Source organism: Salvia hispanica, chromosome 5 (assembly GCF_029641045.1).
Source record: "Salvia hispanica isolate PSC_SH4W2 chromosome 5, Shi_PSC_v1, whole genome shotgun sequence".
Taxonomy (NCBI): domain Eukaryota; kingdom Viridiplantae; phylum Streptophyta; class Magnoliopsida; order Lamiales; family Lamiaceae; genus Salvia; species Salvia hispanica.
In genome coordinates, this window is record NC_142696.1 from 22,531,761 (window position 1) to 22,603,849 (window position 72,089).

At 38.5% G+C, this 72,089-nt stretch overlaps 2 protein-coding genes and 1 pseudogene across 2 annotated transcripts; all 3 read right to left on the reverse strand.

The window, feature by feature from the left end:
* Nucleotides 1-5,078: 5,078 nt before the first annotated feature.
* On the reverse strand, nucleotides 5,079-5,607 carry LOC148926457 (uncharacterized; annotated as a pseudogene).
* A 3,502-nt stretch (nucleotides 5,608-9,109) lies between these two features.
* Nucleotides 9,110-11,095, reverse strand: LOC125186187 (protein NRT1/ PTR FAMILY 2.7-like). The gene is made up of 4 exons (XM_048082534.2): nucleotides 10,990-11,095; nucleotides 10,695-10,909; nucleotides 10,097-10,620; nucleotides 9,110-10,014 (listed from the first exon to the last, which is right to left on the reverse strand). Exons 1-4 carry the CDS (start codon nucleotides 11,057-11,059, stop codon nucleotides 9,213-9,215), a joined length of 1,611 nt encoding a protein of 536 aa, XP_047938491.1. The 5' UTR covers nucleotides 11,060-11,095; the 3' UTR covers nucleotides 9,110-9,212.
* An 11,698-nt stretch (nucleotides 11,096-22,793) lies between these two features.
* On the reverse strand, nucleotides 22,794-24,783 carry LOC125186574 (protein NRT1/ PTR FAMILY 2.7-like). Its single transcript, XM_048082956.2, has 4 exons — nucleotides 24,638-24,783; nucleotides 24,341-24,555; nucleotides 23,747-24,276; nucleotides 22,794-23,671 (listed from the first exon to the last, which is right to left on the reverse strand). The coding sequence occupies exons 1-4, from the start codon at nucleotides 24,702-24,704 to the stop codon at nucleotides 22,870-22,872; spliced, it is 1,614 nt and encodes a 537-aa protein (XP_047938913.2). The 5' UTR covers nucleotides 24,705-24,783; the 3' UTR covers nucleotides 22,794-22,869.
* Nucleotides 24,784-72,089: the final 47,306 nt, after the last annotated feature.

Below are 72,089 nucleotides of genomic sequence, written 5' to 3' on the forward strand. Positions count from 1 at the left end.
GGTATTAGTCGCCCCACGCGCCACCATGTGTTATGTAACGAGAATGAGTTCACTGCTAATGGACTACATATGCTGACGTATCACGTATGTTACACATTAGTGTTTGCGTAACACTCCTTATCCGATTGAATAAGTCAAACAAAAATTTGGTACAATAATACATGATAAATTAGAAACCGAAATAAATTCAACCAAAAACAAGCCAGCTTAACTAAAAATTATATCACTAAAACATCTACAAGCAAAACAAAAGTCACTAACCATATCGTTTTAACATACCACAATTTAAAATCAAAGCAAAGAAAGTTAAAGCATATACTCCATCCGTCCACGAAATGTTGTCCAAGTTTGACTTGGCATGAGTTTTAAGAAATGTGAAGAAAAGTTAGTGGAAAAAGTTAGTGGAATATAGGTCCCATATTTATATATTATTTTTATAATGGAATGTGAACGTAATGAGTTAGTTGAAAGTGGGGTTCATTTACCAAAAATGGTAAAAAAGCAAAATGGAGAACATTTTTGTGGACGGACCGAAATGACAAAACTTGACAACATTTCACGGACGGAGGGAGTATAACATAACAAACAACCAAGCAAACATCTCATAAAGGGCAGATCCAACAAACATCCAAACATGCATAACAAATAACCAAGCAAACATCCAAACATACATAACACATCTAAAAGGGTGACACTGTCAATGTATTTCTCCAGGATCCAAACCACCAACCTACCTATTTACTAAACAAAATATGGAGTACATGTTTCTTCTTCTATTCCTCCTCGTTGTCTTCCTTGTCGTCCTCGCCCTCCTCGCTTTCGTCGTAATCGCCCAGATATGTGTCTTCATCATGATCATTATCCTCCAAATAGAACTTTATTTCTTTCTTTCTTCCCTCCATGTAGAGCTTTGCATGTTCCAAAGTCAGATGCTCCTTGAGCTCCGCCTTGGTTAAAAATTTCAACCAGAATACTTGTAAACTTCTTTGTCTCCACTCTTCATCCAATATGCCTTTGGCTCATCTCTACCCCGACGCATTATCACTTCGTTCAGAACGGCTAGAGGAAACTTTCCTAGACTCATCGGACAAGGGTGAAAACTTCTGCAAGGAAGCTCCTCGATGTAGTTTCCACACGCCTGGCAGGTTCTACTATAAATAATGTGGTGTACATCTTTCCAGTGTTTTTTCACATCATCATGGCTTCGCATCCCATTTCCCTTACACACTTTCTCTCCTTGTTGCATTTGTAGAGATTCATTCTTGCTTTTTACTCTTTCAGCGACATTCTCGCATACATTTTCACAAACCCAATCTTAGAGAGAAAGAAAGCCATTGTAGTAAATGAAAATGAAACAAAGTGAAAAATGACATTTTTGTACTATAACCTATCGAAAACCAATGCAAATTAATGAAAATTTGAGTTGAACTTTGATGAATCTCGTTTTGTGCCTTGGTTACTAAGCCAGTTTACCGCGTTTAAACAGATAGTATGCGCAAATTAGTTACTAAATGTGTAGTGATGAGTCTCGTTCTAAGCCTTGGTTACTGGTCAGTATAACGTGCTTTATTGGATAATATCTGCAAAATAGTTGCTAAAAGTGTGCAGGTTGAGGTACTAAATCAGGAGGAAAGGATCAGAAGGAATTGGCGTGAAAAAGCAGTAAAAAAGTGTGCAACTGGTCATTATGAACAGAAAAAGGTGCAAACTGGCCAGGATGGATGCTACGGAACTGGACACGAGAAGGAAGGACTTGCTTGGAACAATCACCTACTAAAGAGGGGCAAAGTTGTCGTTTCGCATGAAGAGGCAACCCTAGAAATTAGGGCAAGCCACCCTATAAATAGGAGCTGAACATAAGGAGACTTAGAGCGTCCACTATAGGGGAGCTGCGGCCGGGCCACGTGAGAGCCGCGAGCCGCGACTCCCTATAGTGACTGGGGTGGGCAGCCGCGGCGGGGGGAGGGGATGGACACGGGAGCGCCACGTTCGTGGCCTGGCCAGCGCTTGGGCGCGAGCCGCGACCCTCCTATTGCATTGGCCACGAGCCGCGGCTCCCCTATTTTCGATTTTTTATTTATTAATTCTATAAATATACCCATTTTTTCCCAATTTTTTACACCATTCCAATCTCCACTCTTTTCATTTTATCACCAATTATGTGTTTGAAAAATGAGTTCCGACGATGAGTTCCAACAATTGGTGGATAGGGAGTTCGATGAACTCGTTCAAGAGGTGCAATGGGAAGCAGAAGAGGAGGCGGCGGCGGCGGCGTTCGTTCGCCCGTTCTATCATCGGCGGACCATCTGCCGTGACCATGTCGGGGCACACCAGCGGTTGATGAAAGACTACTTTGGCGACAACCTCCGTTACCCAGCAGAGATTTTCCGTAGCCGCTTCAGAATGTCGCAACGGTTATTCATCCATATAGCGACCACATTGGCGCAACGGTATAGGTGCTTCACATTGCGCAGTGATGCTAGCGGCCGACCCAGGTTGTCGACATATCAGAAGTGTACCACTGCAATTAGGCAGCTTGCCTATGCCGGACCCGTTGATATGTTCGACGAATACCTACAGTTGGGTGAAACAACTGCCCTAACGACGCTGAGGCAGTTTTGTAATTGTATCCAGGCCATCTTCGGTCCGGAGTATCTACGGAAGCCAACTGCCGATGAGTGCCAGAGATTGATAGATATGCACGGGATAGTGCATACTTTTCCGGGAATGTTGGGCAGCATCGATTGCATGCACTGGGAGTGGAGGAACTGTCCGGTTGCTTGGAAGGGGCAGTTCACATCTGGATTCAAAGGGAGACACCCAACAATGATACTGGAAGCTGTTGCTGACTACCGATTGCAAATCTGGCATGCATATTTTGGTGTCACAGGGTCGAACAACGACATCAACGTACTGGATTCGTCTCATCTCTTCAATGATGAGTGTCAGGGTGAGGGTCCGACTGTCAGATTCACTGCCAACGGGACGCAGTACAACATGGCATACTACTTAACCGATGGGATATACCCTCGTTGGCCAGTGTTTGTCAAGACGATCCGGCAGCCGGTTGGGCCGAAACAATCCTATTTCGCGGCCAAACAAGAGAGTGCTAGGAAGGACGTTGAGCGTGCTTTTGGTGTCCTCCAATAGCGATGGGCCATTCTACGGTGCCCGGTTCGACAATGGCACGAAAATGATGTCGCTTCCATCATGTATGCATGTATCATATTGCACAATATGATAATAGAGGACGAAGGATATTCTGCAGAGAACTGGGCACCGGAAGAGGGTGCAAGTAGTAGTCACGGTGTTGCAACCGCCCCACTGCAGATGTGTGTACCACGTAGTGATGCATACTTGATCTAACGGTTCGCCGATATGCGGAGGGAAACATCACATACGACACTGCAGGCTGATATGATCGAAGAGGTTTTGAATCGTAGGGGAGGAGGGGGTAGAGTGTGATATGCGTTGGGAATGTAGTTTATGAGAAGTCGAAAATTTTTGTTGTATAATTTTACCCCTTTGTATAATACAACGAAGATTTTATTTTAATTTTAGTTCTTATGCATTTTTTCAATTATTATAGTCCAATAACTTTTATTGTAGTAGAATTAAAATATAAACAAAATGAAAAAAAAATAAACTTTTTGGTGGCTTGGCCATGTCCACTATAGTGGGTAACATGGGCATTGGTGGCCCGACCACGATTTTGTGGCCTGGCTTGGCCCGGCCAACTATAGTGGACACTCTTATCACTTTATCATCACTTTTGACTTATCACTTTACCATCACTTATCACTAACAACTCATTTTTTGGGGAGAATAGCTCCATTAGCTCTAAGTTCCACTCTCTAAATCCAGCAGCCTGCCATGAAGATTCCGACCACCAGCCGGCGGGGAGTCATCATGCCTGAATCATTCCAGCCGCCATAGTTCCAAAAGTTCTTCCATTTTCAGTTTCCAAGGAGCCAAACAATCTTTTATTTGCTTTGTTTTTAAGATTTCTTAGCTTAAGTACTTGTTTTGCTTGCATTAAACTTGGATTCTAGTAGTTACTTTGGTTGGAACATCTTTTGGGTGATAATCTTGAATGTAATGAAGTTTATTGTAGTTTTATTTTGTGTTTCAGCTGGCTTACGATTTCATTCTACCTAGTTAGCTAGATCTAATAGTTTTATGTTGATTTCTGTTGCTTAAGTGCTTGAATCTGTCTAGCTTAGTTAGATCTAATCTTTCCTAGTGTTTACAAGTTTTAATCGGTTTAAATCTCTCAAAAATGCATGGAATTCGTTTCTACTTGTTCTGTCACCCTGTCCTGTAGACCAGTATGCGTAAATCTCAGTTTTTCTTGCTTTCGTTCTTGATTTCAAGTTAAATATTGCATTTACAAATTTTTGAGCTTGAGCATTCATCAATGGAGTTTGTTAGATCTGGTTAGTTTAGCTTGGCGAAGAAGAAAATGTCACAATCAAAGATATGTTGTTTTTGTTACTTTTTTCTTTTGTACTCGCACTTTTTCAGCTTTTCTGCAAAACCAGCAGCCAGTCTGCCAGCATGTCCTTTGATTCCCTTTACCTTTTGTTTAGCCATTTTTAGTAAGTTTTGTCTAGTAGCTTCTCATATGCACAACTAGGTGTCCAGCTTTCACATTCACGTACACATCCAATAGCATTGAGCATTTAGTTACCTACTGGTCAGTATAGGTAGAATCTCATTTTAATTTTACGCCTAGGTAGAACTCAACCCCAAAATCGTGGTAGCAAACCAACCCTTCCAAAATGTCTTTGCAATTGCACTTCGTCTACATCCATCTCTGTGGGATCGACCCTTACTCTACTATACTAGCCAGTAGAAGTGGGTTGAGGTATTTTTGTTGACAAGAGGTTTTAGGCACAGACCCAACGACACAACTAGGTCTAGGTACCCTCCTGGCCAGTTGACACGCACACACAAAGAGTCGCTGCCCTATATAAAAACCTCATCCGTCATGTAGGAATAGTATAAATTCACACAAGTAGGGGTGGAGAATTATACTGGGTGGAGAATTATACCGGGTGGAGTACCTGTTTCTTCTTCTATTCCTCCTCGTTGTCTTCCTTATCGTCCTCGCCCTCCTCGCTTTCATCGTAATCGCCCAGATATGTGTCTTCATCATGATCATTATCCTCCAAATAGAACTTTATTTCTTTCTTTCTTCCCTCCATGTAGAGCTTTGCATGTTCCAAAGTCAAATGCTCCTTGAGCTTCGAGCGCCTTGGTTAAAATTTCAACCAGAATACTTGTAGACTTCTTTGTGTCTACTATTCATCCAATATGCCTTCGGTTCATCTCTACCCCGATGCATTATCACTTCGTTCAGAAGGGCTAGAGGAAACTTTCCTAGACTCATCGGACAAGGGTGAAAACTTCTGCAAAGAAGCTCCTCGATGTAGTTTCCATACGCCCGGCAGGTTCTACTAGAAATAATGTGGTGTACATCTTTCCAGTGTTTTTTCACATCATCATGGCTTCGCATCCCATTTCCCTTACACATTTTCTCTCTCTGTTGCATTTGTAGAGATTCATTCTTGGTTTTTACTCTTTCAGCGACATTCTCGCATGCATTTGCACAAACCCAATCTTAGAGAGAAAGAAAGCCATTGTAGTAAATGAAAATGAAACAAAGTGAAAATGATGAAACAAAGTGAAAATGATGAAAAATGAAACAAAGTGAAAAATGACATTTTCGTACTATAACCTGTTCGAAAACCAATGCAAATTAAAGAAAATTTGAATTGAACTTTGATGAATCTCATTTCGTGCCTTGGTTACTAAGCCAGTTTACCGCGTTTAAACAGATAGTACAAATTAGTTGTTAAATATGTAAGAATAGTATAAATTCACACAACTAGGGATGGAGAATTATACCGGGTGGAGAATTATACCGGTGCATACCGAATCATCGATATATACCGACGCTTTGGTATACTGTGGTATACCAATTGGTTATTATATATAAACATACATATATAAAATTTGTACTAAAATTTTAAAAGTATGACTATATGAAAAGATTTGATTGTGATGAAGTTTAATTGTTTTGGACCTTTTGAAGTAGTTGAACACTAGAATTGTTTTTTTGAATATTTTGGGTATAATAGAATTTTTTCGGTATAACACGTATAACGGTATATCGTACCGCAGTTCGGTATACCGCAAAACACGATATGCTAACGGTATAAAAAACTACCTTACCGAATTTTGGTATACCGAATTCCGATATACCAAAAAATTCGATACAGTATCGGTATGGTGTTTTGTCATACTGTAACTTTCGGTACAGCATACGGTATGACACTCACCGTACGGTATACCATACCGAACCACCCCTACGCAAGGGGACTAAAGGCAAACTAAGTGAGAAAATAGCAAAAAGATGAGCAAAACTGGTCAAAAGGCTACACCTGAGAGTTGGAACGAAAATGAGGCCAACTTAGAAGTTTCTAACGAGAAGGATTGTCAAATCAAAGAAGGAGTAACCTTAGGGATTTTGGTCATACTGCCCTATAAATAGGAGTATTAGCATGAAAAATGGAGGATGAATCACTCACTCACAGTTCCCAGTTCCGTCACATTCCATTTCCGCCATGTCTCGAGTCCTAAACCCAAACCATCGGCCACCTGCCGAAGGCGATGTCAGTTAGCTCTCGCATTCCAGCCAACGTAGCTATTTCAGCAACAGTTCTACCATTTAGAAGCAAAGACATTACGTTTACTCGCTTTCATTTTTCGCTTTCGTTCTTAGTTCTTGTTCTAGTTTAATTTCTCAGATTTTTGTAGCTAAGAACTAAAGTATCAAGATGGTGACGAAAAGCAGAAATACCATATCTGAATCGGAAAACACAAACGGAAAGTGAAACAAACTCAGATCTAGGTAAACTGTCTAACAGACAAGGGTGATAGAAACAAAACAGAACCAAAGGCATGCATAACTTGTAACTACGTTGATCAATTAAAATATGTAAATAATTCATGTTTAAATAATACTCCCTCCGTTCCACAAGAATATGCACTTTCTAATTTTGGAAAGTCTCTTCTCTCTAATGAGGTGGGACTCATTCTCAACTAACAATACTTTACTTACTTTTTCTCTCTACATCTCTCTTACTTTACAAATTTTACATTAAAACTCGTGCCGTCCCCAAAGTGCATATTCTTTGGGGATGGAGGGAGTAACTTGATGCATCTTGATACTACAAAGATTTAAATAATTTATGTTTAGATAACACTACAAAGATTTAAATATTTATTTAGAGATAATATACAAAGATTTAATAATATTACAAAGTTTTTTTTTCATTAAAATTCACAACATAAATATATAAACATTAAAAAATTTCAATGGGACGGAGGGAATAAGTGGGACACTGAAATTTTAACTTTTTTCATCTACTTTTCTTGGCCATTCTAGCTGCTAGCATATATTTTCCGTATAAAAAGAAATGATAATTTGTAAATAATTTATTTTAAATAGTAGTCGTTTTTTACTCTTATGTCCTTACACAAAATATTTTGTGTACACTGTAAAATATCATTGTGGTACAAATTTGTCGTTTGATATAATTTGTAAATTCATTGATCATTGTTAGAGCATCCACATCAATACATCTCTTACCGTCCTATTCATTAACTATTGATGGCTCGACACCATTTTTAACCATTTTTATTCCATTAGTTAGATAACATCCGCAACAATCTATTTCATCCCTTAATTATTCATGGGTCTTACTATTTCATTTCTTCTTTTTTTTTCTCCAACCAATTTGAATTTCAATTATACATTATATTAAAAAAATATATATTTATATTAAAAATGACATTATATTAAATAAGTCTCAGAGCATGCGAAAACAACACAAGAAGCAATCCTCTTGGAATCGTGGTTTCTTGCATAAATAATTTCAAACGAGCCTTTGGGCGACTTCCACCCGATCACGATGGATGTAGTGGCGGTGTCTCAACGAAGGGTTCGCGGCAGCTAGGCTAGCGTAATACTGTTGATAATACTCTTGGTTCTAACTTCCTCAGGATTCATTTCTTGAATTGAGAATGTAAATGAATATTTTTAGAGAGAAGAAGGGTGATGAATGAGGCATTTATAGATTATTTATGAATGAATTGGATATTTAAAAAAATTTAAAAAACAGTAATATTTTGGAAAGTGAGAAAATTTTATGTTTTTATATTTCTTAATATTTAAAAAAAAAATCAAAATCCCCAACAGTCAAAACGACACTGCTCCGAGAGGGCGAGTGGGCATCACCGTGCGCTGGGGGGACACCACGTTGGGCCGTGACCTGCCACACTGCGAAAGGCCTTCCACGGAGGGCAATCCTCTACGACGGAGTCACCGCAGCGGCATCCCGTCGGCAACCCATCTCGTCGGGATAGGCCAGCCCGCCGTGGAGATCACCGATGTGGATGCGCTTAGACGAATTTTTATAGTTGAGTAAATAATGACATAAAAGTAAATTTCTATTTCAATTTTAAAGTTTGTGGGAAATACTAAAATTTGGCCAAAGTTCATAGATTTAGGGATAATACCCGTAAATTTTTTAAAGTTTGAACTACACTTTCTTGTATGATACACGACACATTGTATTTTATTCCAAAATGTATAGTATCAAATTATAAGCTCTATCATATCTATACTTTGTATGTTTGTTAAGAACATGGGCCGATCTAGCATACTTAAAGGTGGGGCAAATGCCCCTCCTCACTCCTTCTTCACCTTTATATGCAAAATTTTTAGTATATACATAAAATTATACAAATTGCTCCTCTTCAAATATATAAAAAATATCCTATATTATAATTTTGCCCCTCTTACAATGAAATCCTGGCTCTACCCAGGTTAAGGAAGTTGGAAATTTAATTAATTTCAATATATATCATTGAATGTTAAAACATATGCATACTATACACTACATAAAAAAAGACATGGAATGAAATCAACCTAAGCCGATGTACTAGCAAGTACTACTGGCAATCATCACCATGTTCCTCAACATTTTTGTTTTTTTTTTACTAAGAGATAAATGTTCAAATCATAAATGGCAAGCTTAAGTTTACAAAGCAATATAGTAACATAAATCCAACGCTCCAATGATGCGAAAACTTATTTGAATAATTCACTACAACATTACTTAGATGAGCCAACCCCTACATTTTTAAGCTTTATGGTATTTGTAGACAGATGCAATCACAAGAAAGAACACCAAATTCAAAGCTCCTATCCCACTGCACAACCAATACACATTGTCCAGTCTCCCTTTGTTTATATTGTTGGGCAACCATGCCGTTGTACTCTGCACTGCATCGATGACGAGGTTGCTCGAATAGAAGGCCCCCGCGATTGTCAAACCAACGACAGCTGTTGCAGTGCTCTTGAACGAAGCTGGGAACTCTTGGTAACAGAATGAAACTTGTCCTGCAAAATGGAAACCTTCCGAAACTCCAAGAATGGCCAGCGGTGGCGCCAGCCACAGCAACGACATGGGAACCACTGCATCCACTTGGTCAACGAGGTTATGTGATCTTGCCACGCTTAATCTCTTAGACTCCACAAGCGCCGCGACAATGCTGCTGAGTATAGTGCAGACATGGCCGATCCCAATGCGCTGCAAGTGCGTGGGAGGCCTATTGGGAGTGAGCTTTACCCAAAGCGGAAAAATGAGGCGGTCTAGCAACGATATGGTGACACAGGTTGCGATGAGCAAACACACTTGGATTGTGGCAGCTGGGATTTTGAAATGGGAGGTGATGTGATTGTCCATGGTTTTGCCTTGTATGATCATGAAACTCATCTGCACTGCTATAGGTATACTCAATATGTAACCACTAATCCATATTGGCACAATCTTGATTAGCCTCTTCAGATCTTCAACTTGTTGCACTGTGCATAGTTTCCATGGACTTACTATCTTTGAACTAGACTCTTCTTCATTCTTCATCGCTGCTTTGTTCAAGAACCTACAATTTTATCCAAATATGGTTTAAACTATGGAACTAGTATTAATTAATTATAGCATATATCAAGTGATAATAAACTTACTTGAAAAATGGTGTGGGAGAGTTGAAACCATCTCCATCATGGTGATAATCTCCACTTTGTGGTGAGAGATGCATCTTCTTTTTCTTAATGGCTGCGACGATGACACAAGCCAAGCTCTTGAAAGGGCTGCCAGTGGGCTTGACAAAGCGATAAAATTTTGTGCCACAGAGGAAGACCACCAAGCCAACCAGATTGGCCATGGTGAAGATGGTGAAGCCCCACCCCCAGCCCCGGTTTTCCTCCACGTATACCATGAGCGTTGAGCTCACGAAGTTAGCCACATAGATTGTGAAAATGAACCAATTGAAGAATATCCCCTGATGTTTTGTGGAGTCTAGTTGATCTGCTCCCATGGATGCAAGAGTGAAGCGCGTGCCTCCATTTCCTATAGAGAGGAGAGTCAAGCCGAGATAGAGAAGACCGGCTTGAAGAGGCGTGGGTTGCTTGCAGAAAATGGAACCCTTTTCACAACTAGGAGGCCTCAAATGGCTCACTGTTGCAGAAAGTAGCAATTGCACTACTCCCTGCACAATATTAATAGTACTTCATAATCTTGATCTCTTCCTTTTGTTTATGAAAAAAGGAGAGAGAAACATACCAGCAAAGAGATGAGGGAGGAGAAGCAGATGACAGAAAAGCAGCCAGCAAAAGAATCAGCAATGATAGCAGCAAAGATAGGGATGAAAGTGATGCTTCCATTGACATAGTTGGTGATTTTAGCAGCATCAGTATCTTCAAAATGGAACTCATCTCTCAGGAATGTAATGAGGTTGGCACATAATCCAGATGAGAGTGTCAAACCACCCATTGTTGCTGTTTTTCCACAACAAAATCAAACATTAATTCATTACTTGTAAAATGCTTTAAGAATTAAAAGAGACATGAAAAAGAACCTATGATGAAAGGGAAGGTGATCCATCCGCCACGAGCACGGCGCAGGGGTGCTTCACTCTTCATCATCATTCAATTTCCACTCTAAGTTGTTTATTTTTATTTTCTCCTCTGTTCAATGTTGAACCTTGAAGACATATGTGTAGTGTGTGCTTTTATTATTCATTCATGGCATAACAAACTTCTTAAAATGTAAGGAATCAAAAGGTAAGCATTATTTGTCATATACTAATTAAACTCACATACATATACATTTTTGCCTTCTTTGTATTGAAATTTATAATCTGTATGTCACTCACTACATTAAAAGTATACTATATTTTTTCTGCCTGACACCTAATTTTAGTTGGACTTATTTATTGTAAAATGTAGTAGTTGGATGTTTAAATGGGAAAAGATAAAAGATAATTAACATTATTCTAAATACGGAAAATTGATTCGTGAATGGAATAATTTTAAAAAGTCACACATTGGCATACAAAATATTTCAGGAAACTTGATTCTATCGAAATGAATTCTTAGTTATAGGGTCGCTTGTTATTTCTGTACATTCATATTTTTTTAAAAAAAATTTGCATTAATTATAAAAAAGGTGAAGTAGTAATAGTGGTCAAACATGATTTTTTATGTAAAGAGAAATTCAATTTTTTTTTAAAAATCAATATTGATGAATTTGTTATATTCCACTGCTCACGTTTACAGTCCAGTAATTTTAGCAATGAGTGATGAGTGTTCACTGCACACAAAATGTATTTAATTAATTATTTTGCATACATGTTCACGATTTTATTAAGTTTGAAAATAAATAACGACCATGCAGTTGACTTTTAGCTCACATGTAACTGATTTTGTTTTTATTTTCGCTTTTCTTCAATTAATGTATCTTGTGATCTTTTTCAGGAACTCATTAAATTAACATAATTATACGTTTTTACCTTTTTCAATAACCTGTTTACCAATCACAATAAAATCAATGGCAAATTGGCAATTGTAAAAAAAAAAAAAAAAAAAAAAAAATTGATTGATTTAAAGCTACGTTTACGGATTTCCGTGTTCTACTTTCAACTTATTTAATTTTTTTCATCTCAGTAATATTATGTACGCTCTTAATTTGATTTATTCTTGTAATCATCAACTGTGATTTTTCTCCACTCAAATCCCAATTATAGTAGTAGTAATTTTTATCAATAAATTTTACTTTTAAGATAATAACCTTCACATTTGCCAAGTAAATTAGAAAGCAGGGTTTTTTCTCTTTTATGGATTGATTATGTGTTAATATTATAAGAATTGTACCAAAAATACGACATTGTTTGTTCAATTATTAAATTAATCAAGAAACGAATATTATGATAATTCTTTATTAGAAAAAAGGAAATTATTTAGGAAAACATTTTTTTAAGTTTTTTAGAAATAATGATAATGATATCATAATATTATACACAATTCATATGTATATGTTTTATTCATGATGACCATTATTTTGAAATGAAATATTATTTTAAATGAAGTTGTTTATCGTATTAACTATTAAAGTATAAATAAAAAAACTTAAAAAGTATGTTTGAGCAACATGAGATTTGTTTATCTTTAATCAAATAGTTAGGAGTTCGATCTTTGTCCTTTTTTAGACGTAATTTTAAATTTTTGGATCAACTATTACTTTATCCCATTATATTCTTGATCTAACAACAAAAATAAAGTACTATAAAGAAAAAAGATAATGTAATTGCATAAATAAGGAGATAAATAAAAATAAATAAATATAAAAAGGTGGATATTTCGACTGTAATAGACAAAAAAATAAAATCAAATAGAAGGATGAAGTATGTATCAAATCTTAATGAATTGATGGTCAGCTATTATTTCAACTAGTCTAACAGACTAACACGTGTGCTATGTGCAAATAATTAATTTTTATATTATTTCAAAGAGGAACTTCTTTTTTGTCTACGAACTTTGCCAAAGTATCATTTTAGGTCCGTAAACTTTGAAAATATCATTTGAGGTCCATCAACTATGAGATAATATCATTTGAAGTACTCTTTTACTATTTCCAAGTTTTTCTGGACGAAAATACCCTCAATACCTTAAAGGGTATATATTTTTAATAAACTTATCATATACACATATTTTTTATAAATATCTTTACAATATATTTTTGACGATTTTTCTAATATAATTTGACCTTCAATATTATCACTTAATTTTGTGACATGCAAGTTAAATTGCTTCTTCAATTATTTATATTAAAGAATTTTAAAATTGAATATAGAACTTCTTTAATAATAAAAAAATTGAATAAGGATTATTTCTTGCATGTCACAAAATTAAGTGATAATATTGAAAGTCAAATTATATTTAGAAATTTCATCAAAAATATATAGTAAAGATATTTATAAAAAATATGAGTATATCATAAGTTTATTAAAAATATATACCCTTAAAAATATTGAGGGTATTTTCGTCTAAATTTTTTTGGAAATAGTAAAAAAGTACTTCAAATGATATTACTTCATAGTTGATGGACCTCAAATGATATTTTCAAAGTTCACGGACCTAAAATGATACTTTGGCAAAGTTCGTGGACCAAAAATGATGTTCCCTCTATTTCAAATTACGTGCGAGTCTCCTTAATTAGAGTAGATGAATTTGATGTAACAAAATCCTTGTCAACAATTTGCAACAAAAAATGCCAAAACCAATACACAAATTCTCAACATAAAAATAAAATAAGATAAAAGAATTCATTATATGTCCAAGATTATATCCAGACAAAATACTCGTATATCTTTTGTTTGAATCTGAATCACATGAGTCAAAATTTAGAGGGATGTACTTCTCAACAACGTGAGATATATTGCAAATTTTCTTGTATGGATTAGGGGTGTCGAAACGGGTATCCGCATCCGATTTTGGCTCAAAAGTTAGTCCCGATATCCGTCCCGCAGTTAGTCGGGTATGTAAGCCATATCTCAACTTTAATGATTTCGATAACGAAATCTTATTCTAGATTTGAATTAATTCAACCACAACATTTATACTATAAAGTGGAGATAAAATCACCAACCTCCATCCATGCTTTCTTCATTTGATGTAGAGGTTGAAATCCACCATTTGATATTTGTCCTTTCATTGACTGAATTCTCCATAATTGATGTTATCCCCTCTTTGACCTCAAGCCTTTTATGATTCTTTTAATGGATAAAGAATCGAGATTTTTAATGTACCTATTCATATATATACTCCTATGTGTCGAGCGTATGTGTATACTAATGTCGTAAAGACATGTAATTCAAGTATGTATCTTTCTTGTATATTTTATGCATGGAGGCACACAAATATATAGGTAGTCGACACCCTTTCATGAAGAATTGTGTTTGTTTGCATGTACTTCAATTATGTACTTCAACCGATTCCCACAAATAAATGTGTCGGTTGGGAATTGAAATTAGTTTATTAGTAAACTAATTATAACCGTCCAATTCCACTGTAACATATATGCACATTAATAACTATATATACGTGTAACAATTCCATAGTTGACATTGTACGTCCAATATATGCAATGCTTATAAACATTATTTTAATGTTTAATTAATCATTGCATTTCCTTATTATACACATACGCACACACGTAAATAGTAACATATATATAATCACATATATATATACATTAATCCTTCTTGTATATATATAACATATCAACATATTAACATATATATTTATATATATCATCGTAATTAGAGGTAAGAGAGGAGGGTTATCAATACACCCGATTCTAATTCTTTAATCGAAACCGATCCATCACGGAATCATCTTTAATATTAGAATACTTAACATTTAACATGAACTTAATTTGTAATATTAAACCAATAGATACATAGGTCACATAAGAATATAAATATTCTTACATTCTCCCACTTGACCTTTGTGTCATATTGATGGTTTAATAACCATAATGCGCACTTTTATATCAAGTTCATAAATCCTTTAAATACCATATAAAATTAGAACTAATCGAATCATGGCGGTCACACATCATTAAGCGACATGATCTCTTCCATGTATCACAAACCAATTCTAACTTTATACTGACCTTTCATTGAGATAGAACTTTTATTCTCAATTTAATATATGTTATCCACGAACCATAATTGTATACAAACTATAATGATAACATATTCAATAAACAGAAACACAACTTTAATTGAATTCCAAGTGTCTTACACCTTATGAACACTATATAATTCGTATAGCAAGGCTTCCTCCATAACACTCAAATGCTTTTCATGGCCAATAAACATTTGAGTGATAATCGTTTATTTAATGGATCCACTACAATTATATTGTCCTAATATGCTCAATGGACACTTCATGTTTCTGTACTTCTTCATTCACCGAAAAGTACTTCAGCGTCATATGTATCACCTTTCAAGTACTTATCTTTCTTTTAGAAGAAGATTTCTGCAAAATTATACCGTAAATTCTCAGCGGCTTGGCTATAATGTTAACAATCCCAAGTCCCAAGATTAAGTTTCGCAATAACTTTTCACGAACCTTGACCTCAAAGCATGTCAAAATTCAACTTTCATAGTGAAAATAACAATGACAAACTATTTTCCACTTTTCCATAATATTGCTCCCACGACTTAAAGGAACAAATAGCCAAACGTCAATTTTCTACCATTGACGCATCCAGCATAGTCTGAATCTGAATATCCAATGACTTCTAAGTCATCAGATCCCCTTTATATAAACATGTTCTCTTTGGTGCCTTGCAAGAACCTAAGGACTTTCATTGCAGCTTTCCAGTGATCCTTGTGAGATTACTTTGATATTGACCCAACATACCAACAATAATGTAATATTCGGTCACCTACATGTTTGAACATAGTTCAACCTCCCAACCACTGATGCATATGGAATTCTTTCCATCTCCTTACGCTCCAATTCACTTTTTTAGGATATTGTCCCCCTTCTAAATTGGAGCTATCTTTAAAGAGCAATTTTCCATTCTATCTCTCCAAAATTTTATTGATATACCCTTTGTGAAACAAATTCAATAATCCTTGTGATAACCTCAAAATATTTCTATTTCGATCACAAAGATGTCTCACTTATATCTTCATTTCAAAATCCTTATGCTCCAATTCACTTTTAGGACATTCATTTTACCGAACTTGTCTCCCTTCTGAATTGGAGCAATCCTTATAGAGAGATACTACTTGTTAAGATCATGTAACATACCCATGTCATTTGCAGCAAGCAAAATGTCATCAACATATAAGACTCAATTCATAAACTTGCTCCCACTGATTTTTACATAGATAATCAATCAATAATGATCTCTACAAAATCATATGACATAATAGTATCATTAAACTTTAAAATACCATTCACAGGAAGTTTATTTTAGCTCATATATTAATTTACTCAGCTTACATACTAATTTTTCTTGTCATGTGGTCAAGAATCCTTTAGGTTGGTCCATATACACTTTCTCTACCATTTTCCATTCAGAAAGATGGTTTTTACATCCATTCGGGTAAAGCTCAAGATCATAATGAGCCACCAAAGCCAAAACAATTCTTGAAGAATAGTCACTTTTCATGGCTCGTTGGAATGAGTATATATTTATCACGGCTTATGTCACATTCAGTTTTAATAGTGTAAACCACAGTAATTTGAAACAACCTATTTTCTTTTCCTTACTGATCGTTTCAATATTTATTGTGGTTCACTATTCTCTTCTAGAATTGTGACAGGTTCATCTACTTTATTTTCGATTAGTGGGTTGTACACATCATCATGTTGTTCTATTGTGTCTTTTGATTGTGACACAATAGAACAATAACCTTAGGTGCAACAATATGTGGATGGACCTTATCGTGGACTTCATGAACATCCATCTTTCACCACTCCCACTAATTTTCACATTTTCAATGAACCTCACATTTTCCATTTAAAATATTCTCGTACTATGGTTAGAACAATAAAGTGTATATCCCTTTGATTTTTCCGGATAGCCAATAAAAAATTCACTGACAATCCTTAAATCAAAATCTTTTCATGTGGATCATATATAACATTACTTATGCTCGACAATCCCAAATACGAATATGCCTTAAGCTAGGTTTCCTTTCCGTCCACAGTTCAAAATGAGTTTTAGGAACTGTCTTACCGGGAACCTAATTAAGCATATACATCGTAGTCTTTAAAGGATTAATCCACAATGAAAAGGGTAAAGTGTAACAACTTAACATACTTCTAACCATTTCCATTAATGTACGATTCCACCTTTCCATTACACCATCCTATAGTGGAGTATTAAGCATTCTATAACGTGCACAAAATGCCTATACTTCGAGAAACTTTTCAAATGAACATGGACAATATCTATTATAAAAACTCAACAACTCTATCCGATCTCACAATTTTAACTGTTCTATCTAACTGCAATCCACCTCGTCAATGAATACCTTTAGGACATTCACTGGCTTGGATCTTTTATGCTACAGATATTTATTCCATAATGTGAGTAATCGTTAATAAAGATGATAAAGTAATTTTTATCAACCCAAGAAGGAGTATCAAAATGACTTCATATATCAGTATGTATTAACTTAATAAGCTGAGTGCTTCTTGTGGCTAATTTCTTTATAATGCAATCAACACACATATTTAGGACACTAAATTCCGACTTTGAGGAAGACTTTCATACTTTACCAACCTCATATTCCTTTCTTTGGAAATATGACCTAATCTTTAATGCCACAAGAACGCCAAACATTTACTTGACGAACAACGCTTAACGCCTTGACTTTCAATATTAAACAAGGATTCAGAAAACTTTGCATCAAGATTGTATCTATTAAGTGAATCAAATAATGTACCATTACCATAATAGTAATCATTTCGGTACGATGTGGACATACCATATCCAATCTTGATATTAAAATATAAGTTATCCAATCCACTTACAAAAATAATATTTATAGCACACTCAGACACATAGAGATAACCGTTAAGATCTACATGACATCCGATGTCTAAGATCAATCTATAAGTCTCAATGCCTTCGTTTCATGCATTTATCATGTTTTTTATGAACAATTATTGTTTAAATCCTTTTGTAGATTGGATCAAACAAAATCCATGTTTAGCATGAGACATATGAATTGTAGCACCAAAACTGACCACTAAGTATTATTAGGCTCTTCGATAAGATTTAATTTAAAGTAAACAAAAACGTTATGTTCAACTTTCTTATCGAACGAAGCCTTCCTTTTAGGACAATCTTTCCTGAAATGTTCTATTTTCTTGCAAATGAAACACTTCTTTTCCTTATGGATATGCTTTTCTGGACCTTTCAGAAACGATTTATCCTTCCTTTTGTCTTACTTACTTAGTTTTCCTTTACTGGTGTCCACACCTTCAAGAACTATGAGATTCACAACTTGATAATTTATCTTCTTTAATCTCCCTTCCTTTTAAACTAATATAGCCTTTAATTCTTTAAATGTCCCATTTATCTTTAGTGGTGTTATAATTCACCTGGAACAGGCTAAATTCAACATGTAGGGAGTTTATGATAAATTTTGGCCAACAATTGCTAATGAATTTTCATTCTCAAGGTCGTTAACTTTACTGTCTGTCAAGTTAGACATGTTTGTCACATGATCGTGAATCGGCTGAGACCAGTCAAACTTCTTTGTAGTAAGCTCATTCATTATGCTTCTACATTGGACTTATCAGCCAAACTCGATCGTGAACGCTCTTTAATTTTCTTAATAAATTCCGTTGCTTTTTCTGTCATGGGCAAAAATGATCTCAAATTTTCTGCCATTGTCATTCTCATAAGGCTCAACCTATTTGATCGCTCCCAAGTCTTAATTTAGACTTTCAGTCACGGAGTTCTCTTCCATAATGGTTGAAATTCCTCTTCCGTTAATATGGCATGGTCCATTATCTTTACACCCAACGTAAGTCGGATCTGTTAAGACCAATCTTGATAATTTTGCCCATTAATTTAATGACAGAGTTAGCATATGCACACAAATTTTATAAAGCTGCAACATTTATACATGCTTATCTATACGTGCTTGAGTTCTTTAACACAGATTCATAAACAGTAATAAAACTTTAAATAACATGCATTCAAGTAACCTTTGGGTAATACTTAAGCACATGTACTTTCAACGATGCTAAATATATATACTTTAATAATTAATCAAACTAAACATATATCAAATAAGCATGTTGCCTTTGGGTGTACATACTAAATGACATATGAATACATGATTAATCCACTTCGTATTTATTAACTATATACAATGATCCACCTTTGGGTAATCTCCTAGTATATAGATAATATAAATAATTGATCAATCAAACTCTTATGTCATTTATAGCATCTCTATAATCATGATCAATTAATTAACATTCATCATTTTCAATAAATAAATACAATATAACAAGACCACTTTGGTGATAAACATGTTATATATTATTTAAATATTAAAATCTTTAATGGGTAAAATATCCTTATATTGTTTTAACATTTTATAAAACAATTACCCAACACATAAACGGAAGCACATTAACCAAAATCGCAAAATCCAAGACCATTCAAATTTCGATTTTGAAATCACATAAATGGTAAATTAACCAAATCTAGATTGGCTCTGATACCAACTGTAAGCCATATCTCAATTTTAATGATTTCGATAATGAAATCTTATTCTAGATTTGAATTAATTCAACCACAACATTTATACTATAAAGTGGAGATAAAATCACCAACCTCCATCCATGCTTTCTTCATTTGATGTAGAGGTTGAAATCCACCATTTGATGTTTGTCCTTCCGTTGACTGGATTCTCCATAATTGATGTTATCCCCTCTTTGACCTCAAACCTTTTATGATTCTTTTAATGGATAAAGAATCGAGATCTTTAATGTACCTATTCAGATATATACTCCTATGTGTCGAGCGTATGTGTGTACAAATGTCGTAAAGACATGTAATTCAAGTATGTATCTTTCTTGTATATTTTATGCATGGAGGCACACATATATATAGGTAGTCGACACCCTTTCATGAAGAATTGTGTTTGTTTGCATGTACTTCAATTATGTACTTCAACCGATTCCCACAAATAAATGTGTCGGTTGGGAATTGAAATTAGTTTATTAGTAAACTAATTATAACCGTCCAATTCCACTGTAACATATATGCACATTAATAACTATATATACGTGTAACAATTCCATAGTTGACATTGTACGTCCAATATATGCAATGCTTATAAACATTATTTTAATGTTTAATTAATCATTGCATTTCCTTATTATACACATACGCACACACGTAAATAGTAACATATATATAATCACATATATATATACATTAATCCTTCTTGTATACAGTATCCCTTATGCTTGAGATTTCAGCGAAGCCAACTTGGAATAATAATTACTCCGAGAATCATCAAACTAAACAGCCAAGTTTTGTTTAATAAACCACATAAAGATTAACAAACATTACCGTGGAATTAAGAAGAAAACAACACATTATACTGTTTAATACAACCCAAACCCACATGTCAAAAAAATCATTCTTTATTTGAATTCGTAGAGAAGAGAAAAGACGGAAAAATGATTTGTGATCTTAACCCTAATTAAAAGCTAAAAACTTAAAAAATACATTTTGTAATATATTACTAATAAAAAATTACATTATGATATTTAAGCCAGCCCAGTCAGCAAGTATTAAAATTAAAAATAAAAAATTATAAAATATTAATATACATATCGGGTATTTCGGAACTATCGGGATTACCCGGTCGGGTATCGGGATACCCGATACCCGCAAAATCCAAAATAATTATACCCAACCCCGCCCCGTTTTCCGATTCCGTCGGGTAACGGATACCCAATACCCGCCGGGTATCGGGTCGGGTTCGGGATTATCCGTTACCCGCTACCCATTTCGACACCCCTAGTATGGATGATTAAAATCCTTAATTATAAATTCAAACATGCTTTTCTTCAACTTCAATAGGAGCATAATTAAATGCTTCAATCTAATAACTTACTAACAAAATCAGTAAATATAAATGTATTAACAAAGAATATCAACAAATTTTTTTCTCTTAAGAACCGAACACTTTCACAATCTCATACAAAAAACTCGCCATTTAGTGACGGATCTTTCTGTCAATAAATGGGGCTATTGGCATATTATTGTCGCATAGAGCCATAACTAAAAAGCTTGGCACTAAAAAAATATTAGTGACGGCATTTCCGTCACAAATTACTAACAAACATCGACGGAAACTTAGGCGGCGGAGTTGTAGGTTCATATTAGTGACGAAATATTCTGTCACTAATTCGTAACGAACACATTTGCGACACTAATTAGTAATGTGGTAGCACGTCGTCACTAATTCCCTCACTAATCTATGTTTTTTTGTAGTGTAATTATATAATATAAAAAATGTGTCTACCATTCCACTTACTTTCTCCCTTTTCTTCACAAAGTAAAACAATTTATTAAAACGTATACCGAGTCGGCGAGTCTAAATAACTTTTTAAATGATGATCGGAGGGAGTAACAAATTTAACAAAATAACACAATTTGGTAAAAGATGCCCCTACTTTACGTGCATTGTAAATAATAAGACATTTAATTTAATAACACAATTTAGTAAATATAAACAAATAAATTCATCTTAATAAGTCAAGATAGACTTTTTCTGTAATTAAATTAGTATTTAATTTTATACTAGTTACTTAGATTATATTTAAGATACATAATATATAAAATGCTTAATAGGATTAAAATGTTAGATTCAATTAATTAAAAATTATTTAGTATTATAAAAAATTTTGAGTCAATTTTAATTTATTAATTACTTATTCAATTAAATAAAATATTAACAAAAGTTTAATTAATTATTGAGAATCACGAAATTACAAAAATAAAAAGCATTTTACAGAATAACCCTATAAATCTCGATAAGGATTCAATATCGTTAATCTCATTAATTGCAAAACAATTCTATTAATTACTAAGAAATCCTATAATTGATTATTTTTTTCAGTGTTGAAAATTCAAAATAACTTAAAATAAAAAATGTATATAGTATTAATTGCAAATCATTTTCATTAATTATGAAGCAATCATATATAAATGATTATTTTTGGCAATGTTGAAAATTCAAAATAGCTTAAAAATTTAAATGTAGTATAGTAGTATTTATGTTTGAACAACACTCATCAATCCCTTTAATTAAGAATTAGTTATCATCCAATGATTCAATTGATTGAGAATCAATTAACAATAGGGGAGTGGATCTGTTGTAGCATATCATATAACTATTCTAGGGAAGGAATGCTATGAACAAACACGCACCAAGTTGTTTGATATTATATTATCTTGTAATTATTGTTTTTATTATAAGTTGTGTTTGTCGGGACCAGAATGAAGACCGGCATGGAGCCTGCAGGGATCTTGAAATCCCCCCCTAGATGACGATCCATGGTTAGCATCAGGATCACGGTTAAGCTCATCTGGATGGCTAGAGGCGTGCAGTGTAATAGGCCAGTCGACCACAGGAAGAACAACTTGATTAGGCCTTTGAGGCTCTCTACTTGCTTATGCTAAGGAGTGGCTAATGCATTGCATTTGTTAGTCCATGAATTGTGGTGTTCTAATTAATCTTTTTATGTTTAGTTATAGCACAACAACAATCACCAGATTCTTCAAAACTTTTGTACTTGTACAATGATGCACAAACAATAAAGTAACATAAATTCAATGCTCCATTGATGCAAAAACTAATTTGAAAACAATTCACTAACCAACCTCAACATTTTTAATCTTTATGGTATTTGTAGACAGATGCACACACAAGAAAGAACACCAAATTCAAAGCTCCTACCCCACTGCACAACCAATACACATTGTCTAGTCTCCCTTTGTTTATATTGTTGGGCAACCATGCCGTTGCTCTCTGCACTGCATTGATGACGAGAATGCTCGAATAGAAGGCCCTAGCGAGTGTCAAACCAGCGACGGCGGTTGAAGTGTTCTTGAATGGAGCTGGGAACTCTTGGTAACAAAATGTAGCTTGTCCTGCCAAATAGAAACCTTCCGAAACTCCAAGAATAGCCAACTGTGGCGCCAGCCACAGCAACGACAAGGGAACCACTGCATTCACTTGGTCAATGAGGCCATGGGATCTTGCCACGCTCAGTCTCTTCGCCTCCACAAGCGCCGCAACAATGCTGCTGAGTATAATGAAGACATGGCCGATCCCAATGCGCTGCAAGGGCGTGGGAGGCCTAGTGGGAGCTAGCTTTACCCAAAGCGGCAAAATGAGGCGGTCTAGTAACGGTATGGTGACACAGGTTGCGATGAGCGCACACACTTGTATTGTAGCAGCTGGGATTTTGAAATGGGAGGTGATGTGACTGTCCATGGTTTTGGCTTGTACGATCATGAAACTCATCTGCACTGCTAGAGGTATACTCAATATCAAACCACTAAACCATATTGGCACAATCTTGATTAGCCTTTTCAGATCTTCAACTTGTTGCACTGTGCATAATTTCCATGGATTCACTATCTTTGAACTAGACTCTTCTTCACTCTTCACCGCTGCACGGTTCAAGAACCTGCAAATTTAACCAAATTAATGGAACTTCAACTAGTACTATTAATTATAGCATATCAAGTGATAATAAACTTACTTGAAGAATGGGGTGGGAGAGTTGAAACCATCTCCATCATGGTGATAATCATCAGTTTGTGATGAGAGAGGCATCTTCTTTTTCTTGATGGCTGCGACGATGACACAAGCCAAGCTCTTGAAAGGGCTGCCGTTGGGCTTGACAAGGCGATAAAATTTTGTACCACATAGGAAGACCACCAAACCAACCAGATTGGCCATGGAGAAGATGGTGAAAGCCCAGCCCCAGCCCCAGCGCCGGTTCTCTTCCACGTACACCATGAGGGTTGAGCACACGAAGCTGGCAATGTAGAGTGTGAAAATGAACCAGTTGAAGAATATCCCTTGATGTCTTGTGGAGTCTAGTTGATCTGCTCCCATGGATGCAAGAGTGAAGCGTGTGCCTCCGTTTCCTATAGTGAAGAGAGTCAGGCCGAGATACAGAAGACCGGCTTGAAGAGGCGTTGGTTGCTTGCACAAAATGGAGCCCTTTTCACAACTAGGAGGCCTCAAATGGCTCACTGTTGCTGATAGAAGCAATTGCACTACTCCCTGCACAATATTAATAAAAATCTTCATCTCTTCCTTATTAGAAAAGAGAAACATTGAAACATACCAGCAAAGAGATGAAGGAGGAGAAGCAGATGACAGAAAAGCAGCCAGCATATGAATCAGCAATGATTGCAGTGAAGATAGGGATGAAACTCATGCTGCCATTCACATAGTTGGTGATTTTGGCAGCATATGTATCTTCAAAATGGAACTCATCTCTCAGGAATGTAAAAAGGTTGGCGATTAATCCCGTTGAAAATGTCAAACAGCCCAGTGTTGCTGTTTTTACCACAACAAAATCAAACATTAATTCAATACTTGTAAAAATGGTTTCAGAATTAAAAGAGACATGAAAAAGAACCTATGATGAAAGGGAAGGTGATCCATCCGCCACGACCGCGGTGCAGAAGTGCTTCACTATTCATCATCACTCAATTCCCACTCAATAAGTTGTTTATTTTTATTTTCTCCTTTGTTCAATGGAGAAGCTTGAAGAGATATGTGTAGACAGTGTAGTGTGTGGTTTTATTATTCATTCATGGCATAACAAACTTCTTAAAATGTAAGGAATGAAAAGAAGCATTCTTTGTCATATAACTCATGAAACTCACATACATATACATTTTTGCCTTCTTTGCGTTGAAATTTATAATCTGTATGTCACTCACTACATTAAAATTATAGTACTATATTTTTTCTGCCTGACACCGAATTTTAGTTGGACTTATTTATTGTAAAATGTAGTAGTTGGATGTTTAAATGGGAAAATATAAAAGATAATTAACATTATTCTAAATACGGAAAATTGATTCGTGAATGGAAAAAAATGTTTCAGGACACTTGATTCTATCGAAATGAATTCTTAGTTATAGGGTCGCTTGTTGTTTCGGTAAATTCTTAATTTGTTTTAAAGTAAAGTACTAAAAGGGTCAAACATGATTTTTTATGTAAAGAGAAATTCAATTTTGAAAAAAATCAATGTTGATGAATTTGATCTCTTCCACTGCTCACGTTTACATTCCAGTAATTTTAGAATGAGTGATGAGTGCTCACTGCTCACATAATGTATTTAATAGTAATTATTTTGCATAGATGTTCACGATAGTATTAAGTTTGTAAATAAATAACGACCATGATGCTGACTTTTAGCTCACATCTAACTGATTTTGTTTTTATTTTCGCTTTTATTCAATTAATTTATCTTGTAATCTTTTTTCAGGAACTCATTAAATTCACATAATTATAAGTTTTTGCCTTTTTCAATAACCTGTTTGCCAATCACAATTTTAAAATCAATGGCAATTGTAAAAATTTTGTTTTGATTTAAAGCTACGTACGTTTACGGATTTCCGTGTTCTACTTTCAACAAATTTAATTTTTTCATCTTCAGTTATATTATGTGCGCTCTTAATTTGATTTAATCTTGTAATCATCAACTGTGATTTTTCTCCACTCAAATCCCAATTATAGTAGTAGTAATTTTTATCAATAAATTTTACTTTTAAGATAATAACCTTCACATTTGCCAAGTAAATTAAAAAAAACAGGGTTTTTCTCTTTTATGGAGTATAAGAATTGATTATGTGTTAATATTATAAGAATTGTACAAAAAATACGACATTAAATTAATCAAGAAAGGCATTCTTTATTAGAAAAAGAAAATTTATTTAGGAAAACAATTTTTTAAGTTTTTTGAAATAATGATTAAGTATGATATCATAATTTTATACAATTCATATGTTTTATTAAGATGACCATTATTTTAAAAAAAGCTCAAAGAGTATGTTTGAGTAACATGAGATTTGTTTATCTTTAATCAAATCAAATAGTCAGGAGTTTAATTTTTTTTCTTTTGATTTGATTCAATTTTAAATTCTTGGATCAACTATTACTCTATCCCATTCTTGATCTAACAACAAAAATAAGGTACTATAAAGAAGAAAGACAATGCAAGTGCACAAATATAAGGAGAGAGAAACACAAATTTTATTTGAAATATAAAAGGTGGATATTTCGACTGAAATAGACAAAAAAATAAAATAATTAGACATGTTGGCTGAGAAGGATGAAGTAATACACTTTATCAAATCTTAATGAATTGACGGTCCGCTATTATTACAACTAGTATAACACGGTGTGCTATGTTCAAATAATATATTTTTATATTATTTCAAATTTTGTATGATTCTCCTTAGTTATAGTAGATTGATGTAACAAAATCCTTGTCAACAATTTGCAACAAAAAGTGTCAAAACCAATATACAAATCCTCAACATAAAAAAAAATAAAATAGAAAATTTTATTATATGCCCAAGATTATATCTAAATAAAATACTTCTTCCGTCCCAACTCAAGTGAATGATTTCTTTTTTGCCGTTAGTTTGCAAAGATAATAGTAATAAATAGTGAAAGTGGCGGTACAGTAAAGTAAGAGAAAGAATAATATAGAAAAGATTCAAATCTAATTATTCTCTTACTTATTTTATTTTCTCTCCATTTTAACTATTTATTACTTGAGTGGGACGCGGATAAAGTATCATTTTTCTTAAACATGTGCCGAAAAGCAGTCAATCACTTATAGGGCGGACGCAGAAATAAATAACGATAAAGGCTTTGATTTCTAAATTTTATTTTAAAGTATATTTTTGAGTGTTTTAGAGTATTTATAAGGACTTTTATGTAATAATTTTCCTAAAATTTGGATAAATTATAAAAATTAATAAAATAAAAAAAACTTAAAAATACAATTTTATTAAGGGCTTTAGCCCTTCCCATTTTATACATGGGTCAGCTCCTGATCATTTGAGTGAGACGGTCCCACTCATAAAGTATATCTTTAGTTTGAATTTGAATCACGTGAGTCAAAATTTAGAGGGATATACTTCTCAACAACGTGAGATATGGCAAATTTTCAAAAGTGTATGGATGATTAAAATCCGTATAAATTCAAAATTGGAATTCTAAATTGCATACTTATCCACATGCTTTTTTTCAACTTCAATAGGAATATAATTAAATATTCCAATGTAATAATATACTAACAACTCAGTAAATATAGAGAAAAAAATTATTAAAAATAGAATTGTCAATTTTTATAAGACAGACTAAAGTAGTTAAAGTATTCAATTTTTATGGGATAAAAAATGTAACTGCAAATCATTACAACCTATTCTCAATGATTGCGTTTCACGATCCTATGTTTGCCTTCCTTCTTCTGTTCTACAAATCTAACTCACTCTCGTCTATACAATATATAAAAGGGGAGTTTTGGGGTATTTAGAGAAATGTCATTTTAAAATAGATACTCCCTTCGTCCCATATAATTCGATCCAGTATTCAATTTCGGACCGTCTCACATAATTTGTCCCATTTCACTTTTACTATTTTTGGAAGTGGGCCTCATATTCCACTAACTAATTCCTACTCACATTTTATTATAAAACTAATACTTTAAAAGTAGGACTCACATCCCACCAACTTTTTCAACTCACTTTCTATTAGATTTCTTAAAACTCGTGCCGGGTCAAAGTGTCCCAAATTATCTGGGACGAAAGGAGTATTATTTAAATAAAACTATTTTTTTTAATGAATTGTAGTAGTAAATATTAATCGCCTATTTGTTGAGACCTTACAAAAATCTCTGTCATTATCTACCTCAATTTATCCAAATACTTACACAACTACCACGTTTGGACCCACGCCCACCACTAAACCCTTCCTTCACTCACAACCTGCATAGCAGTTACATTCGTTGTTTTGTAGTCTGCTATTCTCTACCTGAATGCACCATTTCAGTTGTTTCTTTTCTTTTGGCCAGCATGATATAACACAGTACTTGATGATTGCCTAAACATTAGACTCTACAAATCAGTAATCTGCAAGAATTGGTAACAGATGTTTTTAATCTACCATATTGATCCCTGATTAAATGTGTTTTTAGGGTGCACTGGATCCCAAGCTGATTTATACCATGTGATGATGTACACGTTTCTGAGACCTACTGATGACCACGGCGGAAACCAATTTCACCTACATATAGATGGTGCTGTTGTTATTGCTATTGGCCCTTGTGTCTGTCCCATGGCTGCTACTTCCAAAGCCTTTCCTTCTAAAGATGCAACATAAGGGCATCCGCAGTGGGGCGGACGATGCGACGGACGATGCATCTTCCGTCACTGTAGCATTGCGGACGATGGATTTACCCATCGTCCGCGAACGAAGCGCGGATGATGCTCATCGTCCGCCACTGTGGCATCGAGGACGATGCTCACGCGTTTTGTTTTGTTTTTTTTTTGTTTTTTTCCAAAAAAATTTCTTATTTAAACACTACAATTCTCTACCATTTCACACACTCCAATTTCACATCTCTTCAATTATTCTCTCTCATCGTCTCAAAAATGAATCCCGGCGACTACGATTTGAGTACATCGGATGGCTGCAGACGGGCCTTGACTCGAGCCTTGTTCGATGCCATTCATGAAGCCGTAGTGGAATGCTTGGCACAAACGCAGCGGGAGCAAGCGGCGGCGGTGGCGGTGGCGCGGGTCCCTCGCCCGATACAACGTCGGACGTATGTCCCGAGCGAGCACGATGTAGCGCACGAACGTCTGTTCGCAGATTATTTTGCCGAGAATCCAAGGTGGGGCCCGAATGTTTTTCACCGACGTTTTAGAATGAGCCGAGATCTTTTTCTCCACATTGTGCACACGTTGGAGGGACGTGATGAGTACTTTCAGTATCGGGAAGACGGGATCGGCAGACCCGGACTTACGCCGTTGCAGAAGTGCACGGTTGCAATCCGCCAGTTGGCCTACGGCACAACAGCGGATATGTTCGACGAGTACCTTCACGTCGGGGAGACAACTGGCCGCGAATGTCTCAAGACTTTTTGTAAGTTAGTTGTGGAAGCTTTTGGCGACACATATTTGCGACGCCCGACTGCTGATGATTGCCAGAGTCTGATGCGGATGCACGAGACGGTGCACGGCTTTCCTGGGATGCTAGGGAGCATCAACTGTATGCTCTGGCAGTGGAAGAACTACCCGACGGCGTGGAGAGGCCAATTTACCAGTGGCTACAAGGGTGGCCACCCTACGATGATCCTGGAAGCCGTCGCTGACCACCGCCTCTGGATCTGGCATGCCTACTTCAGTGTAGCCGGGGCGAACAACGACATCAACGTCCTCAACTCGTCCACCCTATTCGCCGATCAGTGCAAGGATCGCGGCCCGGCCATCGCGTTCACTGCCAACGGCCGCAGACATCATATGGGGTACTACTTGGCCGATGGCATATACCCAAGGTGGCCTGTTTTTATGAAGACGATCAGTTGCCCAATTGGTGAGAGGAGAGTCTTGTTTGCGGCAAAGCAGGAGTCCGCGCGGAAGGATGTGGAGCGGGCTTTTGGGGTGCTCCAATCGCGGTGGGCAATCGTGAAAGGTCCGGCGCGTTTCTGGTACAAGGAAGTCATGGCCGACGTCATGTATGCGTGCATCATCATGCATAACATGATAGTCGAACAAGAAGTTGGACATGTCACCGATTAGGTGGATGATGAAGTCGGATCTAACTCCAGCACGACGACCTCGCCTGTCACTCGAGGATTACCGATGGACTTCGGTGAGGTTCTACAGCGACAGGCCTCAATGCGCAACTAACAAGACCATACTCAGCTCATGACCGACATGATTGAAGAAGTTTGGAACTGCAACCGCCGTCGTTGAGAATTTGTAGTTTTTTCGCATTCGTAGTGTAATAATGTTTTAATTTAATGAAATGAAGTTTTTTTTTTCCAAATTTTGAAGTATTTAAATATTCAAATAATAGATAAAATGCTTAGGGCGGGCTATAGTCTGTCCCACTGCAGGTCGAATGGGTGGAGGATAAAATGCTGACGTGGCGGTGCAGGGAGAGAGGGCGAAGTCTCTTCAATCAGGGGCGTCGCTTATGGCGTCCCACTGTGGATGCTCTGAGGTATACAATTTCAAACTCTCTTATGTTATTTTTCAACCAATCATTAATTTATTGTAGCATTTTATTTATCATTTTATTTTTCCTTTCTTTTTATCGTTGTGACTCTCCGAGGCACCAGGGAGAGAGGGCGAAGTCTCTTCAATCAGGGGCAAACCACAATGATGGCCATGGCCACGGTCATAAGGAGTTTGAGTTCAGTGAAGTTTTTGTACATCAGCTTATACACACAATCGAATTTGTTCTTGGGGCTGTTTCAAATACAGCTTCTTATCTTCGTTTGTGGGCACTCAGGTATGTATATGAGTTTGCAACCCTAAATTAATACTGGGATAAGTAATTTCAGTTTGTGCCAGAAACTAAGAAATTCTTTGTAACTTCACTTTCATTTTCCGTAAAGCTTAGATATTGAACAAATGCTATGAAAAAAGCATCTCCATTCCTCTGTTTCTTAATAACTAAACTTTGCAAATAACAATTATACTGAATACTGTATTACTTAATATTCTCATTCTAACGCTCCTTTTTCTTTTAGTGATTTCAGCCTAGCACACTCTGAGTTATCCATTGTGTTCTATGAGAAAGTTCTCCTTCTTGCATGGGGGTGAGTTGATTTATTTCATTGTAAAGTCTATTGATGTTTATAACATTTCAATATTTGCATTATTACTTTTATTTGCGGACTTTATTATTTTATTTTCTGACTAAGAAACTGATGAATGTTTGAACATATGCAGATACAACAATATATTCATCCTTATAATTGGCATTATTATCTTTATTTGCACCACTGTTGGTGTACTCTTGGTGATGGAAACCTTGAGTTCCTTCTTGCACGCACTCAAACTGTTAGGATTGGTATACTGAAAAGCATATTTCGAACATGTTGCACGGATAGAATTGCTTGTATACAATAAATTCTACAATCCACTTTTAACCCAAGGCGAGAAGAAGTAATTTTATCGCATTGATGTTTGCTTGTGCATTTATAAGATGTTTTTCAAACATTTAAATGTATAAGAAGCAAATAAGTCTAATTCTTCTACATAGTAGACTGGTCGTGAACGACGTTCACAGAAGGTGACGCAGTCGGATCTTTGTAGAAGAGAAATAGAATTTCACAACCTAGATAGGTTTTGGCTACCTATCGTGAAAGGTTGCAGTGTCAGTCCGCTTGTTTCCTTACCTTAGGAAATAAACGACACTGGTGTGGTATAGCACTGAAGGATCTAACAGTTGAGATAAGTCTTTCTTGCTATTTACCGAAAGACGAGGTCTCGGTGATTGTTATTTCTTAATCATTGTTGACATAACATTGAGCATACGATATTGATTATGCACTACTTTGATTTATCAAATGGTGCGGATTTTTCGCAATCCAAGAATCCTGATATCTTGGGTAGTGGTGATCAATGTCTAGAGGAGCTAGTATTGTTATTGCAATGAATCGTGTGCTGGGTGAGTCCAGTTTGATAATATCCTCAAGAGGTGTTCGAAAAAGGTTTTATTATTCAGAAACCCGACCGGTTGGAATTTATTCCAGAATAATAAATAAAGATTTTGAACTAGACAACTCTTGGAAATAGATATTAATTAATTAAAGTCAAATAGCGGACTTAAATTAATTAATGGATATTTATATCTTAAACACGGGAAATAATAAATTAAAGAGGTAAAGCCCGGATTACTCGTAATTTGGGATTGGACGGGCAGTCAATATTATTTTACTGTAGTGGCTGATTATAATATTCTGTTGGACTTGTATTAAATTGGGGCTCAATTTAATTAGTAAAAGTCCAACGGGTTTGGCCCAAGTCCAACCTCCATGGATCCCTAATCTGGCCCATCATAACTCTATATAAAAGGAGATTAGAAAGAAGATTAATTAATTTTTTTTGATAATTTTCGTTCTGCTCTCTGCAGTGAACGATTTTTTCAGTTCTCTCCAGATCTGAAATTCTATCTTCTTTCTAATTAAGCCCTTTTCGATTCTGACAAGCTTTGCCCACCCAAAGGTCATAATCTGAGTTCGGGATACAGATTAGAAGATTTATGGTTGAGTACGAAGATCATCTCGTGGAGAAGGCGCAAGCAATCGACGATTCTTTGGAGAATCAGATCGGTAATTCTAAACTGTAGGAAATCATGAATTAGGGTTCTTATTCCTTAAACATGATTTATTTGTGTTCTTGAATGCAATTTGATTTGTTTAACATGTAGATAATTAATCCCATAATCGGTCAAATAGATCTGTAGATCTGATTTATTTGTGTATGCATGTCTTCCGCTGTGCAAGGGGCACCAATCCCCAGCAATTGATATCAGAGCCAATTTTTGGCTCTGATTATGTGGATTGATTTCATGTCATGTGAATTGCTTGCTTGATTGCATTTGTTTTCCGTTTTTGTGTTATTACTTGCGTCGAATGTTTCGATGGTGATACGAGCAACAACGGAGAATTGTTTCACGCTGAAATTTGTTTTCTCATGGTCGATGGGAAATTATTTCAATAACGTGTAATCATTTGTTGTAATGGTTGTTTATTTTTTATTGATTGAGTACTTGATGTCGTGATCCACCCAATTTGATCGAATGGAGAATTTTTTTTTCTTGGTTCATAGTGCGACTTTTTGTAAGAGAGTCAATTTTTATATGTGATGATTACATATAATGATTGCATATAATAATCATTTTTTTTGTAATCATTGCTGCACGAAATTTTGATTCATGGAATATTTGATTGTATATGTATGGTTTCATGTAATGATTGTTTTCAATAATCTTGTGACGTAATCTTTGGATGTTGAAACCAAATCATTTCGCACCGCGATAATCGTTGTCGACGGTTCATGAATCAATTGCGACGTGGGAGCGTCGTTGCGGCAAGACGTGCAGCAGAGGCTGCTCAATTTGATCACGGCAGTATGCCAATCAATGGGAGTTCGATGACTCAGTTAAGCAGCAAGATGGCTGCGGTGAAGATGCAGCCATAGAATCGTTACAGCAGCGGCTGCTGTGACAACAGCTGCGGTCCGAGTGGGAGCTTGTTGGTGGCGTTTCCAGACTTGTGGCAGCAAGCTTTCCAAATTAGTTAGGGTTTCCCAAACCCTAAGAATTAATTTTGAATATTTTTCAAGATATAATTTAAAATAAGATTTGAATATATGGATTATCTAAAATAAACAAATAATGGATTAATTAAATTTGTATCCTTATTTTATGGATTTAGATAGATTAAATTCTATCTAGATAAATCCTAGATAAATTAGGATAATAGTAATTAATTTTATTTTGTCTTATGGATTTATATAGATTTAATTCTATGTGAATAAATCCTAGATAGACTAGATAAAATAATTAACTATATTTGGATTTTATCCTTATTTTATGGATTTAGATATATTTAGTTATACCTAGATAAATCCTAGATAAATTTGGATAATAATTAATTTTATTGTCTTATGGATTTATATAGATTTAATTCTATGTGAATAAATCCTAGATAGACTAATATCAATTTTAATTATGTTTATCCATATCTTGTAGATATTGATAGATTTATATCTATCTAGAATATATCTTAGTAGATTTGGATAGTTAAAATCCATGTTTATCTTTTTCTTATGGATATTTATAGAATTAATTCTATTTAGAAAATATCCTAGTTGAATTAGATAATTAAGTTTATCTCTATCTTATAGATATTGATAGATTTGCATCTATCTAGAATATATCTTAGAAGATTTAGATAATTATTAATCCAATATTGTAATTATCTTTTGGGTTTAAGATAGATTTAGTTCTATCCAGTTAAATCCTAGTTGAATTAATTAATATTAATTCTAGTTTATCCTAATTTTATGGATATAAATAGATTTATTCTATTTAGAAAATATCCTAGATAAATTTGGATAAAGATAATACAAGATAATCCTTATCTAATTGGATTTTGATAAAATTAGTTTTATCTAGTATAAATCCAAATAGAGTTGATATATTCTAGTTTCTTATTCTAAATAATCTAAGATTTTTTTTAATCTTAGAATGATTGGATTTTATCTTCGTCTTATGGATTTGGAGAGATTTGGTTCTATCCTGAAATATCTTGGTATGATGATTTAGATAATGATAATCCAAGATTAGTTTATCTTGAATTTTAGGATTTGATTTTATTCATGTAAAATCTAGAATAATCCTAAGAGGATTTAGATAGATTCTATTCTATCTAGATAAATCCTAATTAATTTGGATAACCATTATCCAAGATCTTATCAAATCTGAAATTCCTACTTTGGATAAGATAAAGGATTAATTATTTAAGTAAATCTCCCTAGATTTATTAAATAATTTAAATAATTATCAAGTGTGATTAATTACCAAGGATTAAATGGATTTATCTGTTTATTTGGTATTAATCTGCTTTAAGTGGATTATCTGCCTTATCCGCTTAAATGATAATCATGCAAAAACCATGTTTAAAATGACTAAGCGATAATTACAATAGTGTGTTGTATATGGTCTGCATAAATTGGTCTATATATGAAGCAGTTTCTAATATTATCGCGACCCACCTTAGTGGGAGCAATAATCCTACGAAATAGCAAGTTCATTAGATTAGACTTCTTAACAGTAAATTGTTTAAACTAGAAGCATGTTTCTAATATTATCGCGACCCACCCTAGTGGGAGCCATAATCCTATGAAATTGCAAGTTCGTATGTTTAAACATATTTATGAGATAGCTATGGAATTTTGTTAGTGGCGTACGACCTTCCCTAGAAGGAGTATCAAAACAAAAATGAAATTCCTAGATGCAAATATTTATGGTAAAAGCTTAAGCAATATTTGGCGGCCATGCCACCTTAGTGGTCTCTGGAATATTCGTCAATATTGTGACCAGGAAATTGTTGGAATCCGAATTTGTATGACCTCCCTAGAGGCATACTTATTTCGGTTTTGGCAGTTGCGAGATACATAAATTGTTTTGTGGTTATTTGCGATTATGTATCAAGCATAGTATGTGATAAATAGTTTTATTTCTTCTCAGCCAAATTCTTAATAATGTCTGCGAACCTTAAAGAAATCAAACTCGAAGGCCAAAATTATGTAGACTGGAAATGTAAATGGATAAGATTCTCACTGCTGAAAACTTAAAGTTTGTATTCACCAATTCATGTCCTCTATTTCCTTGACAAAATTCTATAAAGAAAGTTCATGAATGCATTTTATGCATGTACTTGACAAGTTCTTTGAGATAGAAGGTCAAACTACTTTCTTTTAATCTTTTAAGTAGTAAGACACGTCTTGGTTTATATTGATGAAAGAGGAATATCCAATAAGGACGATGTCCAGATTCTATTGGAATATCCACGAGAGATAGAATATTTTGAGGAATCTTCTGATTCAGTTACTCAAATAGTTTCTACACTCAGTTCTTCGTCAAATGTATAGGAAGTGATAGTATGAAGGTTGTTACTTAAAATCTTCTACATGATATTCACTTTATTACTAATAGAGGAAAATAACATGATGGATGACAAATTCGTTAAACTACATCTTTCCTATGTCTTAGTTCAATCGAACAGAAGACTAGCAATGGAAAGAATGAAGAGCTGAATTGTCATCAATGCAAAGCAAGAAAGGCAAGATAAATGGGGTGAAAAGGCAAAGTGAAGATGCATTGTAAGTCGGATTGACCTCTTCTAAAGAAGGACAATGACTTAGATAACAATGTAACTTCTAAAGGAGAGATCTTAATCCAGTTGGGCAATTGTTGCAGTGGGAGCTATTTATTTATGCTCACTTAATTGTTTTGTTTCGATGTTAGAGTTTTGTTTTATTGGTACAGTCTTGTTTAGAATGAATTTATATTCAGTTTCTAAACTTGTTTATGATTAAGCGATGTTCGATGTCATTTTATAATGCGTGCATTATTAAGAAATGTGATTCGAATATCTATCATAGTACCATAGAAAAACAAATTATACATCATAGTATCTAAACAATATAAATGCAACAAGATTGAGTTTCGAACAACAGTTCAACTTCTTATACAATGAATGATAAAGTATTTATGGCACTTAGACATAAGGCCAAGAAAATACTTAGTAATTGTTCAAACTGATTTTTGTCTAACTCAAGTGGCTATCGAGATTTTAACAACTTGCTTGTTAAATAGCTTGAAAGTCAAGTAAGTCTGGTTGATGCATTATAAGTTAGAATTTGTTGGTGGTTCAAGGGATTCATAATACTTATAGAGATGCAACATAGAAAGACTAGCAAGTCTCAATGGTCTACACCATGAGAGACGAGCAATGAGTTCAGATCAGTAGTGGGAGTTAAATCCTAGTTGACTACTCCAAGCATTCTTCTAAAGAATGGAATAGTCATATAAGAAGATATCGAAGTCTCTCTAAGACAAGTTCGATATGGGAACAGTTTCACTCAATAACACCTTATCATTGATGGGATATACGTTGGAAACAACGAGTTATATCTTAAAGAAACTACCATAACATCAGTACCTTCTACAACACATGAGTTGTGGACTAGAGGTAAGTCTAGTCCAGCACAACTCAAAGTGTGGAGTTATTCCAACACATGTTTTGGAAAAGGTATCCAAGTAATTGGAGTTGTGTACCGAGGTATGTTTTAAGATGGTCTCAATTGATAGAAAAGGTACAGGTTCTATAATCTTCATGGCAAGATAAGTATTTGTATACATCAATACTAGATTCTTTGATGAAGATTATGAGAAGAACTACAAGCCTAACAAGCATGATAATTCTCAAGATAATGAGAATATCTATTTTCCATCTTAACCAAGAAGTCATACCATTAGATGCTTATGCACTTAGAAAATCAACATTTGTACCTAAGATTATAAGAGTCATGTCGTAGTGGGAGCGTTCCTTGCGAACATAACAAGTTCATGGGTCTAAGAGAGTCTTTAGACTCAGTTTTAGATCGGCTTGAATCTAATCCCTGTAACTACAAGGACACATTGACTCATTCAGATAATCGTTCTTGATAAGATGATAGATTCTGAATAATAATCTAAGATAGACAAGAATGTTTGCAAGACTTGCGATACTACCCATAGACTATTTTAGCCAGTGGAAGCTAGTGGATCTGCAAGTGTAAACATGGATCTTGAAAGGCTAGAATAATGGCTAAGGGTTATACCCAGAAAGAATGATATTCTCGCTTGCCATTATGCCTAAGACGATATGTATCATATTGTCTATTGTAGCTTACATAAATTAGGATGTATGTATTATGATTGTCAAGACAGTTTTCTTTAAGTAGAAGTCTTGAGGAGATCATCTACATGGAACATCATAATGGTTATGTGCTACAAGTACAAGAAAGTTGAAAGTGCACTATATATGGTATTCTTGGTATTCTACGATGATGACATCTATAAAAGTTGATAAACAACTCAAAGGGTTATCTAGCGTAGGAAACTGGTCGTCTACCCAGTTTAATGATGATGGATTTAAGATAAACTAGTTACATTCTAAGCATCTAAGTCATTAGATTGCTAGAAAAAGAATGTTAAGTTTTCTTAAAGAATCCTACATCTACATCATACTTAGACACTTTAGCATTGAGAATTCCAAGAAAAGGTTTTACACATGAGGTGAAAAGTATGGTAGTTCGATATATCATGGTCCAAGACCTGCTTAGAGTATAAGTGGGAGAGTTTTGGCAGTGGGTATACTCGAAAGCATGATTTTGAGTATAAGTGAGATTGTTAGGATTGGTATACTGAAAAGCATATTTCGAGCATGTTGCACGGATAGAATTGCTTGTATACAATAAATTCTACAATCCACTTTTAACCCAAGGCGAGAAGAAGTAATTTTATCGCATTGATGTTTGCTTGTGCATTTATAAGATGTTTTTCAAACATTTAAATGTATAAGAAGCAAATAAGTCTAATTCTTCTACATAGTAGACTGGTCGTGAACGACGTTCACAGAAGGTGACGCAGTCGGATCTTTGTAGAAGAGAAATAGAATTTCACAACCTAGATAGGTTTTGGCTACCTATCGTGAAAGGTTGCAGTGTCAGTCCGCTTGTTTCCTTACCTTAGGAAATAAACGACACTGGTGTGGTATAGCACTGAAGGATCTAACAGTTGAGATAAGTCTTTCTTGCTATTTACCGAAAGACGAGGTCTCAGTGATTGTTATTTCTTAATCATTGTTGACATAACATTGAGCATACGATATTGATTATGCACTACTTTGATTTATCAAATGGTGCGGATTTTTCGCAATCCAAGTATCCTGATATCTTGGGTAGTGGTGATCAATGTCTAGAGGTGCTAGTATTGTTATTGCAATGAATCGTGTGCTGGGTGAGTCCAGTTTGATAATATCCTCAAGAGGTGTTCGAAAAAGGTTTTATTATTCAGAAACCCGGCCGGCTGGAATTTATTCCAGAATAATAAATAAAGATTTTGAACTAGACAACTCTTGGAAAAAGATATTAATTAATTAAAGTCAAATAGCAGACTTAAATTAATTAATGGATATTTATATCTTAAACACGGGAAATAATAAATTAAAGAGGTAAAGCCCGGATTACTCGTAATTTGGGATTGGACGGGCAGTCAATATTATTTTACTGTAGTGGCTGATTAAAATATTCTGTTGGACTTGTATTAAATTGGGGCTCAATTTAATTAGTAAAAGTCCAACGGGTTTGGCCCAAGTCCAACCTCCATGGATCCCTAATCTGGCCCATCATAACTCTATATAAAAGGAGATTAGAAAGAAGATTAATTAATTTTTTTTGATAATTTTCGTTCTGCTCTCTGCAGTGAACGATTTTTTCAGTTCTCTCCAGATCTGAAATTCTATCTTCTTTCTAATTAAGCCCTTTTCGATTCTGACAAGCTTTGCCCACCCAAAGGTCATAATCTGAGTTCGGGATACAGATTAGAAGATTTATGGTTGAGTACGAAGATCATCTCGTGGAGAAGGCGTAAGCAATCGACGATTCTTTGGAGAATCAGATCGGTAATTCTAAACTGTAGGAAATCATGAATTAGGGTTCTTATTCCTTAAACATGATTTATTTGTGTTCTTGAATGCAATTTGATTTGTTTAACATGTAGATAATTAATACCATAATCGGTCAAATAGATCTGTAGATCTGATTTATTTGTGTATGCATGTCTTCCGCTGTGCAAGGGGCACCAATCCCCAGCACAGACTTGATTGGGTGGAGTTCCAAAACAAAGTTTTACGAGGGTGACGGTTACGAGTGCTATCCATTCTCATTCTTTGTGCTCAATACCGAAGAAGAATGAGATTATGAATATAAACAGAAATAAAGACCTGGTGGTTGAATTCACGTGAATGTTGATGTTTGTTGATTCTTTGATCTGGTGTCAAGCATAGAGAGAGAAGGCAGTACTACTTTCAGATATGGAGAATTTGAGTTGTTATTTTGTGTCTCAGTGACTAAAATTACATGGAGAAATAAACAGTATATGGAAACAAAAATAAATATACTCCATATAAATAAATTTATGAATATACTCCATATAAATAACTTTATGTTTCAGTTGTTTGTCAATTTACAAAAAATTTTACCCACAATTTATTCATAAGCTTTAGTAAATAATTAGAAACATGATCTGTGTTAGATAAATTTTACCTATATTATTTGTTCAAATAATTCAATATTCCGTGCATAGCACGGGTGAGATACTAATCTATACAATATATAAAAGGGGAGTTTTGGGAGGTTTTGAATAACCATTTTATGCCGAGGGATATAAATGCAATTAATATAAAATTCAGAAATTAATTCTAATAAATATATAATCCTATGGTTCCCACGTTTCTTCTTATTAGTGGAGATTAGTTTCTCATGTTTCATATATGCACGAGTGAGTGGGAGGTTAGCAAGACTGTTTTTCACCACTAAACCATTATCTTGCTCCCACTTTCATCCCATGCTGGACGAATTGGTCGCCTGGTCCTTCCAAAAGCGTGTGCTGGAGTGAGTATTTGATTTCAACCTTTTGCAATATTACACATAGATTCTGCTAATCAAATAATATGAAGCAGGCGTACTTTCCTACTATCAACCAATCAGAGGGTATACCAATACGCCGTGCATCCAAAATATGCAGTTACAAATATCTCTCTCATTTACGGTAGTCTTCTCACTTTTCTTTAGCCGGTTCTTTCTGCTTTTAAGCAATGATGAAAACACAAGTAAGGAGCCAAAAATATTATTTTGCGACGTTCCGAAGAAGAAATTGACTACGACTATTCAAAAAATAAGAGCAACATTTTGCTACACATCAATGGCGTTCAACATTTTTGCTAAGTTTGTTCTTTTTAATTATGTTTTGGTTCTTTTTTCATTTGATTAATTATATTTTTCTTTTCTTAACATTATCTTTAATTATAAATTATGTTTTGGTATTTTTTTTTTCATTTTAGTTATATTTTTTGTTTCTTTCCATCCATTTTTATCCATTACTATGTTTTCTTTTTCAGATTGATGTTACCATCATTTTTTTTCTTTTTGTTTTTAATAATTATAATTTTTTTTGCAATAGTAATGATTAGATTTTTAGCCATCTATGTTACTTTATAGTTGATCCATGTTAAAAAATTTATGTTGAAATTATAATTGGCTAATTTAAATTGATTTTAATTTTAAAGTTAATATAGTGTATACAAAAGTTCAAAAAATGATGAGTAATTATCTATTGTGTTTAATTCTTTATTGTGATAGATTTTTATCTTACTACTCCATGATTTAATATTTAAACATTATATTACTATGTGATTTGTTTCAAATTTATTATGCTTCAATGTTGATTTGTATAGATTTTTGATTCTCATATAACTAAAATTGTTACTCATATTATTCATTGTTAATATTGATTCTAATTTTATTTAATTAATTAAAATTTAAAATTAATATTTTAAAAATTATCTTAATCTGTGCATAGCACAGACATGATACTAGTTTCTATAAAACAGTAGATGATTTCAAATTATAATACTTGCATTATATAAATGGAAGATATGTCTCTTGATTCGCTCTCACTAAATTTAATTGTTCTTTACCCTAATATTGGTGACAGTGTTATTTTAGGTCACCATGTTCTGGATATAACAACATAGGGAGTCTCTATATATTTATAAAGATTTAAAAAAATTAGTATGTAAATTATTAATATGCAAATCCAATACACTAACAAATATGTGTATAATATTATAGTGAAATAATAAATTAAATATAAAATTTATCACAACAAATCGGTGAAACATGTAATGGGATTGAGAAATGTATAAAAGTGGTGATTTAATTACATACTTTTAAGTTATGTGATGAACCACAAATCAATTAAGAAATTATGGTTTAATTGACTAATCATAAAATAGATATAAATAATTTAATTAAACTATCATAATGTAAATACTAATATGTATGTATATTTTTGCCAAAATCACCAATCAATATATTTGTGTGTTATTGTCACGCCCGCATTTTCTAAGGATAGAAAACACGGTTGATCGCGACTAGGGGTGGGTTAAAGAAGCGGGGAAGAAAGGGGAAAACAACAAAACTCGACCAAAGCTTGATATAATAGAAATAAGTCGAATAAAATCAGAGTATCGTTTCAACAATCAACAACTCCAAATGAAACTATCTCAACAATACACGAACTCAAAAGAAACAACATTCAGCGGAAGCATTTCGAGAGTAGAATAATGCTATGTATGAAGACACAACATATTCTGAATATTTGATAGACATTCTTCACTTTTATGCTCAACACCCACCGCGCTTGTCACCGCTCAACCTGCACATATGGAAAACACATGCAGGGCTGAGTACTTGATGTACTCAGTGAACAAATGCCAAAACAATTTGTAAAAACAGTTATGTCATGCCGCCATTGAGTGACCTCGGGGTTTTAATTTGAAAAGGCCCGAGACACTAAAAATCTCAAACAGAAACTTTCAACGCATCCTCAAATCCTTTTCCTCATCATATTAAAACACAACCATTTCTCCTTGACTTATTTAAGAAACTGCCATATCTGTTCTTTAGGGTGCCGTGTAAGGTGACCACTTTCCACGAGCACGAAAACCGGCCAACCCATTCGATGACTCACAGTCCTCATCGTGTACACTAATCTGAGTAGGGACGCACCCTTTCTAGGACCAGAATTCGATTAAACTCACAGTAGGGACTCACTCCCCACTAAGCAATCATCAACATCATCATCTCAACAACCTCAACATCAACTTCTCAACAACCTCAACATCAACCTCAACAACATGTGAAACGATAATGTGGCCGCAAAATCGATCACCGGACCGGCCGACCCGAAAGACGGCTCACGATCCCCAATGGTGTACACTAGTCTAAGTAGGGACTCACTCCCTAGTCAGACCCGAATTTGATTTCAATAGGTCTAGTAGGGACAACTCCCTTGCTGAACAAACAGATAGACATTTCTCAAAACAAAAACATGGTATGACATACCCTTTTGCAACCTCCAGTTTTCTCATAAACCGTATTTGAAACACAAATCATTTTCTCTCAAGTTCGAGCATCACATCATATCAACAAAATCGAGCAATTCACAACCACTCAAAAAGCTATACTTCGCAATAAACCACAATCACTTTCACTTCAAGCATGCATATCACATCATCACGGAATAAAATTATAATTGCAATCGCAGGCATTTCGTCACATAAAATGATGCTCAAAACGATATGTTAAAACTAAAGCTCTTGAAAGTATTTAGTTCGAAAGCCCACCTCGTTCGGTGAACACCTTACTTGTCCTCCTGCTCCATCCTCGAAAGCGTGCGTGAACAGCCCAAGATTTAATTCAGCCCATCCTTTACTTTCTCTTTTATCTCATCGTGCCCAAGATATTTAAATTAATTCATTAGGCCCAAAATATTTAAATATAACAATGCCCAAAACTTCTTCAACGTTTCTTACCTTACGTGACCAGTGAACTCCTAAAATCAGAGAGCTCCAATTCCTCTTTTCTCTCCATCTAATCGACTCTCTCCAATTCCTCTTTTCTCTCTTTCGATTCTCAATCTCGTCACTTCTCTCTCTAATTCGCTGCTGCTGTCACAGTCTGTCATCATCACCTTGCAGCCGCTGCTGAGGTCGCTCCTTGTCATCGCGTTCCAGCCATGAGTCCATCGCCGTCACGGTCAGCCTTTGCTGCCCGTTGCTGCTGCAGCTCTCTTCTCCATGGCGCTGCTACCTGCCTGGTCTCTCCGTCGCCACTGCCTCCAAATTCGTCTCTTTCTCTCTCTCGGTCGAACGTAAGGCTGCACTTCCCTCGGTCAGAACGCAGCGCCGTTGCTGTCACGGTGCATTGCAGCGCTGCTGTTCGCACCCGATGCCTGCACCATCATCCTCCTCATCTCCTCATTCTCTCTCCGTCGAAAATCACAGTGGCTTCAGCGCCGTTGCCGGTATCCACTTACCCCGCTGCTCTGGCCCGCTCGGAGCCACGCCGCCATCGTTATCCATCGTCGTTGCTGATCATTCAGCGCTACCGCTGCTGTCCGGTAGATGCAGCGCCGCCTCTGTGTCTCCTTTTTCATCACTGTTCGGTCGAGGAACGCCACCGCCGGTGAGCGCCAGCCACCCTCCTCCATCTCACTCTCTTCTTTCTCTCTTTCTCTCAAACTCTATCTTGCTCAATTTCGTTTCTCTCTCTGCACTCTATCTTTCTCAATTGTTTGAAACAGAATGAATGTGGTGTCAAAAAGTGTGAACGTGAGGGTCAGGAAGACATGTTTATACTCTGTTCCATATTTTTAGAGGGTGCCGATTTTGTGGAAACAGATTTGTGAAATATAACGGCAGATTTAGGGTAAGCTAATTTGCAGAAAAATAATTAAGATGAATTGGGGCTCAAAAAGAATAAGTGGGCTTCCTTAAGAAAAATAATTGGACTTGCGAAAGAATAATTGTATAAAGCCTTAATTGTAAAATCATTCTCTCGACAAAAGAAACAAAGGCGGAAATTATTTTTCAAGTGCACAAACGACGTCCTTTCAAGAACAAATAAAAAGGACGAAAAAGTCGGGGTGTTACGGTCATTTTTTTTTCTTTGTTTAATTTTATATTTTTTAATAATTATTTTTATTTTATATATTTATGATTTCAGATTTCATACAATCATATTTTCATGAATTTATAAAATCATTTTACATTATAAAATAAGTTTAAATAAAAGAAAATGGGTCGTGCATCGCACGTGGGTGATACTAGTAATATACTAACATCTCAGTTAATATAAATGTATTAACAACGAATATCAACATTTTTTTTCTCTTAACCGAACACTTTCACAATCTCGTAACTACAAAAAACTCGCCATTTAGTGGCGGATCTTTCCGTCACTAAATAGGGCTATTGACATATTAGTGTCGCATAGAAGCTATAACTAAAAAGCTTATGACTAAAAAAGATAATGACGGTATTTCTGTTACTAAATTACTAACAAACACACTGCTGGAAAACTTAGGCAGCTGCGATGTAAGTTCATATTAGTGGCGACTCGCCTGTCACTAATTCGTATCGAACACATTTGCGCAACTAATTAGCAAAGGGGTAACGTCGTCACTAATCTGAGTTTTCATTGTAGTGAATTATATAATATGGAGTATAAAGAATGTGTCTTCCATTCCACTTACTTTCTCTCTTCTTTAATTGACAAAGTCTAAATAACTTTTTAAATGATGATCGGAGGGAGTAACACATTTGACTAAATAACACAATTTAGTAAATAAAAGCAAATAAATTCATCTTAATAAGTCAAGATAGACTTTTTCTATAGTTAAATTAGTATTGAATTGTATACTAGTATTATTTAGCTGGGAAGTGATCAATTGCTAACTAATTAGCAATCCCAAACTAAGACTAAATCTTAGCCATTAGATTAGAAGATCTAGATTAGAAGACTAAATCTTCAACCCCTTTTCATCCACCAGGTCCACAATCAAGTTCAGCCCTCCCTCGGTGGGCTCCGGTACTCCAGTCGCAAGTAGATCTGTTTCTTCTATCATCTTTTCCGGGGTTTCCCCCTCATGTTCCACTATCGGGGTCGCCCCCTCAATATAAATGGGGTACTCCCCCCAGACACCACTTGGGTTCGCCCCCTCTTCCATGAGTTCAGGGGTCGCACCCCTGAAATCAGTCGGGGTCTCATCCCCAGTTTCCATAGGGGTTTCCCCCTCAGCAACATCTTTCACAATAGGGGTTTCCCCCTCAAGCGTACTGTCCACAATAGGGGTTTCCCCCTCCACAACTTCATCTAAAACAGGGGTTTCCCCCTCACCATCTTCCCATCTTCCTTACCCTCAAAATTAGGGTTCTCGTCACCGTGCTTCTCTGTCTCCACCTCTGTTCCGCCGTTCGTCGGTCCATCCTCCCCCGGCCGTTCGTGCACCGCCTCTTCTTTCTCCGCCTCCTGTGAAGCGGTTTCTGCATGTTGAGATCCAGAATCTTGCGGCCTTTCTTCACGAAGATCCGCCGGTTGTGCAGCCGAATCTGCCGGAATCGTCAGTGGTGGTATGACCGGCGTGGACGTCATTAGGCTAGCGGAGAACAGGGCATATACTTCTTTTGCTTTCTCGACGCTCCCCAATTTCTGCGTCAATTCTGCCAACAGGGTTGGGTTGTACACGGTCTGCTGCGAACTTCCGGTGAGTTTGGTTGAATCCATCACTGCAGATCTGAAATTAGACAAAAACTGGGTCGAATTTTGGTTAGGGTTTGTATTTTAGAGAGAGAACGAAAGTAGAGAGAAGGGAGAGTAAATCAGTTTTTTTCTTTCGTCGATTTTGGGATTATTGGAGAGAGAGAAGCGACGGTTGCTGTTCTAATGAAAGGATGGTGTGGTTGCAGGCATGATGTAAGCAACCGTACAACTCCCATAAATATCGGCAGATTTTGAAATTCAAATTATCTCCGTCCCTCCTTGACCTCTTCCTCCAAGCTTTCCTTGACTTCTTCCTTCAAGCTTACCTTGACTTCTTCCTTCAGATTCTTCTCTAGCTGATTCCCTTGATCATGACCCTATACTTAAAAAAATTGAAGGTTCCAGACTCCCAGGTCAAGGTTAGAGTATAAAGTATCGGTTTTCTTCGGAGTCTGGTGCTTCGAAAATATTTTTGGATTTTCTTTAGTTTGAAAAATAATTAAACTATTTACACACTTCTTAGAGTATTCCCGAGATTCCCTAGTTCAGTTCGTATTTTCAAAATTGTTAACCTACTACTTGACCCAGGATATCATCGAGAATACCTCCACGTCCGTCTAGGAGATAGTAGGGAGTGCGTGTAGTGGAACTTCGTCCACCACACACAACTCGGAATTATCCCTATAGACTTTCACTCTATGACCATTGACAAGAAAATGGACAGAGTTAGAAGCACTTCCCTGGATCTCCGCTGCTCCGTTTGTGCGGATGCCGACGATTGTATATGGGCCGATCCATTTAGACTTCAATTTCCCTGGCATTAGCTTGAGTCGCGATTGGAAAAGGAGAACCTTCTGCCCCACATGAAGTTCCTTGACCCGGACATTCTTATCATGCCATAACTTGGTCCTTTCTTTGTACCACATGGCAGACTCAAATGACTCCAGCCGAAGTTCCTCCAATTCTTGCAATTGTAACTTCCTCTCTTCTTCGCAAGCTATAGGCGTCATGTTCAACTCTTTCACTGCCCAGTACGCCCTGTGCTCAATACCAACAGGTAAGTGGCACATCTTGCCAAACACAAGCCTGTAAGGCGACATTCCAATAGGCGTTTTAAAAGCAGTTCTATAGACCCACAATGCGTCACCGAGCCTCTTGCTCCAGTCCTTCCTTGACGGATTAACTGTTTTCTCCAATATTGCCTTGATCTCGCGATTAGAAATCTCCGCTTGGCCATTAGACTGGGGGTGGTACGGAGTCGACACTCTATGGTGAACACCATATTTCTTCATCAGAGCCTCAATGGTGCGATTACAGAAATGAGTTCCCTGATCTGAGATGATGGCCCGGGGAACTCCATATCTGTTGAAAATATTGGCCTTCAAAAATTTTGCCACCTCCTTCGATTCGCATGTTGTGGTGGCCTTAGCTTCTATCCATTTAGACATATAGTCTACTGCAACCAATATATACGTGTTCCCACAAGATGATGGGAACGGTCCCATAAAGTCCATCCCCCACACATCAAAAATTTCACACACGATCACCAGGACCTGAGGCATCTCGTCCCTCCTTGAAATTCGCCCCGTCTTTTGGCGCCTCTCGCAACATTGGCAAAACTCAAAGGCATCCCTATTTAGCGTCGGCCAATAAAAACCGTTGTCCAGAACTTTCCTTGCTGTCTTCCTTGGTCCAAAGTGACCTCCACATGCCAAAGTGTGGCAATGAATTAACACATCTTTTTGTTCCCATTCGGGAATGCAACGTCTAATCACTTGATCTGAGCACATTTTCCGCAGGTAAGGGTCGTCCCAAAAGTAATATTTGGCTTCGCTTTTAATTTTCATCCTCTGGGCCCAGGAAACTTCGTCTGAACTTGGCACTTCTCCCGTGACCAAGTAGTTGGCTAAGTCAGCAAACCACGGTTCTGCGTTCAGTGTGCGCTTCCCTTTATCCGATTCCCCTAGACCGGTTAAAGCCAAAACTGCTTCCCAGTTAAGTGGTCTAGGAAATTTCTCCAGAAGGTACAAATGCTCCTCGAGAAAGGAATCGGGTATGGCCTCTTCTGTTTCCCCTTGATATATTCTGCTCAAGTGATCGGCTACTCTATTCTCCGTTCCTCTTTTGTCTCTTACTTCCCAATCAAACTCCTGCAAGAGTAACACCCAACGGATTAATCTCGGCTTAGACTCCTTAGCCAGTAAGTACTTTATCGCCGCGTGATCTGTGAAGACTATAACCTTCGACCCAAGGAGGTAGGGTCGGAATTTTTCAAACGAGTATACGACAACCAACATTTCCTTCTCTGTGGTGTCATAATTCTTCTGAGCCTGATTCAGCGTCTTGGAAGCATAGAAGATCACATAGCTTTTTCCATCAATTTTCTGTCCTAGGACAGCTCCCACAGCAAAATCACTCGCGTCACACATTATCTCGAAAGGATGGTTCCAGTCTGGCGCCCTGATAATTGGTGCTGACACTAACCTGTCCTTAAGCAACTGGAATGCCTTTTTGCATCCTTCGTCAAAGACGAATTCCACATCATTGTGTAACAGACGAGTGAGTGATTGTGCGATTTTTGTGAAATCCTTGATAAACCTCCTATAAAACCCTGCATGACCTAGGAAGCCTCTCACCTCTTTTTGGTTCGTAGGGTAAGGTAACTTTGATATCACATCTACCTTTGCTTTGTCTACTTGTATCCCTCTCTCAGAAACCACGTGACCCAGGACAATGCCTTCAGTTACCATGAAATGGCATTTCTCGAAATTCAATACTAAATGCTTCTCTTGGCATCTCTGTAACACTATATCAAGGCTGGCTAAACAAGTATCAAATGAATTCCCGTATACGGTGAAATCGTCCATGAATATCTCAATGCATACTTCCAACAGATCCGAAAAAATACTCATCAAACACCGCTGGAAAGTTCCCGGTGCATTGCACAATCCAAATGGCATTCTTCGGTATGCATAGGTACCAAAGGGGCACGTGAATGTGGTTTTCCCTTGGTCCTCTGGATTAACGTAGATTTGGAAATAGCCACTATATCCATCAAGGAAACAAAAGTACTGTTTGCGAGCCAGTCTTTCTAGCATCTGATCAATGAAAGGTAGGGGAAAATGATCCTTCTTTGTGGCTTCGTTCAGCTTCCTATAGTCGATGCACATCCTCCACCCCGTCACTAGTCTGGTGGGCACCAGCTCATTCTTTTCATTCTTAACAACCTGTATTCCAGATTTTTTTGGTACCATATGGAGAGGACTGACCCACTCGCTGTCCGGAATGGAGTAGATGATCCCTAGGGCAAGCAATTTTAACACTTCCTTTAGGACCTCCTCTCATATGTTCGGATTCAGTTTCTGCTGTGCATCTCGATGAGCCTTCGCACCTTCTTCTAGCCGAATGTGGTGCATACAAAGATCCGGACTTTTTCCTATTAAATCCGAGAGAGTCCACTTTATTGCTTTCTTGTTTCTTTTGATGACTTCCAATAACCCCTTCTCTTGCTCCTTGGTCAGGTTACTGTTGACTATTACTGGAAATGTCACATTCTCCTCCAAGTAAGCGTACTTGAGGCCTGGTGGAAGCGTCTTCAGTTCCTTCTTTGTTCCATTCGTCTCCTGGGGCAAGGGATTTTTTTCTGCAATTTCTGGCAATGCCTCCTTCCCAGACCCAGGAGATTTCTCCAGACTAGCCATGTGAGCCGATCCATTAGATTTGGCTGACTCGGGGCTTCTGCAAAACTCCATGATGGCCTCTGTGAGTTCCTCATCTGTCAATCCTGTTGTGTTCATTGCTGCACACCATCCTACAACTTCTTTGTCAATTGAATGGCTCAACTCCGAGTTGTCAATTTGTCCATGCATCAATTCCGTCTCAAGATATTCTTGGACCAGGGGGTTAATTACATCAATAGCATAGAGGTTCTCAACATCTAAAGTCCTTTTCATCCCCTCGTCTATGCTAAAAGTATATTTTTCCCCATTATAATCCAAGCAAATCGTTCCATCGAAGACATCGATAATGGTCTTAGCGGTACGCAAAAATGGCCTCCCTAAAAGTACACCACTAGACTCAGCAGACTCATTATCATTTATCTTGATCACATAAAAATCAGCAGGATATAGAAAATCATGCACCTTGACTATAACATTTTCCAACACACCTTCAGGACAAATGCAAGTTCTATCTGCTAACTGGATCACTACCTTGGTAGCAACCATCCTCACTCCAGTCAATTTTGTATAGATCGAAAGTGGTAAAACATTAATGGACGCCCCTAGATCACACATAGCATGCTCGACCTTGATGTTCCCTAGAGACATGGGCAATGTGAACATACATGGGTCAGTGCATTTTGAGGGCATCCTCTTCTTTTGTATCACAGCTGACACATTCTCCCCGATTACAATCTTCCCATCTGGCTTGGTCTTCCCTGCAATGAATTCTTTGATGAAATTGATGAAAGCAGGCATTTTTAGGGCTTGCAAGAATGACAGGTTGATTTCCAACTTGCTAAAAATCTCCATGAGATCCTCTGCATCATCCTTTTTTTTCTTTGCTTCCCCTCGGTATGGAAATGGCTTTGGTCGCTTTACTGCATTGGTGGAAGTCCCAGCCTGGGTTTCATCAACTCCCCTGTTTCCTTCCTTGCTCACTTCTTCAGTTTCTGGGTCTAGGAAGAATGGGTCTCTTGGTCGAGGTAGGGATCCCCCTAAATCTCCCTTCTGGAGGTCATCCTGAACAAGGATTTCCCTGGGTCTAGAGCTATCCCCTTGATACATCTGACTCTTTTTTCCTTCACTAGCCTGCATAGGCACCTCCTCGTCAATTTCCAACGTCGGTCCTTCATAACCCCACCCAGATCTCAAGGTGATTTGACTAATGTTTGCTCAGTCTGACGGTTTGACGGTGGCAGGAAGTTTCCCTTCATTTCCCCGCATCTCATTCAAGGACACTGCGATCTGGGACAGTTGCTTTGCCATCACATCCATGGCGTCTTGTAATTTGTGCACCACGTCATTGTTGGAGTGCAGGTTATTCTGCATGAACTGCTGTGAATTCACTAGGTCGTGGACCATGTCATCCAAACTCCTCTGTGATCTGGAGTTGAACTGATTAGAATTTGGCCCTTGACCTTGGTTCTTACGATAATTCCCTTGATGGTTGTTGTACTGATTACCAGACCTTTGATTCCCTTGATGATTTGGTTGGGAATTCTGGTAGTTCCCTTGGTTGTTTCTCTGATGAGGTGGCACATAGGAGCTCCCTGGATTGTTCTGATTCCTATTTCCCCAATTAGTATGGTCCTGATTCCTGTACCCCAGTTGCAATTGCCCCTCTTGACCTTTCCCTGACCAGTTGGATTGCTTCTCCGGAGGGTATGCATAATTCGTGAGCTGAAGTGGGGGTGGCTGGCCGTGATCATGATCAGTCCACCTAAAGTTTGTGTGAGTTCTCCATGGAGCATCCCTCTGTCTTCCTTGGTTCCAACTTCTGTCGGGATTCCAACTTCCCATCGAATTTGCCTGAGCTTGGCACTCCCCTTCACAGGGCTGACTGTAATACGGCTGAAGTTGCCTTTCCTCTGGACCAGGGGGTTTCTCAATTTCCACTGGAGCATACGGATTGTATTTCTCAATTGCATTCAGCAAAGCTTTCTCCAGTTTATCGATCCTATCTTCCACCTTCTTGTCATCTTGTTCCATTACTGCATTGGCTGACCCTCTCCTCAATATGCTTTGCGGGTTATCATAGGCCTTCTTCGCCTCGATCAGCGTTCCCAAAGTTTCCTTAGCTTCACTTGCTTTATTCTTAGTAAAATTTCCCCCGCTCGAGGAATTCATCAAGTCCTTCGATTCAGGATTTGCACCTTCGTAGAACAGATAGTAGGTCTATGCTTCTATCATCCTGTGGTTCGGACAAGCATCCAGCAGCCCCTTGAACCGGGACCAATAAGAACTCAGAGACTCATCGTATTCCTGCTTGCACTCCTGAATCTCCTTCTTCAAGGCATTCGTCTTGTTGGACGGAAAAAAGTAATCCAAAAACTCTAGTTTAAAGTCCTTCCATGTGTTGATCGAGTCCAGTGAGAGCCTTAGCAACCAAGTATTCGCCTCCCCTTTGAGAGCAAACGGGATTGCTCGAAGACGGTGGACCTCCTCCGTCGCCTCGTTAGGTCGCTTTTGATTGTTGCATAGTTTACTGAACTCGTTCAAAAATTCATAAGGGCATTCGTTCCTTCGTCCAGAGAACGTGGGTAGCACTCCGAGTACACTCGTTTTGATATCGATCGACCTCCGGCGCGGGTTTGAGACTATTGCATGGGCGGGTTCACCGTCAAGATGTGCGGTGAGTGACCCTATCTTCGGATCAGGGTCTACTAGATGAGCCATATTCGGGTCTTCCTCCTCCTCGGTCTCGGAATGCTCTGTTTCCGTTGACAACTTCGGGTTCTCTTCTCCCGATGAATTCCACTCCTTCTCACTTTCTGATTCGAACGGAAATGGGTCTCTCGTCCTTAAACCTGACCTGGTGGTGATGGTAGACGTAGATTCCTTGACTCGCCACTTATATTGGCCACTCCCTGACCCAGATGAGCTCGCCCAACTTCCAGATGGAAGCCTGCGTTCATAAACTGTCAAGGAGAAAGAAAATAACAGAAATTAAAATATTTACACCAAATCTTTAAACGCAATAACAATAAACGCCATCCTTCCCCGGCAACGGCGCCATTTGAAAGAACGTGATTACTCGGTTAACACGCTGTGTGCACAGAAAGAATATAACAGGTTTACTTGGTCCAGCAAATCCACTAGATCACGCGGCCTAGGAACTCGTTGGTCGTCGGAAAACCCTGGTCGTCGGACACACAAAGCACTCTTTCAAAAACCCTCAACCACTTTACTAAACCTAGCATAGGGAAGTAGAGATCGATCCCACAGAGATGGATGCGTAACAATCATGTTCAAGGATTTGGACTTGTTTTTGGGGTTGGCTGCTGCCACACATTTTTTTCGGGTTGAGGAAAATAAACTTAACTTGGGAATTTAAACTGCTACGCTAACAGCTAGACCTAGGCAAAACAGCAAAGCATGCACGAAAATTAAACCGAACAATCACTAGATCTAAGAAACTACTCTAATTACCTAGATCTGGGTAACAAACTGACTGTGGGGACCATAACTGAAAAATCAGAGTATGGTCGAAAAGCTGGAAAAACAACTAACACTGGTACTAACTAACAGCGACATCGTCATCTTCAACCAAATTGCATAAAAACTCAGAAGAAAAACAGCATGAGCGAAATCGGAACAGAGCAGACTGAATTTAAATCATTTTGATGAAGAACAATAAGAAAAACTAACATATCTAAGGATGCTAGATGAGGTAAAACAGAAAGCAAGCGGAAAACTCAAAAAATCCATGCACAACTCGACCTCCCCTGTTCAGATCCAACCTCAGACGCTAAATCCACTCCGGATCCAAGCGTCCGACACAAACTCCAGCCAAAGGAAACATTTCATAACTTCATATTTAAACAACAACCTCCAATCAATCAACAAACCACAGATCTATCACCAAATTCCCAGATCGAGCACCACAGCAACCAAAACAGAGATCGACATATAACTTGTGAAAATAAACTCTCAACAGCAGGATCTATGTAAATCAACTTGAAAAATCACAGATAAATGCAAATTAACAGAAGTGAATAGATAATCAGTAGCATCAACAACCAAATCGACTCCCAAAAGTGAAGTTCGACCGTAAAAGTGCAAAACAAACTGAAATTTAAAGAGATTGTATCTTCGCCCTCACGCGGACGGTGTTACGTCTGAAATTTCTGAAGAATAAACCCCTTCGGAACCGAAACTACCCCAGATCTCCCATTCCCAAGTGTGTGTTGTGTGTGAGCTAAGAGTGAGCGAAAAAGAGTGATGATTTGTGTGTTGCATGCTCTTCTATTTATAGGCGTTGGAGTGGGGCCCAGCGAGGTATAGATGGACTTTGTTGCCCTCAGCTACCGACTCTCCCCTTCAAGCCTTCTTTTTCCTTAGATTCTGCTCATTTCTACTTCATTCCTTCGCTAGACTGTTTCCTTCAGCATCTCCTTGATCTAGCAATTCTGTCACACACCTGGCTTAGAAACCGTGTTAGACCTAGCAAAATGTAACGTTTTTCACCATATAACCGATGCATGAAATTAGCCTTATCACTCACATATCTTGACTGGGCGAATACCTCCAAAAATGTACGATCCTGGGAGTTGCCATATTTCGTGCGAAGTAGAAAATAGGCAGTTTTTGAGCTGCTTACTTGATCAAGGATCTGGCATTTCACTGATGGCTCAGAAGACTGCAGATGAAATTGGTCTTTTGAAAAGAATGAAGCCAGCCAACGTCCACCTCCAGTTAACTGACCAGTCTATTATCAAGCCTAGAGGAATCGTGGAAGATGTCCTCGTTAAGGTTGATAAGTTCATTCTGCCTGTGGACTTTGTGATTTTGGGCATGGAGGAAGATAAAAACATGCTTATTCTGTTTGGGCAACCATTCTTGGCCACAGGTTATGTGACTCTCCATGCTAGAGACAACACTGTGACTTTTAGAGTCAATGGAGAAGAGGTAACTCTCAAGGGGGTAGGGGCCACAAAAAAGCCCATGGACTTCAAAGGTTGTTCTAATGAAACCCCAAAATTTGAGTTGAAGCCTCCTAAAGACTTCAAGGTTGTGTTTGTTGAAGAGGATGAGTCGCTCCCAATTCTCATCTCCGCTCATCTCAAGCCTTTGGAAGAAAAAGGGCTTGTGGCATGGTTGAAAAAGAACAAAGGAGATCTAAAAAGATTCAAGTTGAATGCCTCTGATGGTGTGAGTGGAAGCAATGGGAAGGAGAACCAGAATGGTCATCCTAGTGAATGTAAGAGTTGCGATGGTGATGGATATGGGTGAGTCAAAGCACCAAAGGAAGGTCTAGCCAAAGACGTTAAAGAAAGGCGCTAGATGGGAGGCAACCCATCATATATGGTTTGAGTGTTTATTTGTTTAAGTTTTTGTTTTGATCGCGAGGGTTTTCTTAACTCGGTTCTTTCCCTCGTTTTTTATCTTGAACCGGGTATTGTAAATAGTTTGTTTTCTAGTTTTTCTTTGTAGGAATAAGGATGAGCTACTTATGAGGAGTCGTGCCGAAGTAAAGAATACCCGACCCGCCCACCCCAACTTAACATGATTTAAGGGAGTCTTCTTATCCCTTTCATTACTATTTTTGTCCTTTGCGTTTCATAAGTATGCACATTGAGGACAATGCATGATTTAAATTTGGGGGGTGTTCGCATGCTCGCTTGATTAGTGTTGATTTTGGCTTAAATTCTTCCTATATTTGTGTATAAGCACGCTTGATTTTCTTCTTTCGAATGTCACTAGGCACATCGTTTCCTTTAGGATTTGTTGGCGTGGACTTAGTTTCTCTTAAGAGTTGTGCCGCGGAACCTTTCTTTCACTTATTAACCGTTTGAGAGCTATAACTTTCATATTTCGATCAAGTGAATGCAGTGTCCTTAGGAGTCCGATTTCTTGAGCTAAGGAGAAAGGATAATTTTGGTTTTGAAAAATTGATGAAAAAAAGGCCTTAAGGTTGATCTTCTAAACTTAAGCTTGATGAATTGTGAACTTGTTATTGTTGATGCATGAAAATGATTAGGCAATAGGACGTTAAGCCTCACATCCATATTATTACATGTCTTATCCTTCATAAACCCCTAGTGAGCCAATTTTGAGCTTTGAAGCCTTATTCTTTGTTGAAAATTTTATGTCACTAAATGAGCCTATGTTTTATATCCTTGTTTAGCCCTTAATTCTCGGTCACGATCACCAAGGTTAGAGTGCTAGCACATTCACGGGAGGGTTCATTGTGCGACAAGAGAAGGCTTGTGTTTGAGCCATTAGGTGGTGAATATAAAAAAAATAGTGAATAGAATAAAAGGCAGTCTTTTGTGATTGAAAAAAAAAAAGAAAAAGCCAAGGCTAAATAAGAAAGAAGAAAGAAGAAAAAAAAAATTGAATGAAAAATGAAAAAAAAAAAAAAAAGTGTTGGTTTGTTAGTTTTGAGATAATGAAAAATCTCAAGTTTGGGGGTGTGTATTGAGTTGTATTTGAGATGTGAGATTTGTAATGGATGTGCTAGTGCTATAAAATTGGTGGTGAGCCACTTAGCCAAATATGATCCTTCCTTGACCAAAAGCCTCATTACAACCAAATGATCAAAGTCCTTTGATTTGTGCATCACAATGACTTGTTAGTGGTAAGTTTTGTTTAAGTTTGGGGGAAACACCTTAAGTACCTTAAAAAAAAATTAGAATAGCCAGAAGAACTCCTTTTGATGATCTAGTTATGACGGTTTGAGAATCTCTAGGCACTACTCGAGCAAACATTGGTGTAGTGGAGTGACAAGCTCTTAAGTGGTTGGTCGGTTGATTGGTGCACATTGCATGTTCCAAAGTCTTACTTGCGAATGAATGCGGGGTCAATCCAATAAGTTTTGAGTACTTGTGTGGGTCGGCGTGATGTGAGAAGAATGATCATAGAGGTCTAAAGAGTGTGTTTTGTATTGACTTGCTCGGGACGAGCAAGACTTAAGTTGGGGTATTTGATGTGAATCAAATTGTAGTCCTTTATTTCATTATGTTAACGTACTTTTTAAGATGAAAAATGGACTCATTTTGATATATTGTAGGATAAAAGACCAAACTATAAGCGAGAGAGGAGAAAGAAAACATGGTCCGAATCTGAACAGTAATCAGCCCTTGAAGATCAATTTCAAATGCTTCTAAAAATCTACCATTGCATTCACCTTTGAAAGATCTTCGCGTGGATACCTCGCACGCCTCAATCGGAGTCCGGATGAAGAAGATATGACTGTTTTACAAAAACTGCGCAGTGCAGTGAAAAAACGCCAGGCCGGGCGAATTCTGCCCTAAAAAACGCCCGGCTGGGGAAAGTTGACTGGGCCTATTTTTTCAGCCGAAACTTAGTAAAAACCTAGGGCACGACTTCCTATGTGACTGAAGATCGTGTTTAGAATGTGTGCACAGAAAAGAATAACAAGATTCCTAGGTCCAGCAAATCCACTAGATCACAAGGTCTAGGAGCTCACTGGTCGTTGGAAAATCTCGGTCGTCGGACACACAGAATACTTCCTCAAAACCACTCAACCACTTATACTAAAATTTAGCACAGAACAGAAATCATGCATGTAAACTGGAAATCGAGACAATCACTAGATCTAAGAAACTATTCTAAATTACCTAGACCTGGGAAATAAACTGACGGTGGAGACCATGGCTGAAAAAGAAGAGTACGGACGAAAAGCTGGAAAAACAACTAACTAAAGTACCAACTAACAGCGACATCATCTTCTTCAAATCAAATTGCATCAAAACTCAGTAGAACAGGTATGAAGCGTAATCGGAAAAACAAAGCAGACTGGATTTAAGCAATTTAACGAAGAACAATTAGGAACTAACAGATCTACGGCTACTAGACGAAGTAAAACAGAAGGTAAATAGAAAACTCAAAATCCATGCACAACTCGATTTCCCCTGTTCAGATCCAACCTCGGATGCTAAATCCACTCCGGATCCAAGCATCCGACACAACTCCGGCCAAACGTAAATCCATAACTTCAGATTCAACAAACAACCTCCGATCAACAATTACAACACAGATCTACAGCCAAATTCCCCAGATCAAGCACCAAATTGACAAAAACAGAGATTAACATGCAACTGCCGAAATAAAACTTCAAACAAACAGAATCAACGTAGATCAACACGAGATAACACCAATATAACAAAAACTAAAGGATGCATAGATAATCTGTAACAACAACAACCAAATTGACTTCCAAAACGCGAAGTTCAAACGAAATAAAGTGCAAAAACAGAATGAAAGTAGATTGTTTCTTCGCCCTTCACGCGGACGGTGTTACGACTGACTTTCTCGGAAGATGAGACCCTTAGAACCCTAAACTACCCCAGAACTCCCATTTCCCAAGTGTGTGTGTTGTGTGTGAGCTAAGAGCGAAATTCGTGTGTGTGTTGTGTAGTGCATGCTCCTTTATTTATAGGCGTTGAAGCGGGGCCTAGCGAGGTATAGATAGTAGGGCTGGTAATTTTTGACACGACACGATAACACGACACGAACCGGCACGAAATTAATGGGTTTAGGTCAGAGCTTATCGTGTTCGTGTCCTTATCGGGTCGACCCATTAAGGACATGAAAATTTCGTGTCGGGTTCGTGTTATCCGTTAACAATGCGTGTTCGTGTCGTGTTCGTGTTATCCGTTACCACATAATATTTTAATATTATTATTCTTATTAACACATAATATTTTAATATTATTATTCTTATTATTTTCATTTTTCAATACTTATTTTCATGTCATTAATGGGTTCGTGTCGTGTTCGTGTCGTGTTGACCCGAAACGGTTCGTGTCGCTAATGGGTTCGTGTCGTGTTGAGGGTAGCGGGTCATGTTCGTGTTCGTGTTTGAGGTTTTCTTAACGGGTCGTGTTCGTGTTAGTTGTTATCGTGTTCGTGTCGTTATCGTGTCGACACGATAACAACCCGAAACGCACGATTTGCCACCCCTAATAGATAGTCTTTGTTGCCCTCAGCTATTGCCTCCCTTCTTCTAGCCTCCTTTTCCTTCAGTTCTGCTCACTTTTCCTCCATTTCCTTCGCTAGTCCGTTTCCTCCAGCTCTTCCTGGATCTAGCGATTTCGTCACACACCTGGCTTAAAAACTGTGTTAGACCCAGTAAAATATAGTGCTTTTCACCACATAACCGATGCATGAAATTAGCCTTATCAAACTGCTCACACTTAAACCATACTTGTCCACAAGTATAAAGACAAGAAAAAGAATAATGCGAATTTCAAAGCAAGGTTATCCCTCAACCGACTCTTTAGACTCTATCTTAACACAGACTCCTAGACCTAGACATAATTGACGCACAAATATAGACACTTAAAACAAATGAAAACACATAAACACATATGCATGAGCTAGCTTCAACTTTTAGGCAACCGTCCCCACAAGATTAAGGTCAATCCAACAGGCTGCAATCCTCCAAATAGGCCCTTTCCCTTCCTCTACCTAGCCAATCTGTCAGTTCGTCAAGATAGCCTTTTACTTACCCAATTGTTGGATTCACTCGATCACTCATTCCTCACCAGGGATGTTAGGATCGATTCTCTCTTAAGTTATTGCCATACCACTGAAGCGTCGGGTTATGAGAGTTTCCTCCTCTTTCCTGGGTCAGGTTATTATAGTTCCTGCCCTTAGTTACCTTTCCCCTAGACTTCGTCCAGCTTATACCTCCTTCTCTCTCTTTTCTTTTTTTTTTATTCTTTCCCTTTCTCTTTTTTCTCTTTTTTTTTCTCTCTGGACTTCATCCAGCTTATTCCTCCATTTCCCTCTTCTCTCCTCTGGACTTCGTCCAGCTTATTACTCCTTTTCCCTGGACTTCGTCCAGCTTATACCTTCATAACCCAATTCCCTTTTTTTTTTCTCCTTCATGACTCTTCTCCCTAAGCATTCAGTGGCGGCCCCTTTACATGTGTTAGCTCGAAGTTATTTAAGGCTTATAACTACCTTTTATAGTGGGGCTTCACAACTAAGTAAGTAAAGGCATCCTCTATCGTTCCTACTTCATTCAGATTGACTTGGCTTATTAAAGGAAAAGGCTTCTAAGTTGAAATACCTCCTATTTTCAATTACTTTCACTAAGGAGATCATGTCGTATTGTATTCACTGGCTCATGCGACACAAACAAAAACTAGACCTAAACACTCTTATCATGCTGACAATTACATGCATTGACACCTCTCCCCCTCCCACTTCACTCAGGCTTGTCCCCAAACCATCGTCGTGAAGGGGGGAAACAGGGAGATCAATGCAACACACAACAAACAGTTTATGAAAATAAAAACTTCTCACACTTAGACCGAACAACGGGCTAAGTGGGAGAAGACACAACAAAACAGAAAACATAAACTTCTCACACTTAGACCAAGCATTGGGCTAAGTGGGAGAAGACAAACACAGATTGCAAATAACAAACAAACAACAAAAACAAAGAAAAAATAACTGAGAACAGAATATAAAAGTTACTTGGTCCTGGAGGTGATTCACTTTTGGGGCTGGCTGCCAGATTGGGGTGGGATTCCGGGTCGGGTCATCTTCACTTTCTTTTTCGCCGGCTGCGCCGGCTCCTCTCTTCCTGTTCTGGCTGGTCAGATACTGGCTTCCTGATCATGACGGACTTTGATTTTGTTGGGATTGACACTTGCTTAGATACGGGTGGGGTGACCATCTACTTGAGCTGTTGCGGTGGTCGCTGGACGGAGGGACTGCTTTGGAGGGGTTGCTTGACCTCGCTGCTGGACCCAAGAGTTACCTTCGACTGGGTCAAGGGGAGTGTCTTCTGCAACCATTTCAACATCTTCATTTTGAGCTCCACAGCCTCCGTCATCCGCTTGTTTGGTTTGGCGGACTTCACCGCCAAATCTGCAATATTGCCCCGTAGGGTCTTCACCTCTTTCCGACTCCCGTTCAATTCTTTCCTTATCCCCCCAATCTCCTTCACCATTTCCTTTCTCATCATCTGCATTTCTTTTCTCACATCCTGAACATCCTTCCGCAGCTCTTCAACTTCTTCACTCGGCATGGCCTCCGCAACCTCCTCTATCTCCGCCTTCACCTTAAGGCTTATAACTCACTTTTATGGAGGGCTTCACAACTAGATCAGTCGAGGCATATTCTGTCGTCCTTACTTCGTCCAAACCGATTTTGATTTATTAAGGAAAAGAGCATCAAAGTTGACATGCATTCTCTCTTCAATTACTCTCACTAAGGGGTTTTTGTTTTCTATTTACCAGTTATGCATAAACATAGAACACAGAATTTCCTACTAAACGACTACTACTAACTCCTAGACCTAGTAAACAGACACACATACTTGACACTAACTTGCACTAACTCTCTCCCCCCTCCCACTTCACCATGCTTGTCCCCAAGCATTTTTGGTGAAGTGGAAAACAGGGCTAAGTTAGTGCGACACTTAACAGACTCACAAAACACATATTATATAAAATCAAACTTCTCACACTTAGACCGAGAATCGGGCTAAGTGGGAGAAGATACACAATTAAACAGACACCAAAGCATGCTATATAAAAACAAACTTCTCACACTTAGACCGAGCATTGGGCTAAGTGGGAGAAGATAGCTATCACATATATACATAAAGATAACACAAATATTCACAGACACATAAAAACGGGCATGCTTTGTAAAAAGAACTAAAACATAAAAAGACATAAAAAAAACTGAAATTTAAAATTACTTGGTTATGGGGGGGGTCAATTCTGGCTCTGGTCCCCTGTGGGACCAGACTTCTTGGGCACCGTCTTCACTTTCTTTTGGCTGGGCTTTGGTTCATCATCCTTCTTGGCCTTCTGTTCCCCTGGCCTAAGGGTATCCTTCTTCACTGGTACACTGGTGGTGGTCTCACTGTCTTTCCTCTTCTTTTCTGGTGGCATTCCCTGGGCGCTAGAGGCTGGCTTCTCTGGGGTGACTCCTGGGGTCAGTGCCTAGATTCTGTGGGCAACTTCGGAGGCATGCGCTGCTGCTGGGCCCGGAGGATCTTCTGGTCAACCACGGTGACCATTTTCATCATTGTCTCCACAGCCTGGGCCATCTTGTCAGCTTGCGCGGCCATCATCTCCCTCTGAGTTATCGCCTCTTGGTGCAGCTTCAGCAAGATCTCCTGTTGTTGCACCGTATTTGCTCCCAGCTTCAACATCGTTTCTTCCATCCTGGTCTCCCACCCTTCACTTGCCGCTTTCTCATCACCTTCTTCATCCGTCTTCTCGTTCTTTATCTTCACTCCATCAGCTTTCCCTACTTCGTAAAATCTCAGCACGCCATCCTTCATTATCGTCAATCCCTTGTTGAAGAAGAACGGGAGATCGAAGTATCCTGGGTCGCTACACATTTGCAGGTTGGTGACTGAATTAGCTATCTTCATTGACACATTCCTCTGGAGGTATGCTCCCAGCAAGTTACACGTGTAGAGATGGCGGTCGGAGTGAGTTCTGACTCTCTGGCATGCATAGGCAGTCCAGTACCCGAGGTGGACCTTCACGTTGTTCAGCATGCACCACATGAAATACAGCTCTGGAGTAGTGAGGGTTGCACCCACTTGACCCAAGAGATTGTACCCAATATATACTTGTGCCAATCGGAGTACAGGGTCAGTGATGTGTATCCCCTTCGATGTGCTTGTCTTGAACTTGGCCACCTTCTTGTGGGCAACCATCCTCCAAGCCTCCTCAGCATCGAAACCCGTTGTATACTTGGGTGTGCCGATCTCTCTCTCATTCACGTTCCTTCTTCCTCCTCATCAGGTGTCAGTAGTCCCAGTCTCAACGACCACTCCCTTATACTCATCTCCATCTCCTCGTTGAACAGCCTGAAAGAGATTGTGTCTGCATCGAGATCTGTAGATTGTTTGAACTTGAAGGACGTGAAGAACTCCTTCGCCAGAGCCACTGGTACCTCCGCGTTGCTGTGGTTGAGAAGCCACTCAAACCCGATGCTTTTGAAGTAGGAGATGAACTTCTTCTCCACTCCCAGATCCTCCAGGTCCGAGAGGCACAGCTTCTTTCCGGATTTCGCCGACTTCCCATTCGTGGCTCGGCCATCACATGCCTTCTGCAGCTTTGGGTCCTCAAACTGGACCATGGCTTCCAACAACCTCTTGGTCACAAGGACCTCCATTGTTTCGAAAGGGCTCTCCTCCACGGCTGGTATCTCAGCCTCCTCTTCTTCAGTTGGATGGGCAAACGGCACACGGATCACCTCCGGCTCGCTAATCACCACAGTGGTGTTTGCGGGGCGAGATTTCTTCTGTTGGGGCTTAGCAGTATGCTTCCCCTTCCTTTTTCTTTCCGCCTCGTATCTCGTCTCCATAGCCTCTGGAGAGATTTCCTTCCCGGTTGCCACAGTCTCCTGGACCGGGGGATATCATCCCCTGCCTCATCTGTGTCCTCCAGCCTTAGGCGCTTGGGGCTGCCTGCCTCTGCCTCATCCACTTGCTTCCTATTATGACGGGAGTGCCTCCTCGTCACCCTTTCATCAGTTGGGGTTCCTTGGTCATCAGTAGTTATATCGTCTACCACAACGATGTCAGTCTCTATCTCTTCACACGCATTCTCGGCATCTTGTCCACTGCTGTTTCTTTCCTCTTCCTTCTCAACATCCTCCTTATCAGCAATTTCTTCCTCATCTGTCTCCTTCTCAACAACTTCCTCATCAACACTCTCGTCTTCCTTCTCAGCCTCCTTGTCATCAATTGCTTCACCTTCTTCACCTACGCTGCCCTCACTACCTTTCTCACCCACTGTAGTTTCCTCTACACCCTGTTCCTCAGTCTCTCCCACATCCCCAGTTTCTTCTTCATTCAATTCCTCTGCTCCATCATTCTCCCCACCATCTACACCCTCCTCTTTTTCCCTTTCGTCCCCTGACCCAGCGGCCTCTACATCCGGTGTTTCTTCTTGCTCACCTAGACTACCTCTGTATCCATCCTATCACCCTCCTCCTCTCCAGTTTCTTCTTCATTTACAGAGGGTTCGGCATGGGGCTCAGTTTCTGTTTGAGGACTAGTGTGTGGGGGGTTTGTCTCTTGGTTAGGGTTTCCGGTAAAATTTGGGGGTTTTCGGGGTGTGTGGGTAAGGCTTGTGCAGTGGGTGTTTCGATTAAGGTTTGGGGTCTTGGTGGAATTGTAAGTGGGGTTAGTGCAGGAATTACCTCTTCTTGTTTCCGGCATGCCTCCGACATTTGGGCAAAGAATTTGCTCGCCTTCGGCCCCTTCCCGTACTTCCTCATGAATTCTTGTATGATTTTCTCGGGATCCGGTTTCGCTTCGTCGGATTTCGCCTCGGCGGGGTTTTCTTGTCCGATGTTTGGCTGTGGTTGCACTTCGGTCGGTATGGACTGCGGTGGAACTTATGGCGGAGTGGGGTTTTCTTCTAGTGGTGGCATGGTTGTTTTTTCGGCCGCGGGAGTCGAACTCGCCGCCTCTGTTGCTTTCTTTTTGATTTTTTCCTTCGGCTGGTTCTTCCTGCGGGTTGTGCGTGACGCCAGATTTCTCTACATCTTCGTCTACGGCGGTGTTTTACGGCGGTGGTTAATGGTGGTGGGTTTGATGGTTCTCGAATCTGCAGAGAGAGAAAGAAAAGTTTGGGAATTAGGAGTTATGAGAAAATAATTTTAGGTGGGGGAAGTTAATTAGTTTTTAGGGAAGTTATTTTAGGAAAAAGAAAATAAAAGGAAAATAAAAGAAATAAAAGGAAAAGAAAATAAAATAAAATAAAAATAAGAAAAGGAATATCATGATTGGCTGCAGGCGAACGGTCGCGTCTCTGACGCAAGCAACTGTACGCCTCGCCAGCTTCTTGAATTTCAAAATTCAAACTTTCCCCTGATTTTTCTCACTTCCCTCTGACCGGGTAATCTTAAACACTTAGTAAAAAAACAAAATTTGCTGAACGTCTGGGTCAAAGAGATAAGCTTTCCAAATTTGTGCATTTCCTTAGACGCTAAGAATTTCAAAAATCTTTTTAGGTTATATATATATTTTTTTTTTGTATTTTCATGAAAAAAACTTATTCATGTTATTTACACCTAAATGCTTAAATATTCTTGGGAATTAACTAGTCCAGTCAGCTGATCGAAAATTTTACCCTATCTACCTAACCCAGTAATTCCCGAAGAATATTTAAACATTGCTTACTAGGCAATAGTGGAAGGTGTGTGGAGTGGAATTTCTTCCACTTCACACAATTCCGAGCTATCCCTAAACACTTTCACTCTATGATCATTAACAAGGAAAGGAACAGAGTTAGTATTGACTCCCTGAATTTCCACTGCTCCATGCGGTCGAATGCCAACAATTGTGTAAGGCCCTATCCACTTGGACTTTAGCTTTCCAGGCATGAGCTTGAGCTTTGACTGAAAAATGAGTACTTTCTGCCCGACCTGCAGCTCCTTGACCCGAAGGTTTTTGTCGTGCCAGAGTTTGGTCCTCTCCTTATACCACATGGCCGAATCATATGACTCCAGCCTCAATTCCTCTAGCTCCTGCAGTTGCATCTTCCTCTCTTCCTCACAGGCATGAACCTTCATATTCATTTCCTTGACTGTCCAATACGCTTTGTGCTCTATCTCCACGGGCAGGTGGCACATTTTTCCAAATACCAATCTGTAGGGTGACATTCCTATTGGTGTCTTGTAAGCGGTTCTATAGGCCCAGAGGGCATCACCCAGATGCTTGCTCCAGTCCTTCCTTGATGTATTCACCGTCTTCTCCAGGATGCCCTTGATCTCTCGATTCGAGATTTCAGCCTGCCCATTTGACTGGGGATGATATGGAGTGGATAACCGATGGTGGACTCCATATTTTCTCATCAGTGCTTCAATTGTCCTATTACAGAAGTGAGTCCCTTGGTCTGAGATGATCGCTCGGGGCACGCCATATCGGTTGAATATATTGGCCTTTAGGAACTTTGAGACTTCCTTCGCGTCGCTTGAGCTTGTAGCCTTGGCCTCTATCCATTTGGACACGTAATCCACAGCAACCAATATATACGTATTTCCATACGAGGATGGGAATGGGCCCATGAAGTCCATGCCCCAAACATCAAAGATCTCGCAGACTATTATCGGAGTCTGTGGCATCTCATCTCTCATAGAAATCCCTCCGGTCAGTTGGCACCTATTACAATTCTGGCAGAACTCATAAGCATCCCTATTCAGCGAAGGCCAGTAGAAACTGCTATCCAGAACTTTCCTTGTCGTTTTCCTTGGGCCGAAGTGGCCACCACACGCCAGTGCATGGCAATGGTTCAGTACGTCTCTTTGCTCCCACTCTGGAATACAACTTCTTATCACTTGATCTGAACCCATCTTCCAGAAGTATGGGTCATCCCAAAAGTAGTACTTGGATTCACTTTTAATTTTCATCCTTTGGGCCCTAGTGACTTCTTGTGCAGCAGGTAGTTCCCCGGTAACTAAATAATTCGCCAGGTCCGCGAACCAAGGCTCGTCATTCGGCTTGCCTTCCCGTTTCTCTGACTCCTCGGGCCCAGTTAATGCTAACACTGATACCCATCTAATCGGTCTAGCGGATCCCCTTAAGTAATACAAGTGCTCCTCTGGAAAAGCATCAGGGACGGCTTCCTCATCTTCTCCCTAGGTAATCCTGCTTAAATGGTCAGCCACTCTATTCTCAATCCCTCTCTTATCTCTGACTTCCCAGTCGAACTCTTGAAATAGCAGCACCCATCGAATTAGCCTTGGCTTAGATTCCTTCTTGGCCAGGAGATACTTAATGGTTGCATGGTCAGTGAACACTATCGCCCTCGACCCTAGTAGATATGGTCGGAATTTTTCAAACGAGTACACCACAGCCAGCATCTCCTTCTCGGTGGTGTCATAGTTCTTCTGGGCCTGGTTGAGCGTCTTTGAGGCATAAAATATGACATAACTTTTTCCTTCGATCCTCTGGCCCAACACTGCTCCTATTGCAAAGTCACTTGTGTCGCACATTACCTCGAAAGGGTAATCCCAGTTGGGCGAGCGGATTATCGGAGCTGTGACCAGACGATCCTTGAGTAGCTGGAAGGCTTTTTTACACTTATCATCAAACTCAAACTCCACATCATTCTGCAGAAGTCTTGTCAGGGGCTGGGCGATTTTTGCGAAGTCCTTAATGAACCTTCGGTAGAACCCTGCATGCCCCAAGAATCCTCGAATTTCCTTCTGATTCGTTGGGTGTGGAAGCTTAGAGATTACCTCCACCTTTGCTTGATCTACCCGGTGCCCCTCTCAGATACAACATGTCCCAGTACTATCCCTTCCTTGACCATAAAGTGGCATTTCTCATAGTTCAGCACCAGGTTCTTCTTCCTGCATCTCTCCAAAACAACATCCAGGTGCCCCAAGCAAGTCTCGAAAGAATCTCCATATACGGTGAAATCATCCATAAAAAATTTTATGCAGTCCTCCAGTAGATCCGAAAAAATGCTCATCATGCATCACTGAAATGTCACAGGTGCGTTGCACAAACCAAAAGACATTCTCCGGTAGGCGTATGTTCCAAAGGGGCAGGTAAATGTGGTCTTCTCCTGATCCTCCGGATTGACATATATTTGGAAGTATCCACTGTAGCCATCTAGAAAGCAGAAGTATTGTTTTCCCGCCAACCTTTCCAGCATTTGGTCGATGAAGGGTAGCGGGAAATGATCCTTTCGTGTGGCCGCATTGAGTTTCCTGTAGTCTATGCACATTCTCCACCTCGTGACTAGCCTTGTGGGCACAAGCTCGTTGCGGTCATTCTTGACTACTTGTATTCCTGATTTCTTCGGCACCATGTGGACAGGACTCACCCACTCACTATCGGGAATGGAGTATATAATTCCTAGGGCCAGCAGCTTCAATACTTCCTTTAAAACTTCATCTCTCATGTTGGGGTTGAGTTTCCTCTGGAGATCCCAGTGTGCCTTGGCTCCTTCTTCCAAACGGATGTGGTGCATACATAGATCGGGGCTGATCCCCACTAGGTCAGATAGAGTCCACCCTATTGCTTTCTGGTTCCTCCCCAGCACTTCCAATAGCTTGACTTCCTGCTCCTGGGTCAGAAGGTTGTTGATTATGACAGGCAGAGATTCGCCTTCGCCTAAGTAGGCATACTTCAGACCCGGAGGAAGGTTCTTCAACTCTTTCTTTGGAGGGGGTACTTCAGGTGGCAACGGATTCTTCTCCATTCCTTTCTTGACCAGCTCGTCCAACTCTGGCAACTTTTCCACACTGGCCAGTTGGACTGATCCCTTGGACCCAGGGGATCCTGCCTTGCCACAGAAATCCATTATTGCCTTTGTGATTTCTTCATTAGATAGCCCTTGCTTAATAACTGCTTCACACCATCCCGCAACTTATTTCCTCATAGATTCAGTCATCTCCGAGGTATCAGCCTATTCCTGCAATAGTTCGGTCTCAAGAAACTCCTGGACCAGGGGGTTAATAACATCAACAAAATGGAGGTTTTCCACGTCAAGTGTTTTCCTCATAGCTTCATCAATGCTAAAAGTGAATTTCTCCCCATTGTAATCTAAACAGATGGTGCCATCAAAAACATCAATTATAGTCTTAGCGGTCCTCAAAAATGATCTTCCTAAAAGAACGCCACTAGACTCAGCAGTTTCGTTTTCACTCATCTTTATCACATGGAAATCAGCAAGGTATAGAAAATCATGAACTTTAACTATCAAGTTTTCTAACACTCCCTCAGGGCTAATGCATGATCTATCAGCTAACTGGATCACCACTTTCGTATTAGTCATTCTTGCTCCTACCAGTTTTTTATATATGGAAAGCGGTAACACATTAATAGACGCACCTAGATCGCACATAGCATGCTCGACTCTGACACCTCCTATAGTGATAGGTAAGGTAAACATACCTGGGTCAGTTTGCTTCGACGGCATTATCCTCTTTTGAATTACTGCAGATACATTCTCCCCGATCACGATCTTTCCATCGGATTTTGCCTTGCCCGCAATGAACTCCTTAATGAATTTATTGAACAGGGGCAGCTTCATAGCCTCCAGGAACGGGAGATTGATCTCCAGCTTTCCAAAAATCTCCATGAAATCTACGGGGTTGTCCTTTTTCTTCTTGGCATCCCCTCGGTAGGGAAAAGGTTTAATCCTCTTTGTTGCGTTGGTTGGATCTTCCTTAGAGGGCTCTTCCGCCTCTCCCTTCACTCTTTCAGTTTCTACCTCAAGCTCCAGGTCTGAGAAAAATGGGTCAGCTATCCGAGGTAATGATCCTCCCAAGTCACCGGCTTGGATTTCATCCTCTGCCCTAACTTCTTCTTTTTGCTGGACCGGGTGGATAACATCTTCGCTCATCGGCACTGGCATTTCATCATTTACCTTCAGCTTGGGTCCTTCATATGCTTTCCCGGATCTCAGGGTAACTTGGCTGATATTTGCCCTTTCTGGTGGCTTTACTGAGGCTGGAATCCTCCCTTCATTCCCTCGTATGTCGCTCAGGGACGTCGCGATCTGAGATAATTGCTTTGACATCAGATCCATCGCGGCTTTGTGTTCCCACTGAGCATCCTGGAGCTTGTGGACCACGTCATTGTTTGCCAGCAAGTTTTTTTGCATGTGCTGTTGAGAACTCACTAGGTCATGGACCATATCATCCAGATTCCTCTGGGTCCTGGAGTTCGGTTGACTGCCACTTGGCCCTTGACCATGATTTGGTCCACCCCCTTGATGCGGGCGAAAGTTTCCTTGACCTCCTTGATTATTGTTGTATTGATTCCCTGGTCCTTGATAGTTGTTGTTCCTTTGGTGTAGGGATATATATGAGTTTCCCTGGTTATTTTGATTCCTATTGTTCCAGGTGGGTTGATTTCCTTGACCTCCCCGACTCCAATTACCTTGTGTTCCTTGATTCCAGTTGCCCTGTCCCTCTTGATTCCTTCCGGACCAGTTGGGTTGGTTCCCTTGGTTTCCTTCTGAGTTAGTAATCTGGAGTTGAGGGTTTTGATTCCCATCGGACCACTTGAAGCATGGATTGTCCCTCCATGGAGCGTCTTTGATTCTCCACTGGTTCCAATTGCTGCCTTGATTATTTTGGTTCCAATTTCCTACAGCATTTATATGGGCTGGACAATCCATCCCTGCTTGAGATCCGCAATAATTGTAACCATCCTCTGGACCCAGTGCTTGTTTTTCTTTATCCGTTGGACCCGGTAAGTCGTTCTTCCCCAGGGCGGCTAGAATAGTCTTCTCCAGCTACTCCATTCTAACATCCATCCTTGCATCCACTCGGGCATCCATCCTTTCTTCATTTTGCACTGTGACTGCATCCGCACTTCCCCTCCTTAGGATGGTACGAGGTGAATCGTATGCCTTTTTTGCATCAATTAATCTTCCCAGTATCTCTCGGGCCTCGCTCACCTTCCTCTTGGTGAAATTTCCTCCACTAGCGGTATTCATCAGATCTTTGGACTCAGGTTTTGCCCCTTCATAGAATAGATAGTAGGTTTTGGCTTCCATCATCCTGTGGTTTGGGTAAGCATCGAGCAGCCCCTTAAATCTGGATCAGTATTGGCTCAACGATTCATCATATTCTTGCTTGCATTCCTGGATCTCCTTCTTAAGAGCATTTGTTTTGTTAGAAGGGAAAAAGTAATCCAGGAATTCCAACTTGAAATCCTTCCATGTATGGATCGAGTCGGGTGGCAACCTTAATAACCACGTGTTAGCCTCTCCTTTCAGCGCAAATGGGATATCGCGTAGTCGGTAATCCTCCTGTGTTGCATCGTTGGGCCTCTTCTGAATACTGCAAAGCTTACTGAACTCATTGAGAAATTCATATGGACATTCATTCCTCCAACCCGAGAAATTTGGTAGAATACCCAGCACATTAGTTTTGATGTCGATCGCCCTCTGGCGCTGGTTAGAGACGATAGCCTGGGCGGGCTCGCCATCTAGATGGGCAGTGAGCCAGCCGATCTCCGGGTCGTCGCCTGCGTTGGCCATACCTTCAACGCTTTCCTCCTCTGTTTCTGAGGTTGACTTGGGTTCCTTCTTTACTGACGTAGTTGACTCCTCCTCGCTCTCCGAACTCAGGTGAATTGGATCTCCTGTTGTAAGCCCCGATCTGGTGGTAACTGGGAATATCGCTTCCTTGACCCGCCAACTAGTCTGGGCGCTTCTCCAACCAGGTGAGTTGTTCCAGTGTCCGAACCGGTAGCTCCTGTTCATAAACTGAAAAAAGAAACAAAAGAAAACATAGTAAATAAACTATTTACACCAAAACATTCGCAAACACACAAATAACACCATGCATTCCCCGGCAACGGCACCATTTTGACAGGTCCCTAGAGTGCAGTGCGTGCGGTGTGAAATGTGTCACTCGATCTAACAGGTCCAGAGGATTCTACTAGACTTCAGAGACTAGAAGATCATGAAGCTATCAGAAAGGGGTCGTTGGGTGCACTCTACTCCTTCAAAAACCTCAACCCACTATACTACAACTTAGCACATGGAAGTAAAGGATCGATCCCACGAGGAAGAAGGTGTTACGAAACTGCATTTGAGAATGTTTTGGGAAAAGGGGTTTGGCTACTGCCACGCAATTTTTGTGGGTCGAGAACTTAAAACTACTCGGTCTGAGAGAGAGAGAAACTTTACTCTACCTACTGGGTCTAAGAACTGGCAACGTACGGAACATACATGACTTAGAGAAACTGAGATATTTTAAAGTTCTAAAACAGCTGGAGTAAACTTAACTAGAAAGACTTTCCTAATTTGGACAGACAAGCATAAAGCGAAAAGCAAGACAAGTTTCCTTAAACTGCCAGCGTCTGGAAAAGCATGCAGAAAAGTAAAAGAGACAAAGCAAATCGTACTGACAGGGTCTGGAGGATATGCAGAAAAAGTAAAGTACATGAAGAAAAATACTGACATAAAGCAGATCTGGTTCTAACTACCAACAACTTCATCTTCTTCGGGAATCAAACGAGAATAGCATATAAAACAGAGTTTTAAACACTATGAAAACAGAGCAAACTTTAGATCTAGACTTAAAACGAGAAACTAAAGCCTAAACTAACAGATCTACGCTACTGGACCTAGAGGATGCAGAAACAGAAAGTAAATAGCCATAATCATGCACAACGTAAACATCAAGCACCAAATATGCCAAACTTCAACTCTAAAACACCACGATTCAACAAATCCAGACATCTCCATACGCAAATCCCCAACCTCCAACAACAAACCAACAGATCTCAGCTCCAAACATCCAACAATAAACAAAGAACAAAAGTAAAGGCAAGAAATAAGATTAACTCAGCGAGATCCAACAAAAGCAAATATAAACTTCCATAATAACTAGAAATGGGTCTGAATCTAGTAGATCAAAGTCAGAAATTAGAGTTACGAACTTAAAAACCACAAAGTAC

What these genes read in the sequence shown, in the direction of transcription:
- LOC125186187 (XM_048082534.2), bottom strand. Translation starts at nt 11,059, where the DNA reads ATGATGATGAAGAGTGAAGCACCCCTGCGCCGTGCTCGTGGCGGATGG. An exon ending in CCTCCCTCATCTCTTTGCTG is followed by an intron (nt 10,621 to 10,694) that starts GTATGTTTCTCT and finishes AATATTGTGCAG; the next exon opens with GGAGTAGTGCAATTGCTACT. An exon ending in TCTCCCACACCATTTTTCAA is followed by an intron (nt 10,015 to 10,096) that starts GTAAGTTTATTA and finishes ATAAAATTGTAG; the next exon opens with GTTCTTGAACAAAGCAGCGA.
- LOC125186574 (XM_048082956.2), bottom strand. Translation starts at nt 24,704, where the DNA reads ATGATGAATAGTGAAGCACTTCTGCACCGCGGTCGTGGCGGATGGATC. An exon ending in CCTCCTTCATCTCTTTGCTG is followed by an intron (nt 24,277 to 24,340) that starts GTATGTTTCAAT and finishes AATATTGTGCAG; the next exon opens with GGAGTAGTGCAATTGCTTCT. An exon ending in TCTCCCACCCCATTCTTCAA is followed by an intron (nt 23,672 to 23,746) that starts GTAAGTTTATTA and finishes TTAAATTTGCAG; the next exon opens with GTTCTTGAACCGTGCAGCGG.